This window comes from Oncorhynchus tshawytscha, linkage group LG27, assembly GCF_018296145.1.
Source record: "Oncorhynchus tshawytscha isolate Ot180627B linkage group LG27, Otsh_v2.0, whole genome shotgun sequence".
Lineage (NCBI taxonomy): Eukaryota > Metazoa > Chordata > Actinopteri > Salmoniformes > Salmonidae > Oncorhynchus > Oncorhynchus tshawytscha.
The window spans coordinates 11,326,923-11,399,011 of record NC_056455.1 but is presented as its reverse complement, the minus strand read 5'-3'; the positions used below and the strand labels follow the sequence as shown (position 1 = coordinate 11,399,011).

The 72,089-nt window shown below is 43.9% G+C and overlaps 1 protein-coding gene across 4 annotated transcripts; it reads right to left on the bottom strand.

Annotated features, from left to right (window-relative positions):
• Nucleotides 1-32,004: 32,004 nt before the first annotated feature.
• On the bottom strand, nt 32,005-71,453 carry LOC112246001 (BAI1-associated protein 3-like). 4 transcript variants are annotated; one of them, XM_042307383.1, is made up of 35 exons: nt 69,980-71,453; nt 62,006-62,158; nt 52,950-53,037; nt 51,652-51,735; nt 50,852-50,959; nt 49,839-49,898; nt 48,822-48,888; nt 48,165-48,378; nt 47,982-48,026; nt 47,795-47,872; nt 47,489-47,597; nt 46,494-46,601; nt 46,322-46,414; nt 46,111-46,214; nt 45,744-45,861; nt 45,355-45,479; nt 44,417-44,507; nt 44,275-44,331; nt 44,026-44,123; nt 43,845-43,896; nt 43,521-43,672; nt 43,193-43,316; nt 42,707-42,847; nt 42,413-42,508; nt 41,710-41,925; nt 35,933-36,001; nt 35,703-35,782; nt 35,424-35,532; nt 34,779-34,853; nt 34,598-34,681; nt 34,112-34,232; nt 33,867-33,990; nt 33,500-33,705; nt 33,226-33,348; nt 32,005-33,117 (listed from the first exon to the last, which is right to left on the bottom strand). In XM_042307383.1, the coding sequence occupies exons 2-34, from the start codon at nt 62,149-62,151 to the stop codon at nt 33,272-33,274; spliced, it is 3,519 nt and encodes a 1,172-aa protein (XP_042163317.1). In that variant the 5' UTR covers nt 62,152-62,158; nt 69,980-71,453; the 3' UTR covers nt 32,005-33,117; nt 33,226-33,271. The 4 variants fall into 4 exon arrangements, 3 of the variants coding, with proteins under 3 accessions (XP_042163317.1, XP_042163316.1, XP_042163318.1); XM_042307382.1 differs by lacking the exon at nt 33,226-33,348; XM_042307384.1 differs by lacking the exons at nt 33,226-33,348; nt 62,006-62,158; nt 69,980-71,453 and adding an exon at nt 54,585-54,718.
• Between the last annotated feature and the right edge of the window lie 636 nt (nt 71,454-72,089).

Below are 72,089 nucleotides of genomic sequence, written 5' to 3'. Positions count from 1 at the left end.
ATAAACAGAAAAGCTTTTAGTTCAGCAGTGATGGTGTGTTTATTGAGAATGCAAGAGGCACTGGTTTGTCATGTTGTGCCGAACATAATAGTTGTGCTTTTGATAGAAGCTGTATTGTTTGGGAAGATTATTATCAGTCTGTTACATAATGAACAAAGGCCTCAAAGGTGGTAACCTACTCTACTGTTGTGTCTATACAGTATATCCAGAACCAGGACAGAAAGGGAGAGGAGCAGAGAGGCAACACAGGAAGTGTGTGAATGGCAGTGACTCTTCGCAATCTGACCATTTACAACTTTTTCTTATCTCTGCGTGAAATTGTGTTCTTATGCACGGTCCGTCTCAGTGACTAGCAGCGCAGCAGAGTTGTGCCTGTAACCCTGCATCTGAAGTGTGGGGAATTTGATTGGTGCAGGATGTTTGTGGAAGGGAACGAATGACAGCAGGGGGAGGAAATGCTAATGACGTTTGTCAGCAATAAACAGGGCAATACATCCTCAGGCTGATAGATGCACATGACCTCTGCAGTGATTTTGTTACGCTCTGGAGTCAGTCTGAGGTCTGAGCTGAGGAGGAAGAGTGACATCAGAAGGCTTTTGGAACTCTAGTGAAGCAGAGCAGAAGAAAAATACCAACGTTGTAAAGCGAGGCATTCTGAGGCTATTCTCTTTTGTCATTTCTTTCTCTAAATGCTCCACTTACCTCAAATGCCTGACTATCCCTTCCCTGGATGTGCTTAGCTATCGATGACTCAGAGTAGGATGTAGGATTTCAGAGTAATGCTTTTCCAGAGTTCTGTCTATTTCTCTGGACCCACAGAGACTCATATACAGAGTAGTACCCTACGCAATTTTTTGGGAATCCTGTAATTGTCATGGTAAAGTTAAGCAATAAGGCACAAGGAGGTGTGGATATGGCCAACATACCACGGCTAAGGGCTGTTCTTACGCACGACGCAACACAGAGTGCCTGGATACAGCACTTAGCCATCGTATATTGGCCATATACCACAATCCCTGAGGTGTCTTATTGCTATTATTAAGTCGTTACCAACGTCATTAGAGCAATAAAAATACATGTTTTGTCATACCCGTGGTATACGGTCTGATATATCAGCATTCATGGTTAACACCCAGTTTATAAAAAAATATAATCAGCAGTAACATACTGTGAGTTGAATACCGTAGATTACCTTAAATAACATTGCATTGTAGGAGAAAAAATAAACAGCCAGGAAATATTTAATATTTTGAACATTACTGTAAAAAATGCTACGTAAAACACAGTAGCAGTTCACTTACTGTATTTGTGAATATTCAAAATAGAATGTTAAACGAAAAGCACACAGGCAACAAAATCAAAGCAAATCCTCTGAAGCAATGTCATATTTATTCTTAGTCAATTGGTACCTGTCTTGTTATTTTAGATGCATTGCTGTGTTTGTGGCCATGCTGTTTTATATTATTGTAAAAATGTACAATCAGAAAGGCACATGTTCAATCATTTTCCATTGTTAAAAGTAAACCAAGCACAAATATAATAGCAGCTACATGTAAAACGCAGGCCCCTTGTGGAAATTAGGCGAATTGCAGCCTGAACTCAAACAACTCTCCCCTCCCCCAACCAATACAATAGATTACAATACCAGTACTGGTACCGTAAATGGATTACAGTAAATACATTGTTTATGGCAACTTAGTGGTAGCCAGTTACCTGTAAGTTACTGTAAAACAACAGGAATCATTATCATATTTCACATGCTATACTGCAGGTAAGATTTGTCATATGTGTTTTTACATGTACAGAGTGCGGTCCTAAATTCACACCCTTGATAAAGATGAGAAATAATGACTTTAAAAATAAATAATACAATGTTATGTATGCTCCAAAAAAATGGGAAAATATACTATTTTATACTAATGCAATTGCTCAGGGAAATAGATTTTGTTTAAGAAGTAATATATTTTTTCTCAAAAAGGTAGCTGTCAAAATTATTGATGCCTGTAAAGATTCTTATAAATAAAATAGTAAAACGTTTTATATTTGGTCCCATATTCCTAACACGCATTGACTATGTCAAGCTTGTGACTATACAAACTTGTTGGATTCATTTGCAGTTAGTTTTGGTTGTATTTCAGATAAGATTTTTGTGCCCAATAGATATGAATGGTGAATAATGTATTGTGTCATTTTGGAGTCACCTTTAATGCAAATAAGAATAGAATATATTTGAACATTTCTATATTAATGTGGATGCTACCACAATTTCGGATAATTCTGAATAAATTGTGAATAATGATGAGTGAGAAAGTTACAGAGGTTTAAAGATGATACCCCCAAGCGCATTTCATGTCTTTATTGAAGATAATTGTAACACTGATTTGTGATTGGTTGAAAAGGGTACAGTCCAAGGTGAGGTATGATGGGATTATACTTAAACCCTGTCATTTCATGCTGCTGTTATTTGGCGGTTTATTTATTGAGCGCAACCTTTGATTTATTTTCAGTTATTACCAGTTTAGGTACCTGTCTACATTCTTTTTGTCATTTTGTTTGTATAAATGTACAGTTTTTATTTCTTTAACCTTTATTTAACTAGGCGTGTCAGTAAAGAACAAAATCTTATTTACAATGACGGCCTACCGGGGAACAGTGGGTTAACTGCCTTGTTCAGGGGCAGAACGACAGATTTTTACCTTGTCAGCTCGGGGATTTGATCCAGCAACCATTTACAGTGGGGCAAAAAAGTATTTAGTCAGCCACCAATTGTGCAAGTTCTCCCACTTAAAAAGATGAGAGAGGCCTGTAATTTTCATCATAGGTACACTTCAACTATGACAGACAAAATGAGAAAAAAAAATCCAGAAAATCACATTGTAGGATTTTTATGAATTTATTTGCAAATTATGGTGGGAAATAAGTATTTGGTCACCTACAAACAAGCATGATTTCTGGCTCTCACAGACCTGTAACTTCTTTAAGAGGATCCTCTGTCCTCCACTCGTTAGCTGTATTAATGGCACCTGTTTGAACTTATCAGTATAAAATACACCTGTCCACAACCTCAAACAGTCACACTCCAAATTCCACTAAGGCCAAGACCAAAGAGCTGTCAAAGGACACCAGAAACAAAATTGTAGACCTGCACCAGGCTGGGAAGAATGAATCTGCAATAGGTAAGCAGCTTGGTTTGAAGAAATCAACTGTGGGAGCAATTATTAGGAAATGGAAGACAAGACCACTGATAATCTCCCTCGATCTGGGGCTCCACGCAAGATCTCACCCCGTGGGGTCAAAATGATCACAAGAACGGTGAGCAAAAATCCCAGAACCACACGGGGGGGACCTAGTGAATGACCTGCAGAGAGCTGGGACCAAAGTAACAAAGCCTACCATCAGCAAGGGCATTGAAAATGAAACGTGGCTGGGTCTTTCAGCATGACAATGATCCCAAACACACCACCCGGGCAACAAAGGAGTGGCTTCGTAAGAAGCATTTCAAGGTCCTGGAGTGGCCTAGCCAGTCTCCAGATCTCAACCCCATAGAAAATCTTTGGAGGGAGTTGAAAGTCTGTGTTGCCCAGCAACAGCCCCAAAACATCACTGCTCTAGAGGAGATCTGCATGGAAGAATGGGCCAAAATACCAGCAACAGTGTGTGAAAACCTTGTGAAGACTTACAGAAAACGTTTGACCTCCGTCATTGCCAACAAAGGGTATATAACAACGTATTGAGAAACTTTTGTTATTGACCAAATACTTATTTTCCACCATAATTTGCAAATAAATTCATTAAAAATCCTACAATGTGATTTTTGGGATTTTTTCCCCTCATTTTGTCTGTCATAGTTGAAGTGTACCTATGATAAATTACAGACCTCTCATCTTTTTAAGTGGGAGAACTTGCACAATTGGTGGCTGACTAAATACTTTTTTGCCCCACTGTATTTACTGGCCCAGTGCTCCAACCACTAGGCTACCTGCCACCCCAGTTAGCTACCCCTGCGCTGTAAATAAACATCCAACCTGGACTTTGCACTTCCTGTTGCCTCCTCACCAAAGGCTCACACACATGGCACTAGACGCCTGACTGCCGACATTTTCCCCCCGATTCTATATGGAAATTCAGTGTGCAGTAGGTTTGTAAACTACGTTCAGAGGTGCTAAGTACACTCGGCCAGTAAACGCTATTGGTGTGTCTTAGTCAAAATCGCCACCAATAGGGAGGCTTCCGTTACAGTTGGAAGCAAGGATAGAGGAAACCATGTGTGCTAGATCTGATGCTCTTACCTTTTCATCTTTGTTTTAGTCTTTTAGCCTGATTTTAATAAGCTGTTTGTATTTATCTATTTATTGACAATACATTTTTGGAGTAAAACTGTTCCTGACGTTTTTATGTGCCCAGTAACGGCCAACTTCACCACAGTACTGTAAATCAATTACAGTAACATTGGATACTGTCAAATACGCTACGGTAACATACTATTCCTTCCTAACTTACTGGCTGACAGTAAGTTACTGTAAAAAGTCGTTTTTTTACAGTGTGTTGCCTACAGAGTAGAACATGCCTGTGTGTCATTCTTTCGTCACTAAGTTACAAGTGATGCCAACCTGTATCCGGGGGTGGCAGGTAGCCTTGTGGTTAGAGTGTTGGGCTAGTAATGGAAAGGTGGCTAGATCAAATCCCCAAGGTAAAAATCTGTCCTCCTGCTCCTGGACAAGGCTGTTGTTCAGTGGTTGTCATTGTTGTAACGGCTGTTGGATGAAGGAGAGGACCAAAGCACAGCGTGGTAAGTGTTTCTCTTATTTAATGAAGAAACTGACCACTGAATAACAAAGAAACAACCGAAACAGTTTTGTCTGGTGCAGACACACAAAGACTGAAAATAACCACCCACAAAATACAATGGAAAACAGGCTACCTAAATATGGTTCTCAATCAGGGACAACGATTGACAGCTGCCTCTGATTGAGAACCATACCAGGCCAAACACAGAAATAGAATATCATAGACAAACTAACATAGACAACCCACCCAACTCACGCCCTGACCATACTAAAACAAAAGACAAAACAAAGGAACTAAGGTCAGAACGTGACAATTGTAAATAATAATTTGTTCTTAACTGACTTGTGTAGCTAAATAAAAGATGTGCTCAACTTTTGATGATATTATTGATCTCTGTGGTTTCACTTTGCCATTGGAGTGACGTAGTCTGCGGCTGACCGGGCCTGCTCGTGTGTACTACCAATGTATTAATCTTTCTTTTCTGTTTGTGTTGCACTCCATGATCAGAGATGAAAGGCTTTTAGAGAGGGGTGGAAGGCGCCTTTCACAGTGGAGTAATATTGAGGGGTATCCTGCAGCAGCCTTAATGGAGCAGAAAGGCCCCCTTCCCTCCCTCCCTCCCCTAACCTCCTACCCTGCCACTACCAACCCTGAGACGCCATGGGGCCCCTTCATCAGATAACGCCAGCAGTGACAAGCCCTGCTCTGTCTACTGCCTGTCACACACTGAGGGGGGCCATTCCTCCTCCTCAGCTTTGCACAGCAAACATACAAACATGCATGAATGCACACACACACACACACACATGCCTGAGCACACACACACAATTGTACTGGACAGGTTTAGGGACTAACACAACTAATTATGTATTGTACACAGTTGAGCTCATCCACCTTCAAAATCCTGCAGCACAAGGTTTTTATCTGTAAATCAACAATTGCAGTCTTTATGCTTCAAGTTCAACTAATCAAATCTGAATGGAGATTATCTTAGTTTTTTTTTTATAAACCCTCTACATCCTTCAGATACAATCTTGTTCTGGCAAAAATGTTATTCCCTGAGCATATGTTTTCAATTTATGACTAAGAACAAAGTACAAGAATGACTGTTTCCCAAGAAATGTAGGTGGCTTTAAATTCAAAGGTATCTCTTCCTGGAAAAAATATAATGTTCTGACACCATCCTCTCTGACACCTGTTGCTGTGCAAAAAAAAGACGAAGTGCAAAAGAGACCATGTACTGTAACGTCCTCCTTTTCCCGGGAATAATGGGGTTGATATGCATGTAGCTGTTATTATGATCAGAGTATGTAATACTTCCATGTTTTGGTCATAATCCTCGTTATTGCCCACACTATGGACCCAAAAAGAAAAAGACCACAATTGATGAGGGATATACACTACAGTTCAAAAGTTTGGGGTCACTTAGAAATGTCCTTGTATTTTAAAGAAATGCACATTTTTTTATCTATTAATATAACATCAAATTGATCAGAAATACAGCGTAGACATTGTCAATGTTGTAAAGGACTATTGTAGCTGGAAACGGCAGATTTTTAATGGAATATCAACAGAGGCACATTATCAGCAACCATCACTCCTGTGTTCCAATGGCACTTTGTGTTAGCTAATCCAAGTTTATAATTTTAAAAGGCTAATTGGTCATTAGAAAACCCTTTTGCAATTATGTTAGCACAGCTGAAAACTGTTGTCCTGATTAAAGAAGCAATAAAACGTGCCATTGGAACACAGGAGGGATGGTTTCTGATAATGGGCCTCTACGCCTATGTAGGTATTCCATAACAAAATCTGCCGTTTCCAGCTACAATAGTCATTTACAACATTAACAATGTCTACACTGTATTTTGGATCAATTTGATGTTATTTTAATGGACGAAAAATGTGCTTTACTTTCAAAAACACGGTGATTTCTAAGTGACCCCAAACGTTTGAACGGTAGTGTATGTCCAAGTACTTACTCTCTGCATGCAGAGATTGTGGTGCACCAAATAGTAGGTCTAACTAGTGAAATACCTCCCAAGGAGCAACCATTAGTGTGCAGAACTATTACTGCAAATGGAGAAAACCATCATGTGTTTCACAGTCCTATCAGATATCATTGTGGGCTGGTTATGTTTACACAGCAGTACCCACATTCATGGACTCTGAAGTGGGTCACATATACAATAGAGTATATACTACAGGAAAAGAAAAAAAAGGAAGTGAAATACAGCCTATTGTAAACCAATCACCATACTGCCAGACGTTGGCTCTTTATGTGCCCCTCAATAGCATCATTAAACATAAAACCTGGCCACATAATGCCCTCACAATAAAAGACGGACGGACAAAAGACAGACTAAAAGACAAAACAGTATTTGCTACAAATCCCTGCTGCCTCATGACAGTATCAGTATTTACCATAGATGCTATACTAAAACAGAGCAGTCATGAACGACCTGTCCTGAGATGAAGTACCTTGCGTTTAGTCCCCCGCCATTATGAATTCACTGGTGTGTATTGACCCCTGTCATCCCATCAAGGCTTTTCATCACAAAGCTATGTTTCTGCTTCCTGAACAGGCAAAGGAGTATTATTTTATATAACCAGCTTCAACCAGAGGCTAATCTGCATTCCTGAGCCAATATTTTTCTAAAAAGTTGAAAGCGCTTCAGCTCAGCTTTAGTACATTATGCAGTTCACCAGCCCTGTGGAATCTCTTCTGGCTCTAAGTACAGATGCAGTAGAGAGGAGAGAATCTGAATTGTAAGTGACTTGTTTTTAGAGCAGGTATGACCTCCAAGTTAGCTGTAGACAACAAGAAAGGATGCTTGACGAGCCGTTTGTTAAAGCCTACTGACCATGGCTGCGAAAAGCCGTTTTGGGGGGCATTGTGCTCAAACTAAAAAAAGAGCACCCCAAAAACAAAAATCCCAATTGCGGTCACAGACTTGTTGAGCAAATATTAGGCTACTTTGATTATTTAGTTACATTAAATGGTCACATCTTAATGGAAAATTAAAGGACATAAATAAATAACCCTTAGTCTCAAAGTAATTTCATAACTCGAATAACTTGGGGGGGTTCTTATATTTGTCCTGTTCACACAAATGTATAATGCAAATAAAAAAAATTGCATAGGCCAACCCCCCCTGAGACACCGACAGGGAGTGGGGCTACCATTGTACAGCATCCCTGGAGCAATTAGGATTAAGTGCCTTGCTCAAGGGCACAGCAACAGATTTATGGCGCTTATCAATGACCAAATCTGCCATTTTCAACAACTTTAACCACGAACTGCAGGCAGTGAGTTCAGAACAACAAAAACACCAACAACGAAGACTTTGGGGGGAAATATTACTACCACCCAAAAGGCCACTTTGGGGACTGGAAGGGCAAAGGGGCATGTGCTCTGCTCAGGTAGAGCCCTATCTGAGCACGTGCCTGCTGCTGACTCCGAACCTTACTGCAAGGTCACTCAAATGTGCTTAAGTCATGGAAGATCATATCCCCCTTCAAATAAGGCTTGCAGATAAGATCAAGTGGATGTGAGAGGGAGTAGAGGAGGGAGAGGTAGGAGGGAGATGACCACTGAGTACACATCCTGTCACCAGTGGGTGGTGTGGGCAGCTCTCCTCTAATGGTTCCTGCACAGCTTAATCATTAGACTACCACACACACACACACACACACACACACACACACACACCATGCACCGGAACAGCCCTGAGCTCTCTGCCTCCTGCCTCTCCTCTCTCACACGGCCAAGCAAAACAGATGGGGCCGAAGGAGAAGTAAAAAAAAAAACAAGAAAACAGCACCACTGGTCTCTGTTCAACCTCAAGGGGATGCATTTATAACAGGGCACACTATTAAAGCAAAAGCCTGGCTGACGTTCTTAAACAATGGCCATTTTGTCTCAGCCACATGGTGTTCAACTCCAGTTCAACCAAAGTGTTATACGCTGCATGTGGCTGAAAACCAGAAAATATTAAGAAACCAACTTATGACTTGACAGATTTTAGCCCCATTACCTCCCTATGGCATAGCAGATTAGAAGACAGTTGGCTGTTTGTTTGTCATCTGTTGCATCTTGATAAATAAACACAGAACAGGGCATGTCTATGTTGTCTATGCGGTGGGTAAAGGTCAGAAATCCCATTGGTTCGTCTGTGTGGGAGTGGTGGTGTACTGTTAGCAGTACACCACCTCCTCCCCCTCTCCTCCCTCTCTCCATCCCGCTGGGTTTTGGACCGTACTGCCGCCCCTCTATGGGCCCCCACTGAAGCCATCCTAATCTCCATTGTTCTTGTGGTGGCTGCCTCCCTGTGAGGCAAGTCCCAATCAACAGCATAGCCTGCTCCCTCCCTATAGTCCCCCTTACTTCTCTCCTCACTGCTTTTTCCTAGATCCCCCTCCCTAAAGCAAACAGATATCAACTATGACACCAAACAGGGCTGAACAGGGTCGGCCTCCGTTCAAACCTCCCATAGCCCTCCCAGTGCAACCCAACCTGGTTCTGTCTGTCTGGCTACATCAGATCTCACGCTGATCCCAGCCCTCCCTAGGCACCCTCTCTCTCTACTCTACTCTCCGCTATGTCTGTTTATTGGCTACCTTTGAGTGCGTTCTGGGAGGTTTGTGTGGAAGTAGTGCTGAGGTGGCTGCGCTCGCCTGGAAGCCATGTTTTAAGGGAGCTCTTGAATGACCGCAGAGGTTTTTCTGGGAGATGCAGACGCTTGTCAGCCAATGTATTACCGGCACCTCTAGATTCTGTTTGGTTTCCTCTTTGCTACAAACTTTGCCTCCTGTGTAGACTTTCCCTGTAACGGCATCTTAGTGTTTAGACCACTGGTTACTTCAGGTTATTTTGCTTGTCTTGTTCTGTAGAGCTCTGGACTGTGTGTGTGTGTGTATGTGTGTGTGTGTGTGTGTGTGTGTGTGTGTGTGTGTGTGTGTGTGTGTGTGTGTGTGTGTGTGTGTGTGTGTGTGTGTGTGTGTGTGTGTGTGTGTGTGTGTGTGTGTGTGTGTGTGTGTGTGTGTCTCTGTGTATGTATGTGCCAGTGTGTTTTGCATATGTGTGTGTACTGTTCAGCTCTACTGGTTCCAATGGGAGAGGGATGAGCTGTGTGAGTGAGTCTGGTGATGTCATGTTGAGGTGGGTGAGGCACAGCACACACATGTTTATAGTGAACACATGGAAGGGATTGGATGGTATCTGGATCTGTGGCCTCCTGAAGTATCATATACTGAGAGAGAGAGAGAGAGAGAGAGAGAGAGAGAGGTTGTTTTTACACATCAGCTACAGCATTCCCTTGACAGCCAAAACATGTGACTAAACTAAATACACTGGACGTGCTTCAGTTAAAATCATTAGAGAAAAATATACAGACTGTCAATGTAACTGGAAATGTACACAAACCATGCCTATCCATATACGGCTATAAATTCCCTTTGACATAGTAGCTCGGATTCTGTAGTGGCCCTAACTAGTGCTGAGCGATTAACCCAAATGTCTGTTATTTTCCGTTCAATTATTTGAATTCCATTGTGTTTTCTTTCTTGAGAGATAAATTAGATCAAGCCCGAACTGTGCGATGTAGGCGGGTTTTTGTTTCCAACAGGCCAATATTTTTGTTTAGCACAGAAAACATGGTAATTAACTACAACGCCCATAATCCATTGCATGCATACTTGTCTGGTCTGTGTTGGCAGACAGAGAGAAGAATGCTCGATCGAGAGGGATAGAGAGCAGTTGATTCCTGAGGTATCTCCACCTGAAAATACCTGATCTAAGTGATTGACAGTTGCTATTCAACAGTCATAAAAGTTTGTCTTCTTTACTTCTAAAATAGTGATTTTGTCAGGCAACATAGGCAGAAGCTCTATAGAGATGAGATGATTATTTGGAATGAAATAATAAAGTCATCAAATAAAAAAATGCAACATTCACAAGAAATATTTATTAAAGTAAAGTAATGTGAATAAATGATGGTGATAAGCTGTAAGTGATAAGCAATAAGTGATAAGCTGTAATGGACAGTCACTACCATCATGGGACTTGTATTATTTATTTGTATTTTATGTTTTTAAAGCATTCAACCCACAGAATGCATAGTGCATTTAAAGTCTAAAAAAACAATCAAACCTAAATTGAAAACTGTGATTTAAAAAAAAATGTTTTAACCAAAACCGAACAGCCTCAAAAAGCACCCTACTAGACGTGTAGACTTCTTTTAAAGAGTCAAATTAGAGACCTAGGCCTTTCCACTCTATCAGATAAGGATAAACCTAGAAAACAGGCCTGGTGTGAGGCTGAGCATTCCACCGCTGCTGCCTGCTACACACAAGGCTGCCTTTGTCTGCCCACTCTATCTCCACATGGTGGTTTCTCTTCCTTTGGGCTGTGGTGTGCTAGAGGATGTATGTGGTGTGCTGGAGGATGTAAGTGGTGTGCTGGAGGATGTATGTGGTGTGCTGGAGGATATATGTGTTGTGTTGGAGGATATATGTGTTGTGTTGGAGGATGTATGTGGTGTGTTGGAGGTTGTATGTGGTGTGCTATGTGGTGTGCTGGAGGATGTATGTGGTGTGCTGGAGGATGTATGTGGTGTGCTGGAGGGATGTATGTGTTGTGCTGGAGGTTGTATGTGGTGTGTTGGAGGTTGTATGTGTTGTGCTGGAGGTTGTATGTGGTGTGTTGGAGGTTGTATGTGGTGTGCTGGAGGATGTATGTGGTGTGCTGGAGGATGTATGTGGTGTGCTGGAGGATGTATGTGGTGTGTTGGAGGTTGTATGGAGGTGGTGTGTTGGAGGATGTATGTGGTGTGCTGGAGGATGTATGTGGTGTGTTGGAGGATGTATGTGGTGTGTTGGAGGATGTATGTGTTGTGCTGGAGGTTGTATGTGGTGTGTTGGAGGTTGTATGTGGTGTGTTGGAGGTTGTATGTGGTGTGTTGGAGGTTGTATGTGGTGTGTTGGAGGTTGTATGTGGTGTGCTGGAGGATGTATGTGGTATGCTGGAGGTTGTATGTGGTGTGTTGGAGGATGTATGTGGTGTGCTGGAGGATGTATGTGGTGTGTTGGAGGATGTATGTGGTGTGTTGGAGGATGTATGTGGTGTGCTGGAGGTTGTATGTGGTGTGTTGGAGGTTGTATGTGGTGTGTTGGAGGTTGTATGTGGTGTGTTGGAGGTTGTATGTGGTGTGTTGGAGGTTGTATGTGTTGTGCTGGAGGATGTATGTGGTGTGTTGGAGGATGTATGTGGTGTGTTGGAGGATGTATGTGGTGTGTTGGAGGATGTATGTGGTGTGGGGACCACCCAGTTGTGGCATCCAGGAGCAGAGAGAGATTTGGCAGGGAGATAGTGGGGACTGGAGGCATACACTGTTCCACCACCACTCACCATATCCACAAACCTCTGATGACATTTAAGTGCATTTATACTAGAGTGGTTTGGAAAGGGCTGTTACAGGCCGTAAATTCTCTTTGTCCTGATTCCGTTATTAAAGATGTTTTTTGAGAGTGTGATGGAATAATTTTTAATTATAGGTACAGACTAAAGCGGGATTTTGCTTAGATTAAGTTTTATTCTGTGGGATTTAAGCCCTTGACTGAGGACAAGTGCGTTACATTGAACTCTAAACATTGATAAAATGTCGTTCCCTGCTGCGCGTGTGCATTAAAAACAATATCCAAACCAACTCCTCTCTCTCTCTCCCTCCTTCTTTCACCCTCTTTCTGAGTAAACATATTCTTATTAGCTTTCAGTCTCCAGAATAGAATGCAATGCTCAAATTCACTATCAAATCTGTATGCATATGTGACTGGAACAGAACCAGCCTTACATAACGCTCTGCTTCCTGTCAGGAGATGCTTTACTGTAATTACTTACAGAAAATAAATGCCTTTAGTTTCTTCATCTGATTCCTAAAGGCCCTAAAATCCATCTGTTGGATTCAAACCACGAAATGCCAGTTGAACTTTTCTTGCTCCATTGTTCAAGAGAAAACATATAAGCACCCCCCCCCCTCAACCCCCTTCTTTGTTGCAGTTCACATCATCCTAACGTTCATGATTATGTAGTTTGACTATTGAAGTCCGGCCAAAACAATAAATCATTGTGCAAATGAGTTCTTGTCCATCGATGCAAGATGTCATGGCATCATTGTATTTCCAGATTTAGCGTAAATAATATGGCGTCATTATGTGTAATGAGTGTCTTACTGTTACGGTTTCCAAGTCTTGTGGGGGTTCATATCATATGAGCCTTTTGTGCCAACCTCCCATAGTACTATACAGGCAGACAGACTGAGGACTGTTTCATTAGAATTGATTTAACCTCATGCATCTGAACGTGACAATGAATATAAAAAATGGCGTCACCATGTCTGTCTATATCACATCTCTCATAATCCTTATGGTATCCTCCCCAGGCTTTCAGATGATGTAAGCGCCAAAGGGTATAATGACTGCATGTTTATTATTTGAATGAATGGGCATTCTTGGCCTTTCATTTTGATGTAATTACAGTGTTCTGCCACAATGAACAGGGAGCAGACAGGTTGTAAAGTCCCATCAGAGACAAAGAAATTTGACAGTCCTTTTATTTCTATGTAGTTGGCTGCTGGGGGGAGGGTGGCTCCTTCCCCTCCATGCTTCCCCGCTTCTTCAAACAGAGAAAACACACCATGAAGTGAGGCACACTGCAGACCTTGGGCAATAATACATCATGGTTTTCTAAGACTGCTCACCAGGGGCCTGCCTTTTCATGGATCAATTCCAGAAAGTAGAATAACCTTCCCTGTAATAATGACATATTCCACATTTTTGCATTCATTTAACTAGGCAAGTCAGTTAAGAACAAATTCTTATTTTCAATGACAGCCTGTGTTTTCTCTGGGGGGTGGGTTAACTGCCTTGTTCAGGGGGAGTACAACAGATTTGTACCTTGTCAGACTCAGGGATTCGATCTTGCAACCTTTCGGTTACAAGTCCAACGCTCTAACCACTAAGCTACCCTGTCGACCCATGGTTCATGTTCCGTCTCATGAAAAGTCCTGAAGTGCATGTTATTAAAGCAGACTTTCTTCCCATGTTTTTGACCAGATCATTTCAAGTATCGTTCTAATTATTTAGAACCGTGAGGAGTTGCCTCACCCTAAAAACACACACATGGGCTCACTGAACAACCACAGAACACAGCCTACATGAAGATGAACAGGGCACAGGAAAGTACTTCAGACTTCTGTGGAGCGACACAGATCGGCTACTAAAAGCACCAGAGAGGAGCATGGGATGGGACCGGACATCACTGGCTTGCGTTGCCAATTAACAGGCATCTGGATGTAGTTGCTCCGCCCAGGCCAGCGGGGCTGGATCCCCAGCAAGGCCAGGCAGGGCTCTGCTCACTAAACAAACAGCCAGACCTGCCATGATTAGAACCAGAGGTCCAGCCCCTCTCTCTTAGATACACTCCTGTGCTTGTCAAAGGACCAGTTTTAATAACACTTCCTGCAGAGGGGAGAGTTCCTTTTCTGCCCAGGCAGCTCTCTGTGGTCAGAGTAGAGAGGGAGGGCTCCGTAGAAGAGAGACGGATGTGGTAATCCAACCTTGAGTTGGTTTGAACATTTTTGTGAATGAGGAATAAAAACAGTGCGTGTTTGGGCCTGGGTTTGGGCCTTCTGATTCAAGGCTGAATAATTATTCTGTGGGCTTTTAGATTCACTCTGCGAAGGAAGTCATAACACAGTAGTTCCTGCTAATTGCAATTATCATAAAATGTTGTATTTACACTTGGAAAAATATATCAACCATCCAATATGTTATTCAGGGATTGAGGCCAGATGGCTGTAGTAAACAGATCCATTAAAACCGATCCTCTCTCTCCTATAAAGTCTGTTGTCAACAGGAACAAATTATGGGAATATAACAGGACCCTATTAAGCAACATATGAGAGGAAGTGATGTAGGTCTCAAAGCCTTGGCTCAATGACACACAACATTTCCCCTTCCTTTTCATCCCAACTTAGTGCACGCTAGATTTGACCAGCATTAGCATTGGAGAGCCCGTGCCAGGGAGCGGGAGGAGGGGAGCGTACAGCACCCTGCCACACTGGCGATGGAGGTTTAGCATTAGATGGCAGGTCCTTCAGGAAAGCCGAGCTCGCCACATGCCATTCACATGACAGAGGAACAGAGTGCAGCGCTGAACGGCGAAGCCACAATTCCACACAGCCTGCCGCTGTGGTTGTGGGGGCTGATGATAGCAGATCGTGAGTGTTGGCAGCAGCCTCGGTGGTCCCTTATGAGTCTTCGATGACATCCATCAGGCTGAGGAGAGCCTACGTTGTGGGATTTAGGCTAAATCCATGGATACACAGATACACACAAATGCTTGGCATGTTGGGGACACGTTACCGTGTGCTTTAGAGTACAATATTGGTCCAGATGTGTTTTCTCTCCCAGCCATGTTGTTCCACTCTGCCAGTGTATCTATGGTCTGCCTTTGGCACACTGCAAATGCACAAAGTTGGAACACATGGAAATTCTGTTCAATTATTGCTAATGAGGATAACTTGATGTTGAGTTTGTATCCTGTACCAATGTGACAGCATGTTGTGCAGAGCGTGATAAGCTGAATCCCCAAGAACATGTGACTTCATTGTGATGGAATGAGCTCAACTCACATACATCAGGCCATGGATTTGGAATCCTGTCAAATCCTTCCAAACGTTCTGCAGCAGGCAGCAGTAGGAGGGATTGAAGACAGGGCCCTTTTCCCTGACAGGAAACCAACCCCAAAGACTCTGTATACAGCATGTCTTGTCGGAATGTTCTTCTCTAACAGCACATATCATCCCTAATGTCGATATGGACTGTCATTCAGTCATGAACTACGTGTTGAGGGCCTACAGTTAGTTCTCACCTGTTGCGCTCATGTGGGATGTTCATTTCCAACAAGAAAAACATCAGGTTCACAGGACTTTGGGACAAAAGTGGACAGCTGAGCGAGTTGAGACACATGGTTTCTCTATGTGCTTTGAGAGAATGTTAGGATAACATTTTAACAGCTGTTCCTGCCTTAATCAAAACCTTCCACCCCACCTCCCCTTTGCCACACCCTCATCCCTCTGCTGTTGAACCGCCCATTCAATCCCCCTACCCTGGATGAGTTGGAGGTTGGGCTGGATGGTGGATGGGTGTCACGATCGTCGTAGTGAGGAGACCAAGGCGCAGCGTGATATGAATACATGGTCTATATGTAATGAAGAAAGAACAATGAAAAAAACGTACAAAACAACCAACTTGATGCTATATAATCTAAATGTGCAGACACAGGCCACTAAACATAGACAGCGTCACGTCCGTTTGTTGTTTTGTTAGTTTGTTTCAGTGTTCTTTCTTCATTAAATATAGAACATGTATTCATATCACGCTGCGCCTTGGTCTCCTCACTACGACGATCGTGACAGAATAACCCACGAAATACCCAAAGAAGATGGCTGCCTAAATATGGTCCCCAATAAGAGACAACGATAAACAGCTGCCTCTAATTGAGAACCAATCTAGGCAACCATAGACATACATAAACACCTAGATGGTAAACAACCCCATAAACCTACAAAACCCCGAGACAGTACAAAACACATACATCACCTATGTCACACCCTGACCTAACCAGAATATATAAAGGTCAGGTCAGGGCGTGACAGTACCCCCCCCCCACAAAGGTGCGGACTCTGGCCGCAAAACCTCATCAGAAGGGGAGGGTCTTTTTCACGGCGGCGTGGTAACGGGCAGCAGCAGCAGCGAACACAAGACTCCTGGACTTGGGAGGAGATTATGGACGGTAAAGGACCCTGGGCACAGCCAGGGGAATATTGCCATCCCAAGGCAGAGCTGGAGGCAGCGAAAGCAGAGAGGCGCTGGTATGAGGAGGCAGCACGGCAGCGCGGCTGGAAGCCCGAGAGGCAGTCCCAAAAATGTATTGGGGAGGAGGCACACGGGGAGTGTGGTGAAGCCAGGTAGGAGACCTGCGCCAACTTCCCCAGTGCGTGTACGGTACATTCCAGCTCCTCGTATCGGCCGGGCTAGAGTGGGCATCGAGCCAGGTGCCATGAAGCCGGCTTTACGCATCTGGTGTCCAGTGCGTCTCCTCGGGCCGGCGTACATGGCACCAGCCTTACGCATGGTATCCCCGGTTCGCCAGCACAGCCCAGTGCGGGCTATTCCACCTCGCTGCACTGGCCTGGCTACCGGGAGCATTCAACCAGGTAAGGTTGGGCAGGCTCGGTGCTCAAGAGCTCCAGTGCGCCTGCAAGGTCCGGTCTATCCAGTGCCACCTCCACGCATCAGCCCTCCTGTGGCAGCCCCCCGCACCAGGCTGTCTCTCCGTCTTCTGCCTACAGGTGCTCCTGCCTGTCCAGCGCTGCCAGAGCCTTCCTCCTGTCCTGAGCTGCTAGAGTCTCCCGTCTGTCCTGAGCTGCTAGAGTCTCCCGTCTGTCCTGAGCTGCTAGAGTCTCCCGTCTGTCCTGAGCCTAGAGTGTCCCGTCTGTCCTGAGCTGCTAGAGTCCCCCGTATGTCCTGAGCCGCCAGAGCCGCCAGTCAGCCAGGAGCCGCCAAAGCCACCAGTCAGCCAGGAGCCGTCAGAGCCGCCAGTCAGCCAGGAGCTGCCAGAGCCGCCAGTCAGCCAGGAGCCGCCAGAGTCGCCAGTCAGCCAGGAGCCGCCAGAGCCGCCAGCCAGGCAGGACCTGCCAGAGCCGTCAGCAAGCCAGGAGCTGCCAGAGCCGTCAGCCAGCCAGGAGCTGCCAGAGCCATCATCCAGCCAGGAGGGAGACTCCGGCAGAGCCGCCTGTCACGTCGGTGATGCCGGAATCGCCCTTCACTCCGGAGCTGCCGGAGTCTCCCGTCCATTCAGGACCCGTGGCGTGGGTCCCCAGTCAAAGGTCGGCAGTGAGGGTCGACGCTCTAAAGAGGCCACGGAGGCGGGCTAAGAGGCGCACTAAAACTATGGTGAAGTGGAGTCCACGTCCCGCGCCAGAGCCGCCACCGCGGACAGACGCCCACCCAGGCCCTCCCCTATAGGTTCAGGTTTTGCGGCCGGAGTCTGCACCTTTGGGCGGGGGGGGGACTGTCACGTTCTGACCTTTTATTTCCTGTTTTGTCTTTATTTAGTATGGTCAGAGTGTGATTTGGGGTGGGCAGTCTATGTTTGTTTTTCTATGTTGGTTTTTGTGTTCAGCCTAGTATGGTTCTCAATCAGAGGCAGGTGTCGTTAGTTGTCTCTGATTGAGAATCATACTTAGGTAGCCTGGGTTTCACTGTTGATTTGTCGCCACACGGTACTGTTTCGGTTTTCATCACATCGTTTATTGTTTTGTATTTCAGTGTTCAGTTCGTTTTTAATAAATCGTCATGAACACTTACCACGCTGCATCTTGGTCCGATCCTTACTCCTCTTCAGACGAAGAGGAAATATGCCGTTACAATGGGTGTCATCCAGGCCTGGAGAGGTCTGGGTCTTGAGTCCCGGGGTCTTGTTTCTCTGTGGTCTGATGGAGGTCTGGGCCGGGGCATGAGAGAGAGTGAAGTTAACATAATTAACTGTTCCTCGGACACTGTAGTGGGCACATACTGTACCCACTACAGCCCCCTCGTGACCATGGTTCTAGAGAGAGAGGCTGTGTGTGTTGGAATCTGTGTTTCTCACTCACACTGAGGTCCCTAGTGGGAAGGCTCCCTGAGTACATTCCCACAGCCTCCATGTCCTGGCCCCACCAGGAGTCAGCGGGGTCACAGGAGGAGAAGAAAGGGCTCTTTCTAGGCCCACGTCTCCCTCACGCCACAGGACGTTTTACTGGGGGACATTTTATGGTACTTTTAATGAACTGGAGGAGCATTTCCTTCAGGTTCAGACTTGATCTTTTTGAACCCCACAGCCAGGTCTCAGGCAGACAGACTGACAGTCAGGCCTCAGACAGACAGACTGACTTAAGGGTCGCACAATTCCGGTAACTATCACAAAATTCAACTCAAAACTCTGAGACATTTGGAGGCCGTTGCTTTTGCATTACTTTTGTCTCCACTTGTGCTGAAATGTGTATCTCGCCCTCTCAGTGTTGTGCGTCAGTGTTAGCGGTGCGATGGAGGCATGTGAGGCCCTTCACATGCACTGACTGGTACTTGTCCAACAGGACTGAATGACTGCCTTTATACTAACATAATGTACTCCACTTGTTTCCCCCCCCTGCACTTCAATCTTTACATTCATCCAATACTGATTAGGCTACACTGTTCAACAAGGAATGACATAATCTGATCAACAGTATGCAGTGTCATTTTATCAAGAAGGTTTGGAAACTATTACTGTCTGTTTAGTGTTTCCACATCTTCATTGTTTTAATTCTATGTTCCAGTTTGTGTATATTAGCAAAACTAGCAAGACTGTTTTTCCATGTTAGGGAAGTCAAGGTAGTCTGCTGACCTTGACATGAACCAGGATATTACATATATGGCAGCTGGTTGCATTCTTTCTCATTCACTGCTGGTGGTCATGGATACGGTTGTCTTTGTTACTCGCTGGTCATCAAAGACATCAAAGAGGGACTTGTGAAAACTTTGGCTTGGGGACTGACCACTTGACCCTCGGATGCCCTCTTCGTGGAGAACTGTAGTAGGAAATGCACTGACGATTACTACCACCACAGTGTCAACGGATGATTGTGGGCTTTACATCATAGGGCTAATGCCGATTCAGAGAGGAGAAAAGAGAAAGGGGGGGTGGGGCATCCAGAGACAACTACGAGGGTGGTGGTCCTTCAAATTCAATTAATGCTGACTTTGGTGGTGACTGGACTGCTCATTCATTCTTCTCTTTGTTTTGTTTTTTAGTAAGATATATGATTTATTTTTTACAATACAAAAAATCCTGCTCTTTCTATACTCGTTCATTAGACAGACATGGAAACCCGAGACAGACTGTGAGATAGAAAGAAGGGAGACCAATAAGGTGCTCTGGTCAAAGTGTCATCTCTGAAGTCACCTTGGTCCCTGATGCGAAGGTGTGGTTTAGATTTGCGTTAGTTTCGACTCATTCAGTCCAGTTCCATGTGAGTTCATCACCATGCAACCACCCCAGACGAATCCTCACACTGTGAAATTCTGCTCCCGGCCAATAAATGATTAAATAACAAACTCATGCGATGTAAATTACACGGATGCATTAAGCTCAAAACAAATCTGAAGTTACAACAAACTGGAAAATATGGTATATAGACAAGTACTCTGGAAGTCCCTTTGATTTCTAACCTCTGATTATGTTTGTGAGGTTTGTGAGGTTTGAGCTAGATGTAAAGTTACAGATTGCTCAGCGCGGAGGCTGAGTCTAACTGTTTGGGATGTATGTGCTGTAGCAGGAAGCCTGGGCGCTGATGTGTGTGCAAGGGGCCAGTGGAGGGAACCACAGTGTCTGTGAAAAGCAGAGCTGAATAGGTAAGCAGAGGATTCATGTGGACAGGCCACGCCACAACATTGTGTACTGCTCTACAGATAGCCCCCAGACCAGTCCAAAGAGAGGAAAACTCAGGCTGCTTTCATTCCGGTACTAAAAATGAATGTCTCCCAGCACTTCAAAAGATTTTCTGGGATTAGTTGAGCAGCTTCACTTTCAAAATGTTCTCATCTTTATTTTGGAGACTTTGTTTTTGCAGTTTTGCCTCTCGTCACAGTGAACGGACCAGCAATTGGCTGCAGGCAGAGGGAAAAAAACGAAAAAACAAGGTTGTCAATATGTTGTGATTTGATTGCCTATATAAGGATGGGAGCCAACATTGATCAGGCCAGCTGAAGACCCTAGAGTCAATAGGAATTGTGAGGCAAAACATGTTTCACACTGCTGGCTTCCCTCCATTAGATTTCTGAGAAAGTGCCAGCCACAGAAACACAAGGACCAGGGGAGAATCAGATGCAGCTCATGTGATGACTTCCTTGTATTTTTCTTGCTGGGATTATGCAGAAATAGATCCTGTGGCTGAACTGGAGGGAGCACTGATATAGAGCTCTATTCAGAAAGGCCACAATAAAAAATGGTTATGTGCTCATTGTAAACAACTTAGTGCATATGTCTTCAGTCATGATTTTTAACCTTGGGGTGCTTTCTATGTTCTATAAAATGTTATGTTTTATTACCTAGAACTCATTCACTGCTTACAGTGTGCTGTTAGGACAATAGTGTCTTCTGATTATTGTTTACCACGTGTATAGCTAGTGTAATCATAGGTCTGTACATGAACACCAGCTTTATGATGCACACCTAGATAATGAGACACCTCATCCCTCCACATTTTCCCTCTTCCTCTTTGATTCCCTCATGCCCTCCCTCCCTCCCCCTCCCTCCCTCCCTCCCTCCCTCCCTCCCTCCCTCCCTCCCTCCCTCCCTCCCTCCCTCCCTCCCTCCCTCCCTCCCTCCCCCTCCCTCCCTCCCTCCCTCCCTCCCTCCCTCCCCCTTTTTTCTCTGAGCTGTTGTGGTTGTGCCCGGGCGTCCTGTGTGGAGCCATAGGGGTGACTTTGCAGTTTTGTGGCCCCATGCCAAGTGCTTGGGAGCAACGGGCCCATTTTAAGCGGCTCAGCGGAGGCGAGGCGTTGGGCTCGGTCCCTGTCCAGCCCTGTCCCAGTTGCATTCCCCCGGGCGAGCTGTCCAATATCATTTCTACTCTCTCTGCCAGGGACCCCCGAAACCACAAAGGACCCGCTGTGTTTGCCTCTCCTCACCCTGGCCCCTCCAGGCCACCATCTCCACTGGAGAGGAGAGGCTGGAGCTCTGAAGTATGTAACTATCCCGACGCCACGGGCCAAACCGTCTCCCTTCTGCAGACCACAACCAAAGAGTCTTTCAACAGGTGTCTGGGCCCACGTTGTGTGTGACGGGCCAGAGAGGACGCTATTTGTGGGAAACTCATTAGGCCCTGTCAGTTCAAAGCACAGTGTTTCTGACACATTGGTCCCATTTTCAATCACTAATAAGAATATTTCTTGGCTGGGTGGATTTTCCCCTCAGTGGCATTACATTATTCATTGCTCCAGTAACTTCTTGTTTAGAAGATACATGTTAAGTGAGGAGGGGGTTCTTTCTACTGTAAGTTTCAGTTTTTTGATACAGCTGCACTGTATCAAAGACCCACACACACACAGCAGACTGGAAGTTCCCAGTGAGTCGGGCTTTGCTATCACGATACAGGTCTGAACACGAACAGAGTAAAGTGCGCCCTGGCATTAATGACAGCCCTCTGCCTAAAAATCCCAGATGTAAATATATCTTCTATGATATCATGACTAAGCCTGCAGAGGAACAGGCTTCCCAGGAAGCCCAGACAGCTTGGGACGCCGCAGGTGTGTGTGTGCTTTAATCTGTGTGTGCTTTAATCTGTGTGTGTGTGTGTGTGTGTGTGTCTGTGTGTGTGTGTGTGTGTGCGTGTGCGTGTGCGTGTGCGTGTGCGCGAGCGAGAGCGAGACTCTGGGTTGGCCTGAGTTCCAGAGCAGGGATCTATAGTGTTACATTTCTGTGGGGGAATTAGGGTTGTCTGATATGAGATAGGCATGTGAGATCACAGTGTTGTTAAACGTACCTGCCAGAGACAGAGACCCAGCCAGGGCCAGATCCCAGAGCCAGGACCCAGTGGAGGAGCAGCAGCAGTCATCCCGAAGCTCACAACTCTGCCAACATTCTTAGGGATCAACACCAGTCCTATTCTTCCCACTCACTCTAAACCCACTCTCTCTCTCTCTCTCTCTCTCTCTCTCACCCCCCACTGCCTAAACTTACACAATACATTACACAGGCGGTTGGCGGCACCTTCATTTGGGAGGATGGGTCCATAGAAATGGCTTGAACGGAATAAATGGAATGGTATTAAACAGATCAAACAAATGGTTTCAGTGTGTTTGATATAATTCCATTCACCTCATTCCTTCAGTTATTATGAGCCATCCTCCCCTCACCAGCATCCTGTGATACAGTCCCTGATGAAGTCAACTCAATATATTCAAAAACGAGACAATGTTTAACTTACTGTATATAGATCTTTGACTCACTTGGTTTCCAATATGTTTCCATATTTACATAACGGTATGTACTCTAGTAGCCTAGCTACCCAGTGGGCAAAGCTGGTTTTAATGACGTCATGGCAACAAGTTTTCCAAGTGGGGGAATCATAGCCTACATGTAGAACATTCAAATCAATCCCTCCACTGTAATTTGTTTGTTCCTGTGTTTCAACTGCTCAATTTGTGCAGCTATCAGAGGAAGCTCCTCAGAGGAGGAAGGGGAGGACCTCAGTGAATTTCATAAAAATAAAAATAGTGAAACATTATAAAAGTTGTCATTTTCAGATAAAACTATACAAAATATAGTCACGTCACTAAATAATTGATTAAAACACAATGTTTTGCAATGAAGGTCAACAGTAGTCTCAATAGCACTCTGTAGAGCAGTACCACGGTGTAGCCGGAGGACAGCTAGTTTACGTCCTCCTCTGGGTACATTGACTTCTATACAAAACCTAGGAGGCTCACTGTTCTCACCTCCTTCAATAGACTTACACAAAAACTATGACAACTTCCAGAGGACGTCCTCCGACCTATTAGAAATCCTGCAGCATGAACTGAGATGTTGTTCACCCAATCAAAGGATCAGAGAATGAATCTAGTACTGAAAGCATAAGCTACAGCTAGCTAGCACTGCAGTGCATACCATGTGGTGAGTAGTTGACTAAAAGAGATGGAAAGACAATAGTTGGACAGTTTTCAATAAATTAATTTCTTCAAAATTGAAGGAGAAGCAAGAGAGAGGGAGAGAGAGCTAACTATATTTATTTGTATTTTTTGTTTACTTTCACTTAGCTTGTGAATGCAGCTGGCTAGTTTAGCCTACTCAAACACCCAGCTCAAATAGAGAGGGATGCTATGTTAGCTAGCTGGCTATGTAATATTTTGTTTTTATTATTTTATTGCCACCGGGGCCTGCTGGTGTAACTGCTAAACTGCTTTCTGACTGTATGCTGTGCTTCATGATTGTAGCGGGTTTACTAATGTGTTAGTTCTAGTAGCTAGATTGATGTAGGTAGGCTGTGTGTAGTGATTAGTCATTATGATAGGAAGGTTTTGCTTGGAAAAGATTTTCCGCCTGGTCACAGACAGCTGATGTGTTGTGCACTGAAGTCCACAAGCAAAGGGAAAAGGTGGAGAGTGCGTAGATGCAAGAAGGAATTCTACAACGAGCAAAACGATCATGCTGTTTGGATGTGGCTGCTATGAAAGTGAACTGTGTTTGGGTCTGGGGTGTATTCATTCTGCGGATTTGTTTCTTAAACTGAAGCAAATGGAACGAAACTGGTAGAAACATACCTGAATTTGTCCAATAGAAACTCTTGTTTGCAACTGTTGGACTCATTTTCATTTTTTATTGTTTTTATTTCACCTTTATTTAACCAGGTAGACAAGTTGAGAAGAAGTTCTAATTTACAACTACGACCTGGCCAAGATAAAGCAAAGCAGTTCGACACATATAACAACACAGAGTTACACATGGAGTAAAACAAACATACAGTCGAGAATACCGTAGAAAAATAAGTCTATATACAATGTGAGCAAATGATGTGAGATAAGGGAGGAAAAGGCAATATATAGGCGATGGTGGCGAAGTAAATACAATATAGCAATTAAACACTGGAATGGTAGATATGACAGTAGATGAGTGTGCAAAGTAGACATACTGGGGTGCAAAGGAGCAAAATAAATAAATACAGTAGGGGAAGAGGTAGTTGTTTGGGCTATTTATAGATAGGCTATGTGCAGGTGCAGTGATCTATGAGCTGCTCTGACAGCTGGTGCTTAAAGATAGTGAGGGAGATAAGTGTTTCCGGTTTCAGAGATTTTTGTAGTTCGTTCCAGTCATTGGCAGCAGAGAACTGGAAAGAGAGGCGGCCAAAGGAGGAATTGGCTTTGGGGGTGACAAGTGAGATATACCTGCTGGAACGCGTGCTACGGGAGGGTGCAGCTATGTTGACCAGCGAGCAGAGATAAGGCTGGACTTCACCTAGCAGGGTCTTGTAGATGACCTGGAGCCAGTGGGTTTGGCGACGAGTATGAAGTGAGGGCCAGCCAACGAGAGCGTGCAGGTCGCAGTGGTGGGTAGTATATGGGGCTTTGGTGACAAAACGGATGGCACTGTGATAGACTGCATCCAATTTGTTGAGTAGGGTGTTGGAGGCTATTTTGTAAATGACATCGCCAAAGTCGAGGATCGGTAAGATGGTCAGTTTTACAAGGATATGTTTGGCAGCATGAGTGAAGGATGCTTTGTTGCAAAATAGGAAGCCAATTCTAGATTTAATTTTGGATTGGATGTGTTTTATGTGGGTTTTGGAGGAGATTTTACAGTCTAACCAGACACCTAGGTATTTGTAGTTGTTCACATATTCTAAGTCTGAACCGTCCAGAGTAGTGATGCTGGACGGGCGGGCAGATGCAGGCAGCGATCGGTTGAAGAGCATGTATTTAGTTTTACTTGTATTTAAGAGCATATGGAGGCCACTGAAGGAGAGTTGTATGGCATTGAAGCTTGCCCGGAGGTTTGTTAACACAGTGTCCAAAGAATGGTGTCGTCTGCGTAGAGGTGGATCAGAGACTCGCCAGCAGCAAGAGTGACATCATTGATATATACAGAGAAGAGAATCGGCCCAAGAATTGAACCCTGTGGCACCCCGATAGAGACTTCCAGAGGCCCGGACAACAGGCCCTCAGATTTGACACCCTGAACTCTGTCGGAGAAGTAGTTGGTGAACCAGGCGAGGCAATCATTTGAGAAACCAAGGCTGTTGAGTCTGCCGATGAGGATGTGGTGATTGACAGAGTCGAAAGCCTTGGCCAGGACAATGAATACGGCTGCACAGTATTGTTTCTTATCGATGGCGGTTAAGATATCGTTTAGAACCTTGAGCGTGGCTGAGGTGCACCCACGACCAGCTCTGAAACCAGATTGCATAGCGGAGAAGGTATGGTGGGATTCGAAATGGTCGGTGATCTGTTTGCTAACTTGGCTTTTGAAGACCTTAGAAAGGCAGGGTAGGATAGATATAGGTCTGTAGTAGTTTGGGTCAAGAGTGTCCCCCCCTTTGAAGGGGGGGTGACCGCAGCTGCTTTCCAATCATTGGGAATCTCAAACGACACGAAAGAGAGGTTGAACAGGCTAGTAATAGGGGTTGCAACAATTTCGGCAGATAATTTTTAGAAAGAGAGAGTCCAGATTGTCTAGCCTGGCTGATTTGTGGGGGTCCAGATTTTGCAGCTCTTTCAGAACATCAGCTGACTGGATTTGGGAGAAGGAGAAATGGCGAAGGCTTGGGCGGGTTGCTGTGGGGGGTGCAGTGTTGTTGACCGGGGTAGGGGTGGCCAGGTGGAAAGCATGGCCAGCCGTAGAAAAATGCTTATTGAAATTCTCAATTATAGTGGATTTATCTGTGGTGGCAGAGTTTCCTATCATTAGTGCAGTGGGCAGCTGGGAGGAGGTGTTCTTATTCTCCATGGACTTTACAATGTCCCACAACTTTTTTGAGTTTGTGTTGCAGGAAGCACATTTCTGCTTGAACAAGCTAGCCTTGGATTTTCTAACTGCCTCTGTATATTGGTTTCTAACTTCCCTAAAAAGTTGCATTTTACGGGGGCTTTACGATACTAATGCAGAATGCCACATGATGTTTTTGTGTTGGTCAAGAGCAGTCAGGTCTGGAGAGAACCAAGGGCTGTATCTGTTCCTGGTTCTAAATTTCTTGAATGGGGCATGCTTGTTTAAGATGGCGAGGAAGGCATTTAAAAAAAATAACCAGGCATCCTCTACTGACAGGATGAGGTCGATATCCTTCCAGGATACCCGGGCCAGGTCGATTAGAAAGGCCTGCTCGCTGAAGTGTTTCAGGGAGCGTTTGATAGTGATGAGTGGAGGTCGTTTGACCACTGACCCATTACGGATGCAGGCAATGAGGCAGTGATCGCTGAGATCTTGGTTGAAAACAGCAGAGGTGTATTTAGAGGACAAGTTGGTTAGGATGATATCTATGAGGGTGCCCATGTTTACGGCTTTGGGGTAGTACCTGGTAGGTTCATTGATAATTTGTGTGAGATTGAGGGCATCAAGCTTAGATTGTAGGATGGTCGAGGTGTTAAGCATGTCACAGTTTAGGTCACCTTGCAGCACGAGCTCTGAAGATAGATGGGTGGCTATCAGTTCACATACAGAGCACAGCTGGGGGCAGAGGGTGGTCTATAGCAGGCAGCAACGGTGAGAAACTTGTTTTTAGAGAGCTGGATTTTTAAAAGTAGAGGTTCAAATTGTTTGGGTACAGACCTGGATAGTAGGACAGAACTCTACAGGCTATCTCTTCAGTAGATTGCAACACCGCCCCCTTTGGCCGTTTTGTCTTGTCTGAAAATGTTGTAGTTAGGAATGGAGATTTCAGAGTTATTGGTGGTCTTCCTAAGCCAGGATTCAGACACGGCTAAGACATCCGGGTTGGCAGAGTGCTAAAGCAGTGACTTAAACAAACTTAGGGAGGAGGCTTCTAATGTTATCATGCATGTAATGATTACACCCTAGATCAGTTTGATGCAGGCAAGAGTGTGAAAGGTGGTATTGAATGTGTCACTGTCTGTCACCTCGATTACTTAAATGTTTCTATGTTGTAAACTTTCATTCATAGTCTGAGGTCCTGAGCGCTCTGGAGCAGGATCTGCCTGTACTTTGCTCTGTTCATCTTTCCCTCAATCCGGACTAGTCTCCCAGTCCCTGCCACTGAAACACATCCCCTCAGCATGATGCTGCCACCACCATGCTTCACCATAGGGATGGTGCGAGGTTTCCTCCAGACATGACGCTTGGCATTCAGGCCAAAGAGTTCAATCTTGGTTTCATCAGACCAGAGAATCTTGTTTTGATGGTCTGAGAGTCCATTAAGTGCCTTTTGGCAAACTCCAAGCAGGCTGTCATGTGCCTTTTACTGAGGAGTGGCTTCTGTCTGGCCACTGTACCATAAAGGCCTGATTGGTGGAGTACTGCAGAGATGGTTGTCCTTTTAGAAGCCTCTCACATCTCCACAGAGGAACTCTGGAGCTCTGTCAGAGTGACCATCGGGTTCTTGGTCACCTCCCTGACCAAGGCCTTTCTCCCCCAATTGCTCAGTTTGGTGGTTCTAAACTTCTTCCATTTAAGAATGATGGAGGCCACTGTGTTCTTTGGGGACCTTCAATGCTGCAGAAATGTTTTGGTACCCTTCTCCAGATCCTGTCATGAGCTCTATGGATAATTCTTTCAACCTCATGGCTTATTTTTATGCTCTGACATGCACTGTCAACTGTGGGACCTTATATAGAGAGGTGTGTGCCTTTCCAAATCATGTCCAATCAATTGCATTCACCACAGGTGGACTCCAATCAAGTTGTGGAAACATCTCAAGGATGATCAATTGAAACAGGATGCACCTGAGCTCATTTTCGAGTCTCATAGCGAAGGGTCTGAATACTTATGTAAATAAGGTATTTCTGTTTTTTTTAATACATTTGCTAACATTTCTAAAAACTTGTTTTCCCTTTGTCATTATGGGGAATTATGTGTAGGTTGATGAGAGGAAAAAATAATTTAATCCATTTTAGAACACGGCTGTAACGTAACAAAATGTTGAAAAAGTCAAGGGGTCTGAATACTTTCCCAAGGCACTGTATTTGTATGACAGGTTACACAATGATAGCAATGATAGGATAGCACAATGTACAGTAAATCATGGGTGTGCTACTGTATCCACATCTCTCCTTCTTCTCTGGTTCCATCTGTTCTGTATTACTGTGGCCTAAGGAGGAGTCCTCTCCATGGAGCTGTCTGTCCCTGACACATGTAGAGAGGGATCCTTGACCCACAGCAGGCCCACTGTGGTCCCTCTCTCTCCCATCATACATGTGCTCTGTGGAGGGTCAGCGCCCTGTGAAGGGCTGGGCCAGCAGGAACAAGGATACGACACAGTCCTCCTGGTTTGCCCTCAAAGACCTCAACCTCCACAGAGTTTGAGCCCCTCAAGAGGCCCATATAGACCATGCCAGGAAGGGCACAATAGAAGTGGATAGAATCCAACATATATCCTACAAGTAGGGTAAATACAATCCCTACCCAGATGGGAAGTGGGTTTGTCACCAGCATGAGACACTGCCTGAGGAGAGAGACAGGTCTTCCCCCTCAGGAGGCTGAAAATATTTGGCATGGGACCTCAGATCCTCAAAAAGTTATACAGCGGCACCATTGAGAGCATCTTGACTGGCTGCATCACCCCTTGGCATGGCAACTGCTTGGCATCCGGCCACAAAGTGCTATAGAGGGTAGTGCACATGGCCAAGTACATCACTGGGGCCGAGCCCCCTACCATCCGTGACCTCTATATAAGGCGGTGTCAGAGGATGGCCCTGAAAATCGTCAAAGACTTCCGTCACCCAAGTCATAGACTGTTCTCTCTGCTACCGCAAGGAAAGCTGTACCGATGCACCAAGTCTGGAACCAACAGGACTCTGAACAGCTTCTACCCCCAAACCATAAGACTGTCAACTAGTGAGTTAAATAGTTAACCAAATACTGTAGCTACTCGGACTATCTGCATTTACTAACATTTTTTGACTCAACATACACTGCTGCTACTGTTTACTAGTGTACATATCTACCTAAATGACCTCATACCCCTGCACATCGACTCCGTACTGGTACCCCTTGTATATAGTCAACTCATTGTGTATCTATTATTAATTTATTATTATGTGTTTTACTTTATTTTATTTCTCTCTGCATTGTTAGGAAGGGCCCATAAGTAAGCATTTCACTGTTAGTCCACACCTGTTGTTTAGGAAGCATGTGATGAATACAATTTGATTTGATAGCACCAAAACATACTTGGTAAATCAACATGATTTACTGTATCAACATTTGACTGCTAAATGTTTTAGACTTGTTTCTCCCCCACTCTAGTTCCACCTCCAGCTGTAGTTTGTCTCTCTGCAAGGCCTTGAGTCAGAGGCCGTGGGACGATGAGGCTGTGTTACCATGGTGCCTGATGACCTTGGAGCTCCCAGCAGGATGGTTCAGCGATCCTGTCGCTCAGCACAGATGTAGAGTGACACAAGGATGACCAGAGACATGATGTTATTGTGACTTAGTAATGAGTTCAACCAATAGAGATCCAGCGTGGATCACCAAGTATAGTGCCATGTGCCACCTAACGTCAGAATATTGAACTGATTAAAAAGTGGTTTGTGAAACTATGGGGACACCCAGTGGTTAAAGCTCTTACTGTCTGGGTATTAATGCAAATGCTGTTTTGAGCATCCTCTCACCCAACCCAATAATCATTATCTCCACTGAAAAATAGATTACCCTAATTTACTTTTTAGCGATACGGCTACCACATGTGCAGCATTCCTTGAATGTCAATAGCCTTCAGCTCATTGTGGCGGCAGGGTAGCCTAGTGGTTAGAACTTTGGACTAGTAACTGAAAGGATGCAAGTTCATATCCCTGAGCTGACAAAGTACAAATCTGTTGTTCTGCTGTCTAGGCTGTCATTGAAAATAAGGATTTGTTCTTAACTGACTTGCCTGGTTAAATAAACAATTGTGTGAATGTTACATTGATTTTCTTTTTTAATTAGGCAAGTCAGTTAGGAACCAATTCTTATTTACAATGACGGCCTAGGAACAGTGGGTTAACTGCCTTGTTCAGGGGCAAAATGGCAGATTTTACTTTGTCAGCTCGGAGATTTCATATAGCAACTTTTCAGTTACTGGCCCAACGCTCTAACCACTAGGCTACCTGCCATGTATAATCTACAGAAATATATTTGGTCATACTATATATCTAATTCCCTCCTATTGCTTCTCCGTGTTGCTGCATCAACAAACGACAAAATACAAGCATGCCTGTTGGTTTTGAGCTGTAGTGTAGATTCCTGTTGCAGTACAGTGAACCAATCAGAGGGTGGGAGAGTGAGGCTGTGGAATGGAATGGTAATGAAGCTGAATGGAATGGTAAGGAAGCTGAAGCTGTCAGATGGCATGATAGCTACATTAAACAGGTTCTGACCACAGGGCATGACGTCTGGGTTACAGAACCATGAAATGTCTGCTCCCCATCACACCTGAGACACCACAGCACTGGCCACACTCAATCCAATACCCGTATTGGGCTTGGTGATTTTTTTTTCTGGGGGTTGGGGTGTTGTTTGATTGATTGATATTACCAAATAAACACTCCCTCTCTCTGTAAAACATCCCAACATATCCATCAAAACACTGACGATCTATATCTATCTATTTATCTTAGCCCATATTATTACAGAAGTCCATCAGTCACCAACATGCCGGTCTGTGTGTTGGCGGATGGGGATGTAACCAGGTCATTGTGGTTCAGACTTCTATGATTTGATAGATTGGACATAATCAACATAACCTTGCTTCCCTTATTACTGGACTCTGAGTGTTTCTCTTTGGGGTCACTGTGGTTGTGCAGCAGCGTGTTTTCTGTCCAAGGTGGCTCTCTTGAGGTGATAGAAGGTCTGAAAGGTCAAGAGGGGAACCGGAAGAGGACTATGATAGAGAGAACACTATGGAGGAAGAGGGAGAGTGGAAGGATAATGGAGGTGGAGGTGGTGGGAGCAGACAAGCCTGCATCTGAGAATGACATTCGGAGGGAAGTGAGGAGAGAGAGGGAGAGAGAATGAGTGCCTGTAAACAGACATCTGCTGTTTCCTTTTGTAAGCCTTGAAACTAAGTGACAAGAGCCGAGCGAGAGAGCGAGAGAGCGAGAGCTAGAGAGGGGGGAGGGCAGAGATAGACAGAGTGAGAAAAGCAAAACAAAGAGACAGAGAAGAGAGAGAACATGCAGACACAAGACCGACAGAGACGGAATCTTTCGGTCTGGAAGAAATCAAAATGAATCCTGGCATTTAGAACTAAACACAAAGGACTGTTTTTTTTCTAGATGTCTAGTGCTACTATATGTTTGTGAGTCCATTTAGTTTCCATTTAGAAAAAGACTCATGCAACATGAAGAGGAACATGTTGATGTCATATGGGCAAGTCCACTACAAAGAAGGAAACATATTTTTCTAAGGAGAACAATATGTAATAAGAGCTAGTGAATCATATTCAAATACAATCTTTATTAATAGACATTTTCATTTGAATGGTACAATGAACAGCAGCACAATCCATTACAATCCAAGGACAAGTAGTTCACATTTACAATATAACAAATAGAGGACTTAACACTCTTTTCTTCGGGGATATGGTTCATAATCTGAAGAGATATAAACATCCAATCATCAATGAGCACAGATGGCGTCACATAGGCTGCGTTTACACAGGCAGCCAAATTGTGATCTCTTTTCCCTAACTTATTGTTCTTTCGACTAATCAGATCAGCTCTGAAAAAGAGCTGGCGTGAAAAGTTCTGAAACATTTCAGAATTGGGCCGCCTGTGTAAATGCAGCCATACGTGACACTACTCCTTCTGATGACTTACAAAACCTGGCTACAGATGGCTTTTCCTTGCAGTGTTACATCCTTGTGCTACTTCGCCACTCAGAAACGGTAGTTGAGTATATTTGTTTTCAACGATTGATCCACCCACATGATTCGACTGAATACATATCAGTTGCAAATTAGTTTTTGATTCAGTTAAACATTAGCGATGTAATACAACAAAGATAATATAACAGAGATAATATGACAAAGATAACATTCAATGAGCTCTTTAGAAAACAAAATATTCACTGTAGGATAAGCTGTTCCTCAGATTTCTCAGATAGGACCCTTGGATATTTCTGACACTTTAACTCCACAATGTTGGGAAAGGGCTTGTAAGTAAGCACTTCACGGTAAAGTCTACACCTGTTGTATTCGGCGCATGTGACAAATAGCATTTGATTTGAGGCATAAAAATACAGCAGAGAGACAGGACATTCGTATTCCAATTTAAAAAGTCATGCCTCACTGTGTTTTGTTCGGCATGACATTTTCAGTGCACGTACAAGAGGATTTGAAAACTGTAAACATTGTAAACATACGGGTAGTACGACAAGTACAAAAGCACATGTGGCAAAGACGTAGTCAGAATACACCAATATACCAGACCAGTGCTGACAGCTTCACTCCTCTTCCATGGATTTCTCAATCTCCTTTAGCTTCCTCACAAACTCCTGAGCCTCTGCGTCTCCCGTCCGTGCATCCAAAATCCTCATGATTGGCTTCTCTGGATGGAGAGATCAAACAGAGACGTAAGTGCATCCATCCAACGCCTGCCACAATTACCTTTGGATTGAACGGGTCGCTAGGTTGGATTACAGAAGTAATAGGAAACCTTTCCCAGACTTAACAGGCTCTCCTCCCTGGGGACCCGTTCCCTCTCAGTGAGGAGTAGAGGGGTGGTGTTTTGTACTGAAGTCTATCCGGTGGACTGTCCTTCCAGGGTTGGGGTCAATTCCTTTCAATTCAGTAAATTCAGGAAGTAAAATGAAATTACAATTCAAATGTTCCTAAATTCTTTTCAATGAGGAAAACGTGGAATTAGAATACGGGTTTACTTAATTTATTGACTGAATTGAAATCAAATTGACCCTAACCCTGCTCCCTACCGCTGGGTTTGTTCCGGGCCAGGTGCAGAATGGTCGGCTGGATGGTCTTTCCGGCCGCTGAGGCATTGGGTCTCCCTGGCCAACAGAAGTCACTGAGCGGGGCCAAGGCCTCCCCGGCAAAATCGTTGGTGGACAGCCAATCATAGTCCATCACAGTAAAAGTCAGACAGGCAAACCTGTGCCTGTACTGCTCTGGGCTGACATGGCTGTGGGACAGCAGATAGAGGAAAATTAGTCAAACTGAAGTCTACATCTCCATATTTTGCTTTTCAATCTAGCTGCTGTCAAGAGGGAATTATGATATCATCCACCAATCCCAACATTTCCTTCTCTGTTAGTGCATACAGAAGGCAGATTAGACACTCACAAATTGAAGAGCTCATCAAATACTGGGTGCAGGGTCTTGAGCTTTACTTGGGTGCGCTGGCTCTTGGCCATGGGGAAGAGGTGGTGGGGACAGAGCTCCACGATGACAAAGGGGTCACTCAGCCCTGTGTGGCACCAGAGAGAGAGAGAGAGAGGAACAGGAACAAATGAGGGGCTCATACAGACGATTGGATTGACATTCTTTCTGCATAAGGAGCTGCATGCCAATGGAACTCTGATATTTACCATTGGCGTCCAAGGCAATGAGATCGGCGGCATGCAGGATCTCCACCGTGAGCCTCTGCTCAGAAGCATCATAGTAACACTTCACACTGACGCGGCCAAAGCGGGTGTGCTTCAGTGTTCTCTGAAAGGCAGATCCATATTATAACTCATACATAAACAGATAATTGATTGATTGGATTGTTATACATCCATTCAGTATGATGAATCCTGGACATCAAATCAAATGTTATTTGTCACATACACATGGTTACCAGATGTTAATGCGAGTGTAGCAAAATGCTTGTAGTAAGTGGACATGCCTGTAAAGTTGTTCTGGCGTTCTAAAATAAACCGCTGTTACAGAAAACAGCAAGCGACCACATTAGCATTAAAGAGATAAAGAAAAAGAAAATGTGTTGTGATCTTTCAGCTCCTAATCAACACTCCCCCACTACACTAGCCTGGGGGTTAGAGTCACATGTGGCAGCCCAGCAGGCTGCAGACTACCTGCTGAGAGATCTTCTCCAGGAAGTACTGCTCGATCAGCTCAAAGGACGAACACTTGTTCAGCCTCAGCTCCTCGTCAAGAGCCTATAGGAACAGCAGTGGGGAGGGGGCTCGTCAGGAACCAGCTGAACAACCCCCACTAAAAAAGGCTAGATGGTACATAAACCCTTGGTTCTCTCACCTTGTAGTCGACATGGTTCTTCAGATCTTCTATGGCAAGTCCCTTTCCATCAGCACAGAAGAACTGCACCAGGGCCTGAAAGGAGCATTGTGGCGGAGAAGGTTTCAGTTTTCAGGTTACATGTTCTGATACTCCGCTCTGTTCGACTGGCATGACTAGCTAATTAACTGCGGTAATTATAAGTAACGCCTTTGGTTGGAGCATATGTCAGAGGATATTAGCAGACCGGTATGTATCCTCGCTGACAGCGTGAATCCCCCAGTAGAAGGAGATCACCATGGAACACACCACATGTTCTACCCACGCAGCTTTGCATTTTCACAACTTTTCATCCAAATCTGTCGTGTGTCCCTTGCCAGCTCTATGCTCCATTAGAATACAGGAACTGTCACATTGCCATTCTGGTGGGGACTCTCCTCAGCAGGGACTGAGCAGCCGGGAGACCTGATGAATATCAGTGGTATGGAAATTATAACACACAAGTAATTAGCAAGGATACAGTAGCTGATAATGGTGAAGAGGAGGAGGAAGATGAGGAAGAAGGGGAAATAGGCCCCTACTGAGATTCTCCCTGTCTCTGTGGTCAACTGAGAGAGAGAGAGAGAGAGAGAGAGAGAGAGAGAGAGAGACAGACAGACCACTGACCTCCACAGTGTACTGGAAGCGGTTGTAGAACTCCACCTGGACTCCCATGTTCTCCGCCACCGTATCTAGGATCATTCTGAGGAGCAGCTCCCACATGCCGAGGAGAACTCTATGCAGAAGACAGGAGAACACAGTTAGACAACAATCCGCTGTATGTCAAGTGATCATAATGGCTAGATAATGACCAGTACTACAGCATAATGTGTCAGAGGGGTATCATTATTGTGTGCATGTCTAAGATGCTCATCTAGATAAAGACGTGACACAGCAGGTAATTACCTAGCCAGATTCTCCTTCACCAGAGACTCGCTGAGGATGACTAAAGTGTCACGTAAGTACTTCATGAGGGGGGACACGGCCTGAAACAGAACAATGTCACAGAACAGTGTCCCATCTTAGGGGGAAGCTTATTGAGGAAATGTCTTCCAACCCAGAAAGGACAAAGAAAGAAAGCAGAGAGGTTGCTGCTCCATGACAGAAGCGGAGCACAATGTACTGTTCAGTCTTACATCATCGTTGTTGATGGAGTCAGGGGACAGGCTGATGTGTTGGAGGTACCTCTTCAGCTCTGAAAGCATCTAGAAACACACAATATCACAATTACCTCTCTGTTCAAGGCATTGTGACAACGGTTACCAGGCAAGACCCCATTTTAGTATACCATATCATACAGTATTACGTAACCAAACCTGGGTTCACATAGTATTTGTTTTCTTTGAAATACTTTAGCTGTGCTGGATTAAGGTTGCCTGACGCAATGGAACCAATGCAATAGTCCCAAATGTGAAACCCCCGACCGTCTTGCACTCCAAACAAGCTCCCGCAAACGCCCCAAAAAAACATCATTTACGTAACCCGTTCTCATGGAAACTGATATTGACATGCATGCCTGTGTCCCTTGCCTGTGTCAACATTCACAAGGCCACAGGGCCAGATTGATTACCAGGACGTGTACTGCGAGCCTGAGCTGACCAACTGGCGAGTGTCTTCACTGACCCTTTTCAGTTGGTCAGCTAACACTGTCGTAGTCCATGTGGGGTCAAACGACATAAGGAGGGCTAGCTCGGAACATTTGAAAATTGATTTTAAAGAACTGATTTTAGCATTAAAAGACTCCAAAAAACGGCCAATAATTTCAAGTCCAGTACCATCGTTGGTCAGTGGGTGTGAAAGATTCAGGAGACTGCTGGCAATACACATCTGGCTAAAAGACTACTGTAGCTCTGCTGGAGTCACTTTTATTGATAACTTTGACACCTTCTGGAAACAGAAGATACTCTACAGGAATGACGGAGTCCATCCAAATCATCTTGGCTCCTGTACTCTGTCCACGCATTTCAAGGCTGCGATGAAACAATGACTGGTAAATGATCCAGGACCAGCTCAGTTAATCCCTAGCATTGTAGGTATAATGCTGCATCATAATGCTGCATCAAATGTACATGATCTTAGGGCATTGGCAAACACAATGTAAGTAATTCAATTTATGTGCCCCTAATTGCACCAAACACATCTGTTTATCCTACAGCTATTGTATGCAGTAATCATGAGCCTATAAACCAGAGTTACACTGTTAGCACTGAGGCGGTGTGCAATAGTAGCAAGACCACTTTATGCAACTCACCCTGCACTATCAGATCCAATGTAAATAACATGAGTAAGTCTACCTCTGATAAGCTCCCAGTAAAGCATTAAAAACAATCAAGCAACCCAGAAAAGTGCTAAAAATAGCCCATATTAACATATGTATCCTAAGAAACAAGGTCCATGAAGTCAATAACTTGCTTGTAACGGATGACATTCATATTCTGACTATCTCTGAAACTCACTTAGATAATACGTTTGATGATACAGTGGTAGCAATACATGGTTATAACATCTACCGAAAAGACAGAAACGCCAACGGAGGAGGTGTTGCTGTTTATATTCAGAACCACATTCCTGTAAAGCTTAGAGAGGATCTAATGTCACTAACATGGCTACAGGTTCATCTGCCTCACCTAAAGCCCATTCTTGTGGGAAGCTGCTATAGACCACCAAGTGCTAACAGTCAGTATCTGGATAATATGTATGAAATGCTTGATAATGTATGTGATATCATCAGAGAATAATATTTTCTGGGTTATTTAATTTAATGTATTCAATTTATTGACTGGCTTTCATCTAGCTGCTCACTCAGGAAAAAACTTCCAACTGTAACCAGTGCCTGCAACCTGTATCAGGTTGTCAGTCACCCTACCAGGGTAGTTACAAACAGCACAGGAATTAAATCCTCAAAATGTATTGCTTTAAAGCAATATCCAAATCCATAGGATATAGTGATCACAATATAATAGCCATATCTAGGAAAATCAAAGTTCCAAAGGCTGGGCCTAATATAGTGTATAAGAGGTCATACAAAAGGTCATACAATAAGTTTTGTCATCATTCATATGTTGATGATGTAAAGAATATTTGCTGGTCTGTGGTGTGTAATGAGGAGCAACCAGACGCTGCACTTGACGCATTTATGAAAATACATATTCCAGTTACTAATAAGCATGCACCCATTAAGAAAATGACTGTAAAAGCGGTTAAATCCCTTTGGATTGATGAGGAATTGAAAAGGTGTATGGTTGAGGGGGTTGAGGCAAAAGGTATGGCAATTAAGTCTGGTAGCCCAACTGACTGGGAAATGTACTTCAAATTTAGAAATCATGTGACTAAACTAAAGAAAAAAGAAAAATAAACTACACTATGAAACAAAGATACATTATATAAAAAAATGATAGTAAAAAGCTTAGGGGCACCTTAAATTCATTTTTTTGGGGGAAAAAAGCCAACTCAGCTCCTTCATTTATTGAATCAGATGGCTCATTCATCACAAAGCACACTGATATTGCAAACTACTTGAATTACTTTTTCATTGGCAAGATAGGCAAACTTAGGGATGACATGCCAGCAACAAACATTAACACTACACATCCACATATATCAGACCAAATTATGAAAGACAATAATTGTACTTTTGAATTCCGTAAAGTCAGTGTGGAAGAGGTGAAAAGATTATTGTTGTCTATCAACAATGACAAGCCACCAGGGTCTGACAATCTAGATGGAAAATTACTGAGGATAATAGCAGACGATATTGCCACATCTTCAATTTAAGCCTACTAGAAAGTGTGTGCCCTCAGGCCTGGAGGGAGGCTAAAGTCATTCCGCTACCCAAGAATAGCAAAGCCCCCTTTACTGGCTCAAATAGTAAACTAATCAGCCTGTTAGCATCCCTTAGTAAACTTCCTGAAAAAATAGAGTTTGACCAGATACAATGCTATTTTACAGTAAACAAATTGACAACAGAATTTCAGAATGCTTATAGGGAAGGACACTCAACAAGCACAGCAATTACACAAATGACTGATGATTGTCTGAGAGAAATCGATGATAAAATGATTGTGGGGGCTGTCTTGTTAGACTTCAGTGCAGCTTTTGTCATGACCGATCATAGTCTACTGCTGGAAAAACACATGTGTTATGGCTTTACACCCCCTGCTATAATGTGGATAAAGAGTTACTTGTCTAACAGAACACAGAGGGTGTTCTTTAATGGAAGTCTATCAAATATAATCCAGTTAGAATCAGGAATTCCCCAGGGTAGCTGTTTAGGCCCCTTTTTTAAATTTTTACTCATGACATGCCACTGACTTTGAGTAAAGCCAGAGTTTCTATGTATGCGGATGACTCAACACTATACACGTCAGCTACTACAGCGACTGAAATGACTGCAACACTCAACAAAGAGCTGCAGTTAGTTTCAGAGTGGGTGGCAAGGAATAAGTTTGTCACGTCCTGACCTTAGTTCCTTTTTTATGTCTCTGTTTTAGTTTGGTCAGGGCGTGAGTTGGGGTGGGCATTCTAGGTTTTGTATTTCTGTGTTTGGCCTGGCATGGTTCCCAATCAGAGGCAGCTGTCAATCGTTGTCTCTGATTGAGAACCATACTTAGGCAGCCTGTTTTCCCACTATGATTTGTGGGTAGTTGTTTTCTGTGTTTTCACCATACAGAACTGTTTCGATTTTCGTTGTTTCACATTTGTTATTTTGTGTTCAGTTGTAAATCAATTTAACATGGACACATACCACGCTGCATATTGGTCTGATCCTTCCTATTCCTGTTCCTCAGATGAAGAAGATCGTTACAAAGTTAGCCCTAAATATTTATAAACCTAAAATAATTGTATTTGGAACATAAACACTAATACCCTAAACCTCAACTAAATCTTGTAATAAATCATGTGGAAATTAAGCAAGTTGAAATGACTAAACTGCTTAGAGTAACACTAGATTGTAAACAGTCATGGTCAAAACATATTGATGCAGAAGTGGCTAAGATGGGGAGATGTCTGTCTATAATAAAGCGATGCTCTGCCTTCTTAACAACACTATCAACAATGCAGGTCCTACAGGCCCTAGTTTTGTCACACCTTGACTACTGTTCAGTTGTGTGGTCAGGTGCCACAAAAAAGGACTTAGGAAAATTGCAATTAGCTCAGAACAGGGCAGCACGGCTGGCCCTTGGATGTACACAGAGAGCTAATATTAATAATATGCATGTCAATCTCTCCTGGCTGAATGTGGAGAGATTGACTTCATCACTACTTTTATTTATGAGAGGTATTGACATGTTGAATGCACTGAGCTGTCTGTCGAAACTACTGGCACACAGCTCGGACACTCATGCATACCCCACAAGATATGCCGCAAGAGGTCTCTTCACAGTCCCCAAGTCCAGAACAGACTTTGGGAGGCACAACGTACTACAAAGACCATGACTACATGGAACTCTATTCCACATCAAGTAACTGACGCAACCTTATGAAACAGCGGGGGCTGTGAAGCAACACAAACATTGGCACAGACACATGCAAACACACACACACACACACACACACACACACACACACACACACACACACACACACACACACACACACACAGAGATTTAGTAATGTAGATATGTGGTACTGGTGGAGTAGGGGCCTGAGGACACACAGTGTGTTGTGAAATCTGTGAATGTATTGTAATGTTTTAAAATTGTATAAACTGCCTTCATTTTGCTAATGGGGATGCATAATAAATACAAATACAAAAATACTGACATTTTCAGCCTCCCCCTGTCTGAGTCCGTAATACCAACATGTTTTAAGCAGACAACCATAGTCCCTGTGCCCAAGAACACTAAGGTAACCTGCCTAAATGACACGTCTGTAGCTATGAACTGCTTTTGAAAGGCTGGCCATGGCTCACATCAACACCATTATCCCAGTAACCCTAGACCCACTCCAATTTGCCCTAACAGATCGACAGATGATGCAATCTATATTGCACTCTACACTGCCCTTTCCCACCTGGAAAAAAGGAACACCTATGTGAGAATGCTATTCATTGACTACAGCTCCACGTTCAACACCATAGTACCATCAAAGCTCATCAATAAGCTCAGGACCCTGGGACTAAACACCTCCCTCTGCAACTGGATCCTGGACTTCCTGACGGGCCGCCCCCAGGTGGTAAGGTTAGGTAACAACACATCCACCACGCTGATCCTCAACACAGGGGCCCCTCAGGCGTGCGTGCTCAGTCCCCTCCTGTACTGCCTGTTCACTCATGACTGCACGGCCAGACACGACTCCAACACCATCATTAAGTTTGCCGATCACACAACAGTGGTAGGCCTGATCATCGACAACGACGAGACAGCCTATAGGGAGGAGGTCAGAGACCTGGCTGTGTGGTGCCAGGACAACAACCTCTACCTCAATGTGATCAAAACAAAGGAGATGATTGTGGACTACAGGAAAAAGAGGACTGAGCACACCCCCATTCTCATCGACGGGGCTGTAGTGGAGCAGGTTGAGAGCTTCAAGTTCCTTGGTGTCCACATCACCAACAAACTAACATGGTCCAGACACACCAAGACAGTCGCTACCCAGACTATTTGCATTATATTACCTCAATTACCACGACTAATCGGTGCCCCTGCACATGGACTCTGTACTCCCCTGTATATAGTCTCGCTATTGTTATTTTACTGCTGCTCTTTAATTACTTGTTCCTTTTATTTCTTATTCTTATTCAATAATGTTTATTTTTATTTATTTTTTAAATTGCATTGTTGGTTTGGGGCTCGTAAGTAAGCATTTCACTGTAAGGTATTCCTGTTGTATTCGGCGCATGTGAATAATTTGATTTGATGACTGGTTACTAAGTATGACTGACAGAGAGGATAGTTTAGTGAGATGGAGGGACCTTGTCTGTGAGGTGGGTGATGAGGCGCTTGGCCTCCCTCTGTAGGTCCGCATCCACGTTGTAGAGCTGTCCGTTCAGGGCCTTGTTGACCTGCTCCTTCCCCTCTGCCCCGCAAGACTCCTCCATGGCCTGCTCCACGCCCTGCCAGTCCAGGTCCCGAGGCAGGTGGCCCAGGAACACACGCACATGCTCTGTGTTGTTCAGGGCGATGCACAGCTAGCCCACACCAAGATCCAGGAAGTACATTAGTAGAGGGAAGAAGAGAAAGCCAGAGGAAAGGTCGAGAATGGTTGAGGGAAACAAAGGACGGAAAAGAGGCAGGGCTAAAAAAAAAAGAGGCAGGTAGGGGATTGGGGGAGAGAGTAAATGATTGACAATGAAAAGAGGCAAGACGGTAAGTAGACCAGTGGAGGCTGCTGAGGGCTCATAATAATGGCTGGAATGGATTCTAATGGACGGAATGGAGTGAATGGAATGGTATCAAACCCATGAAAACCTTTTTTATGATACCATTCCATTTACTCTATTCCAGCCATTATTATGATCCGTTCTCCTCTAAGCAGCTTCCACTGAAGTAGACCAAACATATTACGCTGCGGACAACCCGCTGAGGTCTTTGTGTTGCCAGGGAAAGAACGCTCTCTGACATTTACTTCCCACGTCCTGAAGCCCCCCTTCCTTCCTGCCTTCCCACAGGCGTTACCTGCACTGTCAGGCTCTTGATGTCTCGACCCTGCTGGCTCCTCTCAATCTTGCGCTTTATCATCTCTGAGTAACACACGGCCTCGCTGCAGAAATTCTGCAACACAGACAACATCTCACTCACCATCATCATCATCGAGAGTGAAACCCTCAATTTGCATTATTTTCTTTCTGCTCTGGTTGTTTGTGATTGTAGAGCTTCTTACACTGTCTCTGAATGTGTAGCGTGTGTGAAAGCATGCACTTGTGTGTGTGTGTGTGTGTGTGTGTGTGTGTGTGTGGCGGTGGCACTCACGTCTGTCAGGCGGGTGACAAAGATGAAGGCCCCTGCAGAGTCTGGCCAGGACATCTGTTTCCAGAACTCCCGCACCTGGCTGAAACACGCTGTCACATCCACCGCCGAGGAGCTGTGTTTGGCCTGCTGTACTGGCTCCAGCTGCTCAGTACACACACACACACACACACACACACACACACACACACACACACACACACACACACACACACACACACACACACACACACACACACTCTATGAACAACAGCTTATAGAAAGTCATGCACATGTACTGTACTAGAAATACACTGACACACAGGTACAGTACACAGAAACTAACTCATATTCCGAGTACATTAGATAGAAACATCATGGTGGGTTACAGATCATCAATGGGTTCTGCTGTAGAAGTGTAATAGATATCCTGATTGCCGTATGTTCCATGGTTTCTCTTTTCATGGAAAAGCAATCTCTACAGACACTTCCATAAAACGCCTTTCTCACCTGGTCCATGTCTACTGCTCTGCGGATCCTGTCACAAGCCTTGTCATGGACTATCTGCAGCCACTTGTGGATAGACGTCTTAAACCAGTTGTGATAGCCAGTCAAGGCCATCATCTTAGCGTCCCTGAGAGAGAAATACTCATTAACCACCTGACATTTAGCTAATCTACTGTATGTTCAAGCACATGGAGAAGTTCAATGCAAGATCAAATCACCAAGCAATAACAACATCTAATCAATCTTTCTGTTTTCTAAAAGTTCAATGCAACCAAGCTGAACATCCACCATCCACCAGTCTGACCGGGTGGCAGGGTGATCACAAACTCACCTGAGAGGGAGGAACTCGCTGAAGCGTTTGAGTATTTTCAGAGACATGTAGAGCTCTAACAGAGTCTCTCCCATGGTCTGAGTTAGCCTGGAGCTCTCCTGCTCCAGAGTGCCACACACCTTCTCCATGGCAACGCTCACGTCGTCCGCGACCTGGGGGAGCACAGGGGTCAGTCACCCCATCTCAGAGGTCAAGGGTCAACGGTGAGGATACACGCATGCTGAACATACAGGAACACTATATGCATCAGTATACTGTATATCATCATGTATGGATAAAGATGTTGGCAGGTTCTATCCCTTTTGGTGTCAAAGGAATTCTCACCAGTTTCTCCAGCTGTCTATATGCGATGCTGAAGAAATCCACTTTCACAGCACTAGGGGGGTTAAAAAGACAAAACAAAGAACAGGATTCACTTGCTATTTGACATAATCTACTTAAAAGTCAAGTTCGCCCTGTCACCGTCCTTGATTAACACAATAAACTGCAGGGACTGTTTGTGTACCTGTAGAAGAGCTTGTTGTAGACGTTCTGTCCCCTCTGTACATCTGCACACACTGCATCCACCACCTGGACCAGTCTCCTCAGCTGCTCCTCTAGAGCCTATAGAATCGACACACTACAGCTCACACACAACCCCGACAGGCCCATCCATGTGTTACCCAATAAATGACTGGGAGTTTATATATAGAATGCGCGACTCTCTTTATTTGTATGACTTTGTGTGTTATCCATTCTTATGGTGTCAACTTACCCCATCCTCTGGTTTGAATTGTGAAATTGTGCTCTCGTACCACTCCACTGTACCTTTCTGTTGAAATCAAAGATTGCAGTCATTCGAATTAGTCAGGCAACAGTGGTAACGCTAACAGGTCTTCCTTATATTTATGTTGTACCTTGACAACAGTGGCAATTTCCAAATGCAGTTCATTTCGAAGGGGGCACGCAGTCTTGAAGGCCGGCATGGTCTGCATGTGTCCTACACCCCTGAGTCACAAACACAAAGGGAGAGAAACATGGCCCTGTTATTGTAGCCCAACAACTCATTACTGAGTAAAAGACAAAAAGGCACAATTGCAAGGTGATTTGTAGTTAATCAAAACGATTGATGGACACAAATGTTCCAAATGATTGCTGGAACAGACAACCCTGACTGGCCTAGCCTGTCATCTCTGTCAGCCTTCTTACGTCAAGGTGACTGACAGCAAGAACGATTAGTATGTGTTTGAGTACATATTTTTTTTGTGTGTCGTCTGTGTCCACAATACACAGAGATCTCTGTAGGAGTGTCAATCACTGGGCAGACTTTGAAATCTCATTGGAAAAGGCCCTGCAGGATCTCCATTCATCTGGTCTGTGCGACACAGAAGTACAGTGCCCCGTTGGGCTGCTAACAGAGAAAGAGCATAGCAACATGAGCCTCAACATGAGCCTGCTTTTATTGGCACAGTCGACCACCATTCAAGTAGAAAACCCTCCCAATAGGCTTATGACTTAGTCACCCTGCCCTCCTATTGGCTTGACTGTTCTAGGTACTCTGTCTGTGGTTTTATTCTAGTGACTTGGTTGAGTGTTTGGTCTGGTATGACAGCGCTGGCGAGTGTTTGATGCCGTGATGTGTTGAGAGAGAGAAGGGGTGGTGTCACAGGTGGAGTCACAGGTGGCTGGTGGCACCTTAATTGGGGAGCACGTGCTCATAGTAATGGCTGGAACGGAATGGTATCAAACACATGAAACACGTTTTCCATATGGTTTAATGTGATTCCATGCATTCCATTCCAGCCGTTACTATGAGACTTCCTCCCCTCACCAGCCTCCTGTGGTATGAGTTTACCTCAGCATGAGCTCGCAGCGTGTGACGGCGGCTGGACTGGCGCAGGGGAACACCTGGCGCATACTCTTCATCAGACACAGACAGTGGTCCGTGTACAGCCTGAAGCTGTCCGACAGCTGCCGCTCCTGAACACAGGAAGTACATCATCATCACATCACTCAACCTCACAATGATCGATCTAGCCAATAACAGCACATTCAGACAGACTTCTGGGCTTCAGTCTAGCTTCCAGAAAAAGTACCGCACCGAAACAACCAGGTTTTTATTGAATAACAGACCCCTAGGTCATAGGATGATGGATGTTGAGTGGTGAGTTAATGAGGTGTCCTAATGCCAGACGAAAGGTGATTGCGAGCCAGAGGGGAGCTGTGAGGAGACAGTAGGCCTACCAGGTCTCCCTGCACAGCTTGGGGATCCCACTCTGCATCGATGGTCCTCAGGAGCCTCAGCAGCAGAGTGTAGCACATCCTCTGGGACCGGTGGTGGCTGCTATAGCACTGCCAGCGACTGAAGACCAGAGCAATACATACTACTATACATCTGCTGTACATAACATGACCTTCACCTCTCAGCTGAGATGAATGGTTTCAGACCTAAAAGGACTAGGAAGGAAAAGGTGCAACTCATAATTAAAAATGTGGTACTTCATTGGCACAGGTTCCACCAGCTTGGCATAACTTAGATTTTCTCATTTGGATCACCGCAATACCTTTGGCATATGATCTACAATGAAGTGTTACTATTGTAGCTACTTACATGATGGCCTGTTGCAGGGGCGAGAGGTCAGTTTGCACAGCATGATGGGACAGCACAGTCCATGCTGGAGGACTCACCTGCCCATTCCAGTTATAAGGCTCTTTCTGGAAAGAAAAACCAGATGATTTACATGGATAGCATAAGGAAACCATCCATAGCCATTTCTGTCATTTTACTTGATAATAGAATGCACTGTATAGTAGAGTTTCACCTGAATATGAGCGTGCTCGTACTCCAGAATCTGACTCAGCATCTTCTTATGAATGACTTCTTTCGATTCCCTCTTACTCAGTGTAGTGTCTCTCTGGGGAACAAAGTGGAATGATCAAGTGACTTGGATAGACTACACAGGTACTGTGGAGCAGAGAGAGTGTAGTAGCTACCTGGGTAGTGAAGAGCCTCAGAATCAGGTGACATTCTCCCTGGACCTTGGAGGCACTGGACCGGGGCTCCAGCTTAAACCACTTGTCATATCCCATCACAGGAACCTCCTATAGGCGAACAACGAACAGGCTAGATCAGGGATGGGCAACTTTGATGAGGGTGGGGACAACAAAAAGTCTGAACTCATCATGAGGGGCCGCAGTTGCTCGCTGGTCTGCGAACCCACATCCTGTTTCACAGCTAATTTCCTGCAATTCTATACATTCTTCCATGGGGTGGAGAGATACGTTAGCAGTTTTTAATGTGATATCTGAGTGAGACTGATACAAAGTTTAGATAGCTGGCCGCTAAGCTAACTTAGCAATCTACATTTTTTAGCTGAAATGGGATAATTGACTGACTATCAGTGACTGACATAACAAGAGGAAAAACTGCCAAAGTTGAAAATTCCACTTTTTCTATTCTACTATTCTAACTCTCAACAGTAAGTTGAGACCCCGACTGAATTCCTAAATATATATATAGAGATTTTTTGTATATTGATCCTAGGGCCTGCCCATGGGCTAGACACTAAGCCAGGAAAAAAAGGTGTTGTGCTCAAACAACTGAAACAGAGGTGCTGCCATAAATAATAGTGGATGTCTTTAGAGGTGGAGGCGCGACACTCTCATACATTATAAAACTATAATTTACTCAAAATCCATTAAAACCGAGTGTCGTTCCGGTCTGATGAAGGTGAAGGCCGAAACTTCACACTCTTTATGATGGATTTACAATAAATGAATAACGGGTGTTTGCGCCTCTCTGATAGACAGTGAGCCAGGAACCAAATTTGGAGGAGTATAATCAATAAAATGTTAGTTAACACTTATAATAGCTAATAGATACAAATATAAACTGCATCAAGTAAGACATATTACTACTGTATAAAAGAAGAAACATTACCAGTAGACAGCAGTTGGGAAGTGAAAGCACTGTAACTTTAAATAATTACATTCACTGGAATGTTGATGCAGCCCAGGAAGTCATCAGCATTGTCCTCAGATGATCCTGATGACGACGTTCCATTGGACCGCACAGATTTGGCAATCTGCTTAAAATACCTGGTGGGATAAGGCACTGATGAATACAATCTGCTTAAAATACCTGGTGGGATAAGGCACTGATGAACACATGAAATATAACACAGAGCAATCAACCAGCACTGCGTCTCAATGACCTGACAGTCAAGACCTCCATTCACTATATTAAAGGGCCTATTTCACCGACTTTATCATTAGCAAACAGAAGCCTGTTCTACCTGCCCATTCCTCTAAGTCCGCTGACTTCATTCAGTTTTTTGCAGGCCTCTGCGACAGAGACGTCATCGTCGTGGTCCCTGAGAAGAAGAGCAAAGGTTATTAGGACCGTTGGTTAGTAGGACGTTTTCAGGAACCTGGAATTTGGACTGAGAGTGGAAAGGCCCCACACACTGTGTTGAATCTTACCATATGTCCATATGCAGTAGATCACTGTGGACATCATCAATGTCACTATTGGAAGAAGGAAATATAATAATTGAACATTGTGTAAACAAACATTGTTACAGTTAGGCTCTGAGACGCATAGAAATGTCAAGCGTTCTGCCAACAACTTCCAGAATCGGGGTACCGTCAGCACTCTGTACTTACAAAACAAAGTGCTCATTCCAGACTGGGTTGAGAGTCTCTGGCTTGACCTCAGTCACCTGGATGCACGTGGCTGCTAGAACCTCCTTGGTACTGGACCTCTTCTCCAGCTTCTCCTTCCTCTTCCTGAAGCTGAACTTCCTCTCCTTCTTCTCCTCTGTCTCCCGGGGGCTCTGGCCCAGGAGGATTCCCAGCATGCAATAGGGGTCGCTGTACCCTACCCAGGCACAGTAAGGGTTAAACTAATACAGAGACACACTGAGATTATACTGTTAGAATGACAGCGATGTACCTTATTGAGGTTCAGGAATCAAAAGCAATTGGTCTGCTAGTAATAGAAGCCTGTGTACTTTTAGACAAAGTGGTCCAGTGTTGTCTAAAGTGGACAGTGACGTGATGATAGTTCTAGTGTCTTGGTTGAACCACTGTGTCATGAGAGGTTTTTATTTTTCTTCCAGGCAGAAAGAACAATGTGTCTCACTCAATATAGTTGATCTGAAAATGTTCTAATCTTATTTCAATAATAAACAATTGCGTTCATTGTCAATGGGGAGTTGGAGTTGGAGTTGGCAAATGGATACGATGACATTTCATATCCACGCACAGAAAACAAATGCTGCTTCCCATCAATAGCAGTAAATGAACACAAACACCCCTCACCATTTGCATCCTTCGCCATTAGATTTTTCCCTTTCATGACAGACACTCTCATGGTGAAACTGGCTCTCTGCAAAACAAAGTGCACAAAGTAACAGTAGTACGTACACAAGCTAAGAGTCATGCATTAGTGAGACATCTCGCTGAAGCGATCCATAAGCACGCTGCATTCCAAAACCGGGTCCTTGAACATGGCATAGATAGAGTGCACGTTGAAAACAACAGCTAGTCGGTGAACTTTATTTTGATTCTGATTCTTTAACTAGACAAATACACTTTCATCAGTGGTAAACAAGATACCAGCGATCACTGCAGTGTGAGACGTGAGTCTGTCAAGAGAGAATAATCCATGTGTGTTTTCTTTGTCTGGTGTATAATGCCAGGGCTTTGTGTGTCACTATAGTGGAAAGACACTGCTGTGCCAGCGAGAAACAGAGATCATTGTAGGATGGAACAGTTAAAAGGCACAATATGTTCTTCTCTGCACACAACCTATCAAGGACTCTTGCAGAAGAGCCCAGCATCTCTTTCAAACTGACATTTGAAAGGTTGCTGGTAGTCAAGGGCATCATACAAAGTGGGCTACCATGCCGACTACCATGCCCCGTTCAAAGGCACTTAAATATGTTGTCTTGCCCACTCACCCTCTGAATGGCACACACAATTCAGTTCTCAGTTCTTCAAAATCCTTCTTTAACCTGTCTCCTCCCCTTCACCTACACTGATTGAATTGAATTGAACAAGTGACATCAATAAGGGATCATAGCTTTCACCTGGATTCACCTGGTCAGTCTATGTCATGGAAAGAGCAGTTTTGTAAACTCAGTGTATAGCTAAACACAAAAGAAAGGCACATTATATGGTGCAGACAGGAAGATCCTCACAGTGACAACTCAGCGGTGCTATATTGTTCATACAGCTTACATGGCGTGTGTCTGCGGATGGGAGATACAGGAAGTGGCAGGAGAGGAGACAGGAGATGGAAATTGACAAGATGGGAAGTGGAACAAAGCATCTCACCTTGGATTCTTGGACTCTCTGCAGAATGATGTCATGTTCCTCCTGACCCATATCAAATACCTAGGAGAGGGACGACAGTGGAAAAGGGTTCTCTTTGCAAGAGAGTCTCATAGGTCTGTGAGCATATTTGCAATACACATCCAACTGTACTCCTGCCTGAATTTTGACCTGCATGCTTTATAAACCACAGCATAACTTTAAAACTATTTGAAACAATAATACAATGGTGATAAGCATTACATCCCTTGCCAATGATTTGCGTTCTCATAAGCCCGACCCAAGATGGCTGTACAGGTTTAATCTCACTATCTTCAAAAGGCCAAAGAGAACCAGGGGTCACTTCAAAGCATGGGGACATGTGCCCTGGTCCACCACCTCAAGCAGAGAGCGACAGAGGAAGCAAGGATGCAGCTTTGGAGTGACAGAGTCTGAATGGATGTAATATTACAGCTGAACATCAATACTCAGTGGGCCTGGGCTTTGATGTTTAATCAGCTCTAAGCCAAAGCACATCTGCTCAGTCTCCTACAGATGTCTCAAAGCAAACATGGCTCTCTACCGCCAGACTGAACCTCTAGGATCAGTTGGTGAGGACAGAGATTAGAGGAGGGGTTTACAACAGGAGTCACATGACGAGACAATCTGATTTCTGCTGTTTGTTTTCCAGCAGTAATTATTTCAGCTTACTTGGCTCTTTCTGGTCTTGTCTATTTTATTGGTCAGTATTTGAAGTGTAAATTACAGCACACTAGGGTGCATTCATAAGTGTGTGTGTGCTTATCTGTATGAGAGTAAGTGTTTGTTGGTCTCTGCCGTGTGTGTGTGTGTGTGTGTGTGTGTGTGTGTGTGTGTGTGTGTGTGTGTGTGTGTGTGTGTGTGTGTGTGTGTGTGTGTGTGTGTGTGTGTGTGTGCGTGTGTGTGTGCGTGTGTGTGTGCGTGTGCGTGTGTGTGTGTGTGTGTGTGAGAGAGTTTGGCCAGGTGGGCTGTTTAGCCGATCAAAGGAGTGTGTGTACCTTCAGCAGATAACTGAAGATGTCGCCTTCATTGGTGACGTACTCTGGCGAGGGCACGCCCACCCTGTTGACTACCGTGTAAACAGCCTCTTCATACAGGAGGTCCAGCTGGAAGAAAACAACCTCAGTGAATGCCTTAAACCACCATTTTTCTTTCTTAGAGCAGGGTCACTGCTAAATAAGAGCTGGGAAACATGTCTCTGTCAATAGAATGATGTGACCTTACTGTAGCTAACCATGTGTGAGGTTTACGCAACAGTGTAGCTAGCTACAGCCGTGTGAGGATAGAGGCAAACTGGGTCAGAACACTAGATTCTAGTTGGGGAGCTAGATATGTGTCACGTTCTGACCTTAGTTCCTTTATTATGTCTTTGTGTTAGTTCGGTCAGGGCGTGAGTTGGGGTGGGTAGTCTATGTTCTTTTTTCTATGTAGTATTTATGTGTTTGGCCTGGTATGGTTCTCAATCAGAGGCAGGTGTCGTCCGTTGTCTCTGATTGAGAATCATACTTAGGTAGCCTGTTTTCCCCATTTTAGTTGTGGGTGATTGTTTTCTGTCTCTGTGTCATCACCAGACAGAAGTGTTTTGTTTTCTTTCTTTCTCCTTGTTATTTTTTATTTTTTTTGTGTTCAGTGTTAATAAACATCAATGTACCACACTGCATATTGGTCCGATCCGTCATACTCCTCGTCAGAGGAAGACGAATCGCGTTACAATATGAGAAAAGGCCAATAACAAGTAAAATACCCCTCCATCGCTAGAGCTTAATGTTCTACCCTATAGGGAGTCCAGGCTACTCACCTCTCTCCTGCTGGACCTCTCTGGAACGAAGGCCTGGTCTACGTGCTCTGCTGGTGGTACGGCTGTGTTACCTTCCCCTTCGCACTGCGGAGACACACAGAGAGATAACTTTAAACCTCAGAGCCACACAATCTCCCTTAAGCAGGCTCCATCACCATGACTGCTTCAATAAGGCTTGGAAAGGGTTGTGAGGTTAAGTCACAATGAGCTGTTATCGCCAACCAAACACTTTCGCCTTCAAACGCGGCACACAATCAGACAGAGGCAATGAATGCATCATTGATTTTCTTTTTGTTCCCCTTTCACCACTTTAATAGCTGAAGAGGGTGGAAAACAAGTGGTCTCGGATAAACATCTTAATAGCACCCCATTCTGTCCCAGTCTATTTCCTCTTGTGTGGGAAGTGAGGGGGTAGAGAGCCATGGAGAGCAGCTTCTTGTGACAGCTGAGCCTCCATCCTTTTGAGCGTCCTTCTCAACCTTGTCCGTCTGTCCCCACAGCCCACTGTGTAACACAGAGTTACGAACGTACCGTAAGCTAGCTTCACAAATAGCTTGAAATGTACCCGACCGAGGGATCCAGCCAGTACGTTTCGGGTGGAACGTTGTTAAGGAGGGCGGTCACGTGTGTTGCGAAACAGAGGATCGCTGGTTCGAGCCCAGTGTGGGGCAGTCGGACAATGGAGGAAGTTAAGCTGTTGGCAGCACATTGACCCCCGTTACATAGGCATAGCAGAGGGGACCGGCGAGAGCAAAGTATGTGTATACTACCCAAGACCTTTCCTCTATAGTCTCCTTAAAAAAAAAGGATTTTCATTTCAAGGAACTTCCTGCTTAAATCCCCCATGCTGTCTTTTTTTCATCACTGTCTAAAAAAATCCCTGTGTGTAGTTAATACATGAAAATAACTCAACATATACTTTTTATCATTGCTCAATCTGATTTTGTGGGCGTGTTGACACAAATGTAAATATATTTATATGCACAGCCCTGACTGGCAGATAGGATCGTCTAGACTCTAGAGCCTACCCCTTCAAAGTAAGAGGATACATATGCAAATAAAAGATGACTGGTCATTGGTCAGAATAATCAGATCAGATTGTGATGTCATGCAGTGGGCCAAAAACTCCATCCCACCTGAACAGGCTGAAATTCCAGTTATTTTTTGTTGTTCGTTTTTTGAAGCTACACAACTAAAAGGGCATTATCCTACTTAAATATATTTAAAAAATTACAAAAAAAAATGCATTTTTGACTGCACTGCCCCTTTAAATAAACATAAGGAGGTTTAGGGTTTACCTCCGCCTGGGCAGCACGCAGCAGATTCTCTTGTTTCTGGAGGATGCCATTCATACGCACAAAGAACTCTCCATTCCCCTCAGACAGCCTGTAAAACATACAGAGGGATAACACTGTCAATTAAATTCTCATTTGACACTTTCTGTTAAATATGATTTAGGAATTTTCTGTTAAGATTATAGAAACAAAACTGTCCTAAAAGGTCTATATAGAGAAATGCTTTCTTAATGCCTGGTTTCCATTTAGCAAAAGACTAAAGGAGACCTAAAGCTGAGCTGTCAATCACAACCAGCAGCACATACAGTAGAGTATCATGAACAAACTGTTACATTATACATGATTCAGTAGCCCTGTCCTTTCACTAGACTAGACAGACATTACTTCCTGCAGCAACAAGTCTGAGGGGAATGGTCTGTCATCATACAACCGGTGGGTCTAATCCTGAATGCTGATTGGATAAAAGCGCATTCCAGACGTGTCTATTCCACAAATTACCACCGGCTAAATCTATGACATTAAAATTCCTATTTTACTCTGTTCCATCTGACTGTGCAATCCACTGTCTCATAAACCCAGGCAGGAAAGTTATACACTTGATATCCACTATAAACAGCATCTAGACATTATCTCACATTTCTTTTAGACTAACATTTCGTTTTCAACGGGGAGATTTGTATAAACCAACATTTGCAAAATTGTTTCAATGTTCATCCAACTGTCCCATAGTAATGAACGTGTAGGGGTTGGGACGAGAGAGAGAGGCATGCAGCGTTTTTTATGGATATTTACAAAGAAATGTCAATTGAAAAAAGGTCAAACTAAATTAAGTGCAGCTAGTTTGCAGTCTTAACAGCTTCAGTTTCAAGTTATTGTGTTAGCTGTGTTGTTGGCTAGCTCCTCTAAACAACAGAGTCCTAACGAGAGAGCACATTTTCTATGCCAGCGAAATCATGCCTCATTAGCTCATTGTTAAATGTCACTAGAAACCAGTATAAACAAATTGCTATTGTTATTCTGTCTGCACTGTTTGACGTGACTGTAAGTTAGTCATAGTTGGCTAGCTAGCAAGCAAGGGATAAGAACATTGCCAGCCAGTATGGCAATGGAACATTTAGAACGAATGACTGGGTCACGTCCATAGATACAGAACAAAAATACTGAACGACTGGGTCGCGTCTCTGGCAACCGAACTGATAGAACGAACGACCAGCCGGCTTGGGCAGCAACCCTAGATTTATTTCGGGACTATATCTTGTGGAAGGATGAAATAGTATGAATAAATTCATTTTAATTAAAATATGTTAAGCATTATTTCAATATGTTGAGAACCCGTTGTTATAAACGTGATATTGCCCTCGAAGCCGGTGGTTGGAGGATATATTGCTACAGTTTGCCAGCCCCCAACTTCGTCTCGGGCCTAACAACACCCGTGCCAATACATCCTCCAAATAACGGCTTCTCTGGCATTATCACTTAAATAACGTGTGTGTCTGGGAATTTATGGTAGCCTAAGACCAGTATAAACAGACAGTGGATAGAAGGTGAGACAGCAGCCCATCTGTGGTGATTCAATAAGAATCATCTCACTGCACTACACTTAATATGAAGTTCAACAAAGATTCAAAGCCATCCTACCATGTCTGCCATCGAACATTACGTTATTCTAATCCAGGGAAGATACAAAATACATTAGATTTTTTTCCCTCTCTGAGCTGGTGAATTCCTGGACTCCTGCCACTTGCTAATTTCATATCCCCAGTCGCCATGGTGATGAGGCACATTCGTGGTTGGAGGGATTCACTGGCACAACTGAACACCTTGGGAATACCCCCTCCCCCTCTCCCCCTCCCCTCTTTTCCTCCCTCCCCAGACTAGAGGAGTGTTCTAGAATGAGTTGTATGGCAGAGCACCCCCCCCACTGTCTCCTAGCCCAGACCCCCTGTCTCATTATGCAGAGAGAGGACAGAGGAGCTGTCCACATGGCCCCCTCTCAGTCACGCACCTTTATTAGCGCTGCCTGTCACATCACAGCGGGTGCGTGGCAGTCTGCTGGCAGCCGACACAGCGCCCACTGATCTCCCCATGCATTGCATTCCACGCCCCTGTCTGAGACACTGTCTCCAGGGAGCAGGAGGTGGTGGTTGGTAACACCCCTGATTATTTGTGGCCAGGGTACGTTTAGTACAGGACGAGGATGACAGAGGAATGAGAATGCCCGTCTGTCTTTACAATGGAAGCTTGACAGAATCCCCAAAGAGCTAAAATACCTCATTTCTGTAGACATCTAATTAATGAGCATGAAAAACATTCCTTCAATACAGTGACAGAATTCAAGGTACAGATATTTTATTTATGTTGGAAAATGGTAGTCTTATAACGTGTCAGCCCCATTAAAAAGGTACTTTCATATCTGACAGCTAACCTGACATTTTTGTGAAGGCATGCCAAGCTTGCCTGCTTTGTTACCAGGTTGGTTACATCATGAGTCATGTGGTGATTAAATAGGTTATTTGAGTCTATCAACATTTAACACCATGTATCCAAAACAAGACTTTGGCTCAATGTTCAGTGTACCACCGACACCTTTCGCTTTTAACCTTTGTAATTGTGTTTTCTGACATCTGGGTTCTCTTTGCAGATTTGTGATTAAGAAAAACCCACAATCACAAATTATAGGGGTCTGTGTGAGTCAGTCAATCTCTTTCTCTCTCCCTCTCTGTCTCCCTCCTCTCTCTCTCCCTCTCCCTCTGTCTCACTCGCTCTCTCTAGCTCTCTCTCTGTATTTATCTCTCTCACACACACACACACACACAAGCACGCATGCACACACACACAATTTTATGTTGCTAGGAAACAGCTTCTTCCAGTACAGTTTATTATTAATATTCCATTTTATATTCAATATTTATTCAAAAGCTTTGCTCGTGTTTTGCTGTCTAAAAGGTGAATTGTGAGCTGAAACAGGCAACTAGAAATGCAGACTCAGACGAACATATACAGATGAATACAGAGGAATACTTCATGTGTTTGGGTATATGCTGAAACATGACAGAAAAAAACTAAACTATTTGACAAAATAAATGTTTTCTCTTACATGGATCTTACATAGCCTGTGTCCCCATATGAATAGTCATCCTGAGGGTTATGAGGATGCAGCTTCAAAGATTCAGAAAGTATTTCCCAAAACACCAGATCGAGAATGTTTGCTAGGTGTGAGTGTTCCGGTCTTTCCTGCATTCTTTAATATTAATGATAATGAATTAAGACATTCAAATCCCTCTAATGGTGTTACAAATCGATGAGCTGGGAATAATCCGGTAATGCCTGAATAATGATGGCGCGTGTTTAAGGTGAGGACAGGACTTTGAAAAGAGCAAGTCATAGTCATTAGAAAATACAATCACCCTCAGGAAATGTCTGTCTGTTGGTTAATAATCTCCTCTTCAGGGTACATTTCCTCACTGGGGATCTACAGTACTTCCTACATGTGATGTCTCTTTACGCACGACTAACATATAAGGACTTCCTTCCAACCATGGATGAGAACCTACATTGTGATTATTTAGTTCTGACTGAAGAAACAACTGCTTATAATCTTTTCCCCCATGTGTGTTTGTCTCTGACCTGGAACTGACGTTACATCAGACGCCCATCTGGGTAATTTACACCCTGGGTCGTCTACACTGGGCCGGACACTGGTGCTTTAGCCATGCCTCATTTGCATCCTTAGGAATGAGCGCCAGTGTGGATCATAGGTGTCGGCTCTCTCTCGATCCCTCTCTATGGCTAAAGATGGACACAAACAGGCTTTCATGCAACCTAATGATGAGCGTCCAGCGGCTCAGTCAGACTTCACTCAGGGTTCACTCTAGCAGTCTTCAGTGGGAGACGACGACCATGGTTGCTGCCTGCCTGGCAGAGGAAGACAAGTCTCTCTCTATCTCCTTCCTCCATCTCCCTCCTTCTTCTCTCCAAGTGGTGATAGAGTGAGTGATCGTTTAGAGCCATCATGGTGACACAGGGGCCAGGTCTAATTATAATCTCTCTCGTTGCAGTCCAGGAAGGTACAAAATGGATGGAGGGAGAATGTCACATTTTCAGTGCAAATCAATGGGTCAGATTGATGTGATACTGATCCAATTCATCTCCCATAGCTGGGTTGAGGGGAGACCGGGGTTGATTGTCACACTTGTTTTTTTACTCGTGTTTCACAGCACCAGTACTGTTAAGGTGTCAGCATGCCTTGGTCGAACCAAACAAGTGTGCTTGCATACTCCCTTAAAAGACCTTTGCTTGAAAAAAGTGGCAATAGTACTGTTTGTTCATCTTGAGATGCCATGGCCAGTATACTCTTCCTCAAACTCACTCATGAAATGTGTCATACATTTTTTATTTTTGTTGAGATTTTAGATCTAAGACGTTTGGTGCAGTATTTCTCAAGTGAAACAATTTGCATGAAAACGAGTCGTCTCTCATTGAATGACAAACACTTCATTGAAGAATCCTTAGGCTAGAATCCTTAGACTCCTAGAATCCTTAGACTTAGGCTACTGACTTCGGCTTGCCTCGAGAGACATTTGTGTGTACGAACAGCCCCCCAAAAAACGTGCAGATGACCAAACATCACAAAATATTGTCATAATATATAAACAAACTGTTCCCAACTGTTTCAGATGGGAAGCATTTACAAGACTTGTTTGAATATTAGGAGAAAGAACAATGTCTTGGGTTGAAATGGGGAGCCTTTAAAAAAAAACTTATCCCAATATGGAGTTAAGCCATCAAACACACTCAGCCCCAACACGGGGTTGGATGTCACAGTACGAGTTTGGCTGTTCGCTACTAGCTCATTCCTTTAGTAACAGGAAATGAAGATATATAGGATACAGAGTCGAGTCTTATAAATAGCAAAGTCTTTCTTTGAATTAACAATATTCCGAACAAAATTCTGCTTTATATGCTGTGAGAATACCAATCTATACACAATACCCAATAATGACAAAGCAAAAACAGGTTTAGAAATTGTTGCTAATTTATAAAAATAAAAATAAACTGAAATATCATATTTACATGGGCTCTGGCTGGGCCACTCAAGGACATTCAGAGACTTGTCCCAAAGCCACTCCTGTGTTGTCTTGGCTGTGTGCTCAGGGTTATTGTCCTGTTGGAAGGTGAACCCTTGCCCCAGTCTGAGGTCCTGAGCGCTCTGGAGCAGGTTCTCATCAAGGATCTCTGTACTTTGCTCTGTTTATCTTTCCCCTCGATCCTGACTAGTCTCCCAGTCCTTGCTGCTGAAAAACATCCCCACAGCATGATGCTGCCACCACCATGCTTCACCGTAGGGATTGTGCTAGGTTTCTTCCAGACATGATGCTTGGCATTCAGGTCAAAGAGTTCAATCTTTGTTTCATCAGATCAGAGAATCTTGTTTCTCATGGTCTGAGAGTCTTTAGGTGCCTTTTGGTAAACTCCAAGCAGGCTGTCATGTGCCTTTTACTGAGGAGTGGCTTGTCTGACCACTCTTCCATAAAGGCCTGATTGGTGGAGTGCTGCAGAGATGGTTATCCTTCTGGAAGGTTCTCACATCTCCACGGAGTAACTCTAAAGCTCTGTTAGAATGACCATCGGGTTCTTGGTCACCTCCCTGACCAAGGCCTTTCTCCCACGATTGCTCAGTTTGGCCGGATGGCCAGCTCTAGGAAGAGTCTTGATGGTTCCAAACTTCTTCCATTTAATAATGACGGAGGCCACTTTGTTCTTGGGGACCTTCAATCCTGCAGCCATTTTTTGGTACCTTTCTCCAGATCTGTGTCTCGACACATTCCTGTCTGACATGCACTGTCAACTGTGGGACCTTATATAGACAGGTGTGTGCCTTTCCAAATCATGCCCAATCAATTGAATTTACCACAGGTGGACTCCAATCAAATTGCAGAAACATCTCAAGGATGATCAATGGAAACAGGATGCACCTGAGCTCAATTTCGAGTCTCATGGCAAAGGGTCTGAATACTTATGTAAATAAGGTATTTCTGTTTTTCTTTTTTTATAAATTAGCAAAAATGTCTAAAAAACATTTTTTTTTTGTCATTATGGGGTATTGTGTGTAGATTGATGAGGAACACACTAAAGTCAAGGGGTCTGAATACTTTACGAATGTAGGTCGATAGATTTACCTAGGAAAAATACACAAATTCCTCACCTCAATGTTTCGTTATGCTGACATAAATTGACATAAATTGACCAGGTGGGTGGATGAGTTATTTTATAAAATTCCCACGTTACCCTTAAAAATATTAGATTGGGAGTAATTAGCCATTTAAATTGGGAGTAATTAGCACTGTGACAACCAACGCATGATACAATCAACTCCTGAGACAACCCACCCCTGAGACAACCCACCCCTGAGACAACCCACCCCTGAGACAACCCACCCCTGAGACAACCCACCCCTGAGACAACCCACCCCTGAGACAACCCACCCCTGAGTCAACCCACCCCTGAACCACCCCAACCCACCCCTGAGACAACCCACCCCTGAGACAACCACCCCTGAGACAACCCACCCCTGAGACAACCCACCCCTGAGACCCCAGACAAACCACCCCTGAGACAACCCACCCCTGAGACAACCCACCCCTGAGACAACCCACCCCTGAGACAACCCACCCCTGAGACAACCCACCCCTGAGACAACCCACCCCTGAGACAACCCACCCCTGAGACAACCCACCCCTGAGACAACCCACCCCTGAGACAACCCACCCCTGAGACAACCCACCCCTGAGACAAACCACCCCCTGAGACAAACCACCCCCTGAGACAAACCACCTCTGAGACAACCCACCCCTGAGACAACCCACCCCAATCTCCTCTGTGCATCAATAGTGTTGGGTCGCTGTAGCTCCTCAAGTCTTTTAAAGAGCCCGTGTTTAATAATTCAACAGATCAAAGTAATAATTACAAAAGGTTCTGCTCAGAGCATCACAGGTGTTTTTCTCCCTCACAAATAAAATAGGCGCCGTCATTAACAATCTAGCTGTTCATATTTTAGAAGCAGGCTGTAACAAACAGACGTTGTTGGTTGCTATAGAAACCTCAAGGTTCACATGCCCATTACTTATGGCTTTGACATTCAGCTGAAGAGGAATCAAAACAGAAGACTCGCTCCAAAGGATGAATGGAAAAACAATTGATTTATTCACCTGCGCCTGTCAATTCTGCTGTGGACAATTCATCTGCCAATATTCTTAGGATGACAGCTCATCACAACCATCTCAGTTTGGGGTTAATCAATCAAATAAACGTGTTAATCAATAACATAAGAAAATTCTGTTGACACGTATTGGATTAATTTGGTTCGTTCTTTTTCAATAAAAGTTCTGAAAAGTTCTAGAGTTATATATTAAAGATAAATGATAGACCATTTAAGTATTTCTAAGTGTTGTTCCCCCCCCCAGAAAATGTTCCCCGTTCACTGAGTGTCTGACTGTGCATGTAGCTGTTGGTATTTTGGGATGTTTGATGTCTCCTTGGGGAAGACCAGACTGATCGAGGCATTTTAGAAACAGGTCCCATCTCTGGAGTAGAGGAGAGGGACACATTAAACATATTGGGTTTGTCCAGAATATTTATAGTCCCCAGCACCAGACTAGGCCTTCTTCTCAGAGACAGAGGAACCTTTTCTTCATCCAGTCTGAATGCTTGTGTGTGTGCAGCTGTAACTGTCAGACAGAATTTCTCCCTGGCTAACCATCAATATCCCTCTCTCCACTCAAGCCACACCAGAGATTGACTGCCTTTTCAAACTGCCTGACTAGAGACAGCTTTCGTTTTCCATTTTTAATAAATAGTTTCTTTGCAAGCGCTTTGAGATTCTATGTTGTAATGAAAAGTGCTATATTATTATTATTACTATCTGAGTGAATGAGTGTGTGAGTGAATATCTGTGTTTACATGCATGTGAGCGATTATAACTGCTGTTGATTCTGTGTGCCATTGAGCCACACCCGTGAGGTAGCTGGTCTGGGCAGTGTGTGAGACTCACCCGTGAGGTAGCTGGTCTGGGCAGTGTGTGAGACTCACCCGTGAGGTAGCTGGTCTGGGCAGTGTGTGAGACTCACCCAGCTGGTCTGGGCAGTGTGTGAGACTCACCCGTGAGGTAGCTGGTCTGGGCAGCTGAGACTCACCCGTGAGGTAGCTGGTCAGTGTGTGAGACTCACCCGTGAGGTAGCTGGTCTGGGCAGTGTGTGAGACTCACCCGTGAGGTAGCTGGTCTGGGCAGTGTGTGAGACTCACCCGTGAGGTAGCTGGTCTGGGCAGTGTGTGAGACTCACCCGTGAGATAGTTGGTTAGGGCAGTGTGTGAGACTCACCCGTGAGATAGTTGGTTAGGGCAGTGTGTGAGACTCATCCGTGAGGTAGCTGGTGGGCAGTGTGTGAGACTCACCCGTGAGATAGTTGGTTAGGGCAGTGTGTGAGACTCACCCGTGAGATAGTTGGTTAGGGCAGTGTGTGAGACTCACCCGTGAGGTAGCTGGTCTGGGCAGTGTGTGAGACTCACCCGTGAGATAGTTGGTCTGGGCAGTGTGTGAGACTCACCCGTGAGATAGTTGGTTAGGGCAGTGTGTGAGACTCACCCGTGAGATAGTTGGTTAGGGCAGTGTGTGAGACTCATCCGTGAGGTAGCTGGTCAGGGCAGTGTGTGAGACTCACCCGTGAGGTAGTTGGTCTGGGCAGTGTGTGAGACTCACCCGTGAGATAGTTGGTTAGGGCAGTGTGTGAGACTCATCCGTGAGGTAGCTGGTCAGGGCAGTGTGTGAGACTCACCCGTGAGGTAGTTGGTCTGGGCAGTGTGTGAGACTCACACGTGAGATAGTTGGTTAGGGCAGTGTGTGAGACTCACCCGTGAGGTAGCTGGTCAGGGCAGTGTGTGAGACTCACTCGTGAGGTAACTGGTCAGGGCAGTGTGTGAGACTCACCCGTGAGGTAGCTGGTCAGGGCAGTGTGTGAGACTCACTCGTGAGGTAACTGGTCAGGGCAGTGTGTGAGACTCACCCGTGAGGTAACTGGTCAGGGCAGTGTGTGACGGGGATGCTGCTGGCTGCTGAGGCTGATGGCTCCCTCCTCCCCCTCAGAGACTGGCTCCTCTGCACCTGCCTCAGAACACTGCTCTTCAGGTCCAGCAACGTCGTCATGCTCATTCACTACCTGGGGTCACAAGGAGAATAATTCACATGAACATGAGCCTAAAACATGTGTCAGGTTGTACAACAATGTTCAGTAAATGTCTGAAAATCCTTGTAATTGCTTATCCCAGTGTTTATTTGAACTATAGTTGGATATACAGTATCTACCACAGATGTGATATATCTACTTGAGGAGCTTCCCTTTGGCTACATAAACACAGGGCTAATCACAGTAATCACACCCTCTTAACTCAATTATGCTCAACCCATGGCAGAAGGTACGTGCTATTTCTGTCCAAGGCTGACTGATATCGTATGCTGTTTGATTTCATCATAGACTTGCTGGTTGGCCACTGTTGTGACAAGCCTACCTGCAATAACTCTCATTAAAGCAATGCTCTCTCAAATCCTCCTCTGCCGACCCCCATCTACTGTAGCAGAGAGAAGTGCTCCTAAGATAGAAGTATCATCACCACAGACATCTAATTCATCCCTGACTTTGTTCTTAAGGGTCCTGGTTAAACTGTGATACGATGTGAGATTTCTAAAGAACAAGGCCATCGTTAGGTTCCATCTCAGTGAGTATGAGTCACTCTCCAGCCTCTGACCAGCTTGTATGGTGGCTGACACCAGTAGATGCAGCAACAGTACAATGCAGAGGTAGAGAAAAAACTAAAAGGCACTAAAAGACAAGAAATTACATGTATACAAGAGAGAGGGTTTGATTGATGGCAAAGTTTTTTCAGGGGACAGATATACATTCTTTTCATCAGCTGACAGCAAGTATTTTTTTTGTCACATCTCTGAGGGAAGAGGAAGAGAGACAGACTGGCAGCTCTGTGTTCTGCCTTCTCTTAAAACAGTGAAAGTGACACATTAAATAACAGCTAGCTAGACAATATATTTGTAATAGGAATTAACTCAATGTAACTGGTCGAGACAGATAGTGCACTTGCCTCGCACTTTTAGTTAGAATGTCAATAGTATCATCGATGTAGGTATTCATATGTCTATGATGCAACCAGTGAGGACGGTTCTGGATTGCAGTGCCCCTTGGATATGGGTCAAAAGAGTTACTGCCTATGAATGAAGTGGGTTTGAATCTCATGCCACTATTTCCTATACAGAGACAGCATAGTTAAACCCACATGATAAGAAGTACTGTTTTCATTTCACATTTTCATTTCTCAGGGGAGGCTTTTGTGAGAGAGATTTGTTATATATTGGTCAACTGTGTGCACCGTTTCATGTTTCCCCAAGGTCATAGACACCTGATGGCGTTTTAACCGAGCAAACTACTAACACCAGATACCTGCTTGTGTCTCAGATCCAATGCCTGTCTGTTAGGTATACACTTGCAGCTCTGACTGGTGATAGTTAGCAAAGCATCACAGTCAGGGAAAAGCCTTCTCCCAGGTGAGCAGATCATTTCAATTAGACGTGGCTGGCCTCATAACTGGATGTCACTCTGTCTCAGTCATCAAGTCCCAGTGACAAAAAACGAGTCAATGTGCCAAGGAAACACTCACAGCCAAGTGAATATCTGTCTCTCTTACTCTCACTCTCACTTTCACTCTCACACACACACACACACACACACACACACACACACAAACACATCACAGGTGCCCGAACCTTAACAGGGACTGACGGCGTTGCCCAACACTGTGTTTCTCCTGTGAGAAGCCAGCGAGCCCCAGCAGCGAAAGGCTCCTTGCTGTTAGGGGATGGAGGGGTCTCTATGGTAACAGTGGAGGGAGAGAAAGGGGTTGGTAAATCCAGGTAGACAGAATTCTACCGAGGCAGGCTGCATAAATAATCACTTAATGTTATTATATCAGTCTTCCCCTGGCCAGGCTAGCTTAACACACCACAGCACCAATGAGGAAAAAGTGGGTCCCGATCCCACCTAGATTCTCATCTCCTCATCTCCGTATTCAGGGAGGCTAAAGGACTGCAAATACCCCATCATCAGACTCCCAGGGAGCCAGAATGACACAGTTATTTCCAAAGCCAATTGTGATGGAGATAAAAAAAAATTGATTTATGACTCATATCTATAAAAAAAGATATATCCCATTCCGTCGCCGGGGACTCATCCTGCCGCTGATGTCATTATCATCCTTATAGATTGGTTAACCTACTGGTATCTATCAAATGACATCAGCCAGCCTAGACTGCTGCTGTAAAGTGTATCCATCCGTGGGACCCTGGAGTCTCACAGCAAGCTTTCTTGATCTCATTTCTTCAGGATTGAGTGAACAGATTCTGCCAAGATATCTTTTTCAAAATAGAGGGCAGGCATTTTTATTAAATGTAATTTGAATGCTGTTGTTATCAATTAGTCCACAAGTGTTATCTATTTAGCCATGTTTGGTGACGATCCTGCCAGTCCCTCAGAATACAGATTGTTTAAATGATCTCGTTGGTCCAATGGGAGATCGACTTGATTATGTGCATGGACTGTAGTGTATATGGCCTACTGTGTGTGTGTGCGTATGTGCGTGTGTGCGCGTGTGCGTGTGTGTGTGTTTTTTTCTCTAATCCAATTGTATTTCTCAATATTATTGTGGTTTTGGGACATACACTGGAAGTCATTCATTATATTATTTATTATGTTATGTATGTACGTTCAGGATGCTCTACAAACCACTGAAATGTCAAGAATGCTTTTCATTAACGACTGGCAATCAAATGGACATTCTGCAAAATGATAATTAAATAATAAGATATCCACATAATAAAGATATCCACATGTTGACCTTCCGCTTTGTCAAAATGTAATTACATTCAAAGGCACACAAAAACAACATCATTATGGAACCAACCCAATTAAGTGCTATCTATTTGATTGATGAATCCTTTGTGTGTGGGCCAAACAAGTGGACACTCAGGCCCACAGACTGAAACCTGTGTGAATGGCTCATCTACAGATAATCAGGGGGAAAGGACCTTATTGATTTGACAAGGGCTCACTTACGGTGGGGCAAAAAAGTATTTAGTCAGCCACCAATTGTGTAAGTTCTCCCACTTAAAAAAGATGAGAGAGGCCTGTAATTTTCATCACTTCAACTATGACAGACAAAATGAGAAAAAAATTCAAAAAAATCACATTGTAGGATTTTTAATGAATTTATTTGCAAATTATGGTGGAAAATAAGTATTTGGTCAATAACAAAAGTTTATCTCAATACTTTGTTATATACCCTTTGTTGGCAATGACAGAGGTCAAACGTTTTCTGTAAGTCTTCACAAGGTTTTCACACACTGTTGCTGGTATTTTGTCCCATTCCTCCATGCAGATTTCCTCTAGAGCAATGATGTTTTGGGGCTGTTGCTGAGCAACACAGACTTTCAACTCCCTCCAAAGATTTTCTATGGGGTTGAGATCTGGAGACTGGCTAGGCCACTCCAGGACCTTGAAATGCTTCTTACGAAGCCCCTCCTTCATTGCCTGGGCGGTGTTTTTGGGATCATTGTCATGCTGAAAGACCCAGCCACGTTTCATCTTTAATGCCCTTGCTGATGGAAGGAGGTTTTCACTCAAAATCTCACAATACATGGCCCCATTCATTCTTTCCTTTACACGGATCAGTCGTCCTGGTCCCTTTGCAGAAAAACAGCCCCAAAGCATGATGTTTCCACCCCCATGCTTCACAGTAGGTATGGTGTTCTTTGGATGCAACTCAGCATTCTTTGTCCTCCAAACATGACGAGTTGAGTTTTCACCAAAATGTTCTATTTTGGTTTCATCTCACCATATGACATTCTCCCAATCTTCTTCTGGATCATCCAAATGCTCTCTAGCAAACTTCAGACGGGCCTGGACATGTACTGGCTTAAGCAGGGGGACACGTCTGGCACTGCAGGATTTGAGTCCCTGGCAGCGTAGTGTGTTACTGATGGTAGGCTTTGTTACTTTGGTCCCAGCTCTCTGCAGGTCATTCACTAGGTCCCCCCGTGTGGTTCTGGGATTTTTGCTCACCGTTCTTGTGATCATTTTGACCCCACAGGGTGAGATCTTGTGTGGGGCCCCAGATCGAGCGAGATTATCAGTAGTCTTGTATATCTTCCATTTCCTAATAATTGCTCCCACAGTTGATTTCTTCAGACCAAGCTGCTTACCTATTGCAGATTCAGTCTTCCCAGCCTGGTGCAGGTCTAAAATGTTGTTTCTGGTGTCCTTTGACAGCTCTTTGGTCTTGGCCATAGTGGAGTTTGGAGTGTGACTGTTTGAGGTTGTGGACATGTGTCTTTTATACTGATAACAAGTTCAAACAGGTGCCATTAATACAGGTAACGAGTGGAGGACAGAGGAGCCTCTTAAAGAAGAAGTTACAGGTCTGTGAGAGCCAGAAATCTTGCTTTTTTGTAGGTGACCAAATACTTATTTTCCACCATAATTTGCAAATAAATACATTAAAAATCCTACAATGTGATTTTCTGGATTTTTTTCCCCTCATTTTGTCTGTCATAGTTGAATTGTACCTATGATGAAAATTACAGGCCTCTCTCATCTTTTTAAGTGGGAGAACTTGCACAATTGGTGGCTGACTAAATACTTTTTTGCCCCACTGTATGTCCAACACAAACATAACAGCCATACTAGAGTCCTGGGCATTGTGACATGGCAGACAGAACATGTTGGGCTGGGAGCTCCACATCAAACCTTTAAGGCTCGTGTTGAACATGGAGAGAAATTTTCTCACATGGAATGGGGAGACATAGCTACAGTATCATTGGGATCTGTGTGCATGTCTAGATAGATAAGGGCTCTGATCCCCTCTAGGCTTTGGCAGAACCACCGGATGACAATCAGAGGTTCCACGGTAGCAGCTTATTCTCAGCAGCCCCTGCACAGCCAATGAGCCAATCTGATAGGGTGATCAGCGGGCGCTCAATTCAGGATTGACATAAGACTGACACTTTGCATCTGAGATCGATAGGCAGTGAATATTTGTCAGTGTTGATGGGATTGAGTCTGGGAGCTGTTTAACAGCATGGGTAAAGTCTTTCTGTGCTAGTTAGGCTATACAAAGCCACAATCTGGCAACACAGCAGAAACTACTTAGAGATCCACATGAACAGGGAGCAACAATTCTCTATTCATTGAGAATTCACTTTTATGACTATTCTCTGAATACACTGGGTACATGCAATGCATTACATGATATGTAAAACAATACAGACTGGTTATGTTATGTAGATAAGGAAGGTCTCCTCTCTATTCTACTCAACTCAACTCTCAATACAAACACAACCTCAAACACAACACAGTATCAACCATGGTGAATATGACAGGATATATTATATTATATGAAAGGTTGCATGATGGTGAGGGTAAATGCTTATGAGCTCGATCCTTTACAAAACCATGATCCCGTGTGAAGGGACAAATGAATGATTCACAGCTTGTTCGTCTCTCTTTACAAAAAAGGACCGGGGGAACCCTTCAACCAACATAATACGACCTGGATCCGTAGACTCATAGTCATACGTGGGCCTACTATAAGGGCCAAATTGACATACGGACACATCGAAATGAAGTTACCCTCTCACTCCACCTTTTCACAAGTTGCTCTTTTGGGTATTTAAGGAGAGAGAGAGAGGGGTGCGGGGAATAGACAGGGTTAGCCAGTGTTTTTAATAGCACCAGTAGTGCTGAGAGTGTGACTCATAGGGCTAAGCTCTAGAATCAAGTAGCCTCTAACCTGCAGCATCTAAAGTAGAGGTTTTAGAGGCTCTAAAGTAGCCTCTAACCTGCAGCCTCTAAAGTAGAGTCTTTAGAGGCGCTAAAGTAGTCTCTAAAGCTCTGAGGGAAGAAATTGTACCACACAGACAGATTTAACCGTCAATCAATAAGAGAATGGATTTTTTTTATAGCCATAGATGTAACCATAGATGTGGGAACAACCATTCAAGTGACTGATTGTGTTTAGAATGATATCTCTGCGACAGCGATTTCTAATCAACCGTGTTTTTTTCATATCTCAAACTGAAGTGACCGTTACAGAACCAAGCAATCAGACAATCACATGTCACAATACATTAGGCATAAATTAGGCTAATGTTACTCTCAATACAGCACTGTAAATGCACTGTGCAGACATAACATGACTATTCAGTAATTGTTCTCTTTGTATAAGATTGAGAAACCTATTTTCTCAAGAGAACTCAAGGGGGACTTCTAAGAATTATGTGAAACAAAATGGTAAAAGAAAATCGGATTCAGCGTTTTCCTTTTTCTGGGACATTACAATGTGTGTCCAGAGGCACATTTTGTTAAAATATTTTGATTAGTGTAATATGATGCAGGATTAATTACAGGCTATGACAGGCTATGAGGCTACTCATCTAGGAGAGGCAAAATTCAGTGGAGGAAATAATATTTTCTTCACTGAATGCATCCACTTGGTACATGATGATGAAATGTAATTCCTTATTAAAACTCTAAGTGATTACTTTCTAGGTGCAGTGGAAATACAGCAACACCTGTCTGAGTTATTTGTCTCCTTAAGATACTTAACGAGCTCCTTCTAAGTGAACACTTAGGACCCCGCTTGTTTTTGTTTACCTCTAAAGAGCTTCATTAAAAAAGGAAATCATATTCCTGCAATCTGCATAACAGTCATACACCTCCCTGGCACATGCAAATCGTCTGAGTGCAGAGTGTATTGCCACAAAGACCAGACTGATTATGCATCAGACCTCATCATTGAAATGCACAAATGAGGGCCAATATCGCACAATTATTGGAGAGAGACCATCAGTACTTTCAGAAGTATTGTTAAAAGTTAAAAGGGAGGTTACCAGGAGTGATTGCTATAACGAACACACCAACCATCCCTACGTCAGGTTAGTCAGTTTCCAAGACAACTGCATGATATATACATAAGACAGGTTCTCTTGGCGAATACATCCCTCATGCAGAAAACTATGCTTCATGACAATTTTGCAGGACTAGATGATTGGGGAAAAGTATGCTCTACAAAGGATTCTGATTGTACAGTAATGGAGATTTGTTGAGAGCACTATAAGTGTAACTATACAGTTATTATCAATTCACACATCTAGCCTTTAAGTGAAAATAATAATTGACATACATACTTCTGTATTTAAAAAAAAGTGTGTGCATCTCTGCCTGTCTGTTTCTTAAATGATTTCTACATACCAAATAAGAGTTTCAGTTCAGCAAGGTTGGGTTGCCTTGACCAATGTAGGGAACAGGTTGCAGCTTTTCTAAACGTATCATTGACATTAACAACTAAGATGGAACAATAGGATGAAATCCTTTGAAAGATCACATGCAGAGTGCATGTTAGAGAACACAAGATCCTCTGAAAGATAGTGCGTACCATTACCCAACATCTTGTTGAGGAAATGAAATCACCTGTTCATACTTTTTTTCTGGTCAATAATCAACCAACAGATCAACCAAAAGCATCATGAATAACTAGGATTTAATTTTAAAAACGAAATTAATATTACTGGATTCTGAGGGGATGGATAAACAACTTTTTCTTAGAATAATAAACTTAAAGGGGGACTAGCAGCTAAGTGACAACAAAACGACATTCATACACATAAAATGTACAATGGCATAAAATATGTATCTGTCAACTTTTTAAAATATTCGTTGATTATGCACGCAAGTTGGTTACAATTAAATTCAACAGGTATGGAAGCAATGAAATGTCCCCTCCAAAATGTTCACATATTGAAACAGAATACAATCAATAATGCAAAGTGCTCTTTTCATCTTTAAAACAGACATGGAATAGAGATGGTATACGCGCAACTAAATAAAGTTGAAATGCTGTAGATAAAGAAAAATAATGCTCACCTGTAGCTTTCTCATTCACAGTTGCGATGTGCGTATGTTTTTGCTTGCGTCTCTGAGTTCCTGTTTTGGCACAACAAAATCGACGGAAAATAGGTGTTTGTCTCTTTAAGATAGTAGATAGTCATCGGCCGCAATAAACGTTAATTTATTTTATTTGATCACAGACAAACGCTCTCATTTTTCCCGGAGATGTTTTCTTCTTCACTCATGCTATACCGGTGGTCTCCATATATAGTCACAGGAAGTGAAGGCACACTTTCCCCGCCTCGGGCTGTTGCGGAGGGATGTAAGAAATACACTGTGAAGAAGAGGGTAGATCTACCTGTCACATTTAGCTAGCTATACCTGTGTCTTCTGTCATAATCATCTGCTATAGCTTCAAAATTATACAATAATAAAGGATATTTGTGTTCAGCCAACTACACCAGCATTAACACAACGGGTTATTGTTTATTTGGTACAGGGAACAGTCGATGGAATATGTACCTGAAGTCAAACATTATCAAGTCAACCTGTAAACGGGCCAGATTTGGCCTGCAAGTTTTATTATTAGACATAAGACTGTAAAACACCATGAAACCAACGCCAAGTGATTTAAATGTTGGAAATCTGTTCCCAAGTATTCCCACGCGTAATACAGAGAAACATGTAACTATACACAGACGTAAGCAAGGTTTGAAATGATTGCTTTAGTCAAATATTGTATCTGTTTGGGCTTCTTGGTGTCAATTTGCAGTCTAAAAATGATTTATAATTATGTTCCTGCCCCCCGACCATCAGCTCAAGAAAAAAACGGACCCCCGACTTAATATAGTGGATGATCCCTTCTATGAATGATGGAAATTCTAAATAATAGGCTATAACATGAGGTGGAGGTGGAGCTGTCTGCCTCCCAACCAGATCCAAAATATACAAATTCTAGTAAAAGCTTACAAGACTCATGATATTGAAATAAATGGGTACCTCAACTGAGTGAAGATGCCAAATAGACATTTATGGGATTTGTATTAAGGTCTAACATGGTGATTAACTTACAGGCTTGACATTTCTCAAGCTTGCTCCTTGTACTGAGACTACTGAGAAGAGGTGAGATCCTACAGAGTTATACTGAAGACATTAATTAAAAGCATTGGGAGAAATATAATTGACTGTGAGTTTGTTCCCTCATAACCGAACAATGAGTCAGGCAGAAAAAAAAGGGTTTTGAAATGTATCACGGAAATAGCATGACACAAGGTAGGCTCAGCGATGTCCACACTATCTATGGAATAAAAATATATCTTTCAGGTACACCAGCTGGGCATGAGGGTCAGACTGAAGACGATCTACAATCACTCTGAATGGCTGTCACTCAGGGGATCAGAGGTTCCACCCCCCAATGGGATGTAATATTGTGTGGGAGGCCTGTAATTTTCATCATAGGTACACTTCAACTATGACAGACAAAATGACAAAAAAAATCCTGAAAATCGAATTGTAGGATTTTTCATGAATTTATTTGCAAATTAAGGTGGAAAATAAGTATTTGGTCACCTACAAACAAGCAAGATTTCTGGCTCTCACAGACCTGTAACTACTCTGTCCTCCACTCGTTACCTGTATTAATGGCACCTGTTTGAACTTGTTATCAGTATAAAAGACACCTGTCCACAACCTCAAACAGTCACACTCCAAACTCCACTATGGCCAAGACCAAAGAGCTGTCAAAGGACACCAGAAACAAAATTGTAGACCTGCACCAGGCTGGGAAGACTGAATCTGCAATAGGTAAGCAGCTTGGTTTGAATAAATCAACTGTGGGAGTAATTATTAGGAAAGGGAAGACATACAAGACCACTGATAATCTCCCTCGATCTGGGGCTCCATGCAAGATCTCACCCCGTGGGGTCAAAATGATCACAAGAACGGTGATCAAAAATCCCAGAACCACACGGGGGGACCTAGTGAATGACCTGCAGAGAGCTGGGGCCAAAGTAACAAAGCCTACCATCAGTAACACACTACGCCGCCAGGGACTCAAATCCTGCAGTACCAGATGTGTCCCCCTGCTTAAGCCAGTACATGTCCAGGCAGGTCTGAAGTTTGCTAGAGAGCATTTGGATGATCCAGA

Bases quoted from the DNA above. Each gene is read 5' to 3' on its own strand.
- LOC112246001 (XM_042307382.1), bottom strand. From the start codon at position 62,151: ATGAGCATGACGACGTTGCTGGACCTGAAGAGCAGTGTTCTGAGGCAG. The intron at 48,027-48,164 runs GTAAGTACAGAG...TTCTTCCAATAG, and splicing joins TGGAATGAGCACTTTGTTTT to TGACATTGATGATGTCCACA. The intron at 41,926-42,412 runs GTAACGCCTGTG...GGTGTGGGCTAG, and splicing joins TCAAGAGCCTGACAGTGCAG to CTGTGCATCGCCCTGAACAA.